The 71,796-nt window shown below is 50.2% G+C and overlaps 1 protein-coding gene and 1 non-coding gene across 2 annotated transcripts; both read left to right on the top strand.

Annotated features, from left to right (window-relative positions):
- The first annotated feature begins 17,964 nt into the window (after positions 1 to 17,964).
- On the top strand, positions 17,965 to 18,037 carry TRNAK-UUU (transfer RNA lysine (anticodon UUU)). Its single transcript has one exon. It is a non-coding gene; the product is annotated as a tRNA-Lys (tRNA).
- A 5,089-nt stretch (positions 18,038 to 23,126) lies between these two features.
- RNF121 (ring finger protein 121) lies at positions 23,127 to 59,908 on the top strand. Its single transcript, XM_032980937.2, has 9 exons — positions 23,127 to 23,201; positions 27,670 to 27,707; positions 32,438 to 32,579; positions 33,066 to 33,220; positions 35,103 to 35,210; positions 37,856 to 37,976; positions 52,745 to 52,878; positions 56,520 to 56,621; positions 59,749 to 59,908. Exons 1-9 carry the CDS (start codon positions 23,157 to 23,159, stop codon positions 59,867 to 59,869), a joined length of 966 nt encoding a protein of 321 aa, XP_032836828.1. The 5' UTR covers positions 23,127 to 23,156; the 3' UTR covers positions 59,870 to 59,908.
- Positions 59,909 to 71,796: the final 11,888 nt, after the last annotated feature.

Here is a 71,796-nt window from a genome sequence, read left to right as displayed (position 1 = left end):
GTGATGTTAGTAGTGATGTTAGTGGTGATGTTAGTAGTGATGTAGTGGTGATGTAGTGGTGATGTTAATAGTGATGTTAGTGATGATGTTAGTAGTGATGTGAGTAGTGATGTTAGTGATGATGGTGACGATGGGGGTGAGAGTGATGTTAGTGATGATGTTAGTGATGTTAGTAGTGATGTAGTGGTGATGATAGTGGTGATGTTAGTGATGTTAGTAGTGATGTTAGTGATGTTAGTGGTGATGGTGACGATGGCGGTGGTGAGAGTGATGTTAGTGATGAGTTAGTGATGTTAGTAGTGATGTTAGTGGTGATGTTAGTGGTGATGTTAGTGATGTTAGTAGTGATGTTAGTGATGTTAGTGGTGATGGTGACGATGGCGGTGGTGAGAGTGATGTTAGTGATGATGTTAGTAGTGATGTTAGTAGTGATGTTAGTGATGATGTTAGTAGTGATGATGTTAGTAGTGATGATGTAGTAGTGATGATGTTAGTGGTGATGGCGGTGGTGAGAGTGATGTTAGTAGTGGTGATGTTAGTAGTGATGATGTTAGTGGTGATGGCGGTGGTGAGAGTGATGTTAGTAGTGATGTTAGTGATGATGTTAGTAGTGATGATGTTAGTGGTGATGGCGGTGGTGAGAGTGATGTTAGTAGTGGTGATGGTGACGATGGCGGTGGTGAGAGTGATGTTAGTAGTGATGTAGTGATGATTTAGTTAGTGGTGATGTTAGTAGTGGTGATGGCGGTGGTGAGAGTGATGTTAGAGTGATGTTAGTAGTGATGATGATAGTGGTGATGGCGGTGGGAGAGTGATGTTAGTGATGTTAGTGATGATGTTAGTAGTGATGATGTTAGTGGTGATGGCGGTGGTGAGAGTGATGTTAGTAGTGGTGATGTTAGTAGTGATGATGTTAGTGATGTTAGAGTGATGTTAGTAGTGGTGATGTTAGTAGTGGTGATGGCGGTGGTGAGAGTGATGTTAGTAGTGGTGATGTTAGTAGTGGTGATGGCGGTGGTGAGAGTGATGTTAGTAGTGGTGATGTTAGTAGTGGTGATGGCGGTGGTGAGAGTGACGTTAGTAGTGATGTTAGTGTGATATTAGTAGTGGTGAGAGTGATGGTAGTGATGTTAGTAGTGGTGATGGCGGTGGTGAGAGTGATGTTAGTAGTGGTGATGTTAGTAGTGGTGATGGCGGTGGTGAGAGTGATGTTAGTAGTGGTGATGTTAGTAGTGGTGATGGCGGTGGTGAGAGTGACGTTAGTAGTGATGTTAGTGATGATATTAGTAGTGGTGAGAGTGATGTTAGTGATTATTAGTAAGTGGTGATGGCGGTGGTGAGAGTGATGTTAGTAGTGATGTTAGTGATGATGTTAGTAGTGATGTTAGTGATGTTAGAGTGATGTTAGTAGTGGTGATGTTAGTAGTGTGATGTTAGAGTGATGTTAGTAGTGGTGATGTTAGTAGTGGTGATGGCGGTGGTGAGAGTGATGTTAGTAGTGGTGATGTTAGTAGTGGTGATGGCGGTGGTGAGAGCGATGTAAGTAGTGGTGATGTTAGTAGTGGTGATGGCGGTGGTGAGAGTGGACGTTAGTAGTGATGTTAGTGATGATATTAGTAGTGGTGAGAGTGATGGTAGTGATGTTAGTAGTGGTGATGGCGGTGGTGAGAGTGATGTTAGTAGTGGTGATGTTAGTAGTGGTGATGGCGGTGGTGAGAGTGACGTTAGTAGTGATGTTAGTGATGATATTAGTAGTGGTGAGAGTGATGTTAGTGGATATTAGTAGTGGTGATGGCGGTGGTGAGAGTGATGTTAGTAGTGATGTTAGTGATGATGTTAGTAGTGATGTTAGTGATGTTAAGAGTGATGTTAGTAGTGGTGATGTTAGTAGTGATGATGTAAGAGTGATGTTAGTAGTGGTGATGTTAGTAGTGGTGATGGCCGGTGGTGAGAGTGACACCTTCCGCTTGCTCAGCACCGCAGCCTGTGTCTCTGGGCATCTCAGCCACTCGGCTCCTCCCTCCCTCACCCGCCTCCTCTCCTCCTCCTGAGGGGGGGGGGACACGGGGGGGGGGGCACGGGGGGGGGCACGGGGGAGGGGCACGGGGGGGGGCACGGGGGGGGGTAGGGGAGAAGTGGATCCCTAAGATTCCCGATCCCAGATCAACGATGGAACCCATAATAATCGGCAGAGGAGGTTGATGGTGGTGATGGTGGTGGTGATGCTGGTGGTGATGGTGGTGGTGATGGTGGTGGTGGTGATGTTCGTGGCGGTGATGGTGGTGGTGATGATGGTGATGGTGGTGATGTTAGTGGCGGTGATGGTGGTGATGGTGGTGGTGATGGTGGTGATGGTGGTGATGGTGGTGGTCATGTTAGTGATGGTGGTGGTGATGTTAGTGATGGTGGTGATGATGTTAATGATGGTGATGGTGGTGGTAATGGTGGTGATGGTGGTGGTGATGGTGGTGGTGATGGTGGTGGTGGTGATGGTCATGGTGGTGATGGTGGTGGTGATGTTAGTGATGGTGGTGGTGATGTTAGTGATGGTGGTGGTGGTGGTGATGTTAGTGATGGTGGTGGTGGATGTTAGTGATGGTGGTGATGTTAGTGTTGGTGGTGGTGATGTTAGTGTTGGTGGTGATGATGTTAGTGGTGGTGATGATATTAGTGATGATGTTAGCTATGATGATGATGTTAGCTATGATGATGTTAGCTATGATGATGTTAGCTATGATGATGTTAGCTATGATGATGTTAGCTATGATGATTTTCGATTTAAAGCTTTCGTGACTGCAAGGATTCATCTTCTTTGGTTATTTTTTATTGGTTCACTATATAGTAGTCATTATACATTGTATTGTATACCCATTTACTGTGAATAGCTCAGATGTGTAGACCTTGATTTCAACATAGCCATTTCTGTGACCAGTCACTAGCTAATCACTCAGTTATTTCAATGCTAAATTCGCCTAGTTATTCCAATGCTAAATTCTCCTGTTTTGATTTGTACTAGGTGCCTCGGTGAATGTGTATGCTCTGACTTTAAACATAGCTATTTCTGTGACCAGTTACAAGCTAATCACTCAGCTATTTCAATGCTAAATTCTATGCTAATTCCTTTGTCAAGGGGTGCCTCTGCGGATGTGTATGCTTTGACTTTAACATAGCCATTTCTGTGACCAGTCACAAGCTAATCACTCAGCCATTTCAATGCTAAATTCTATGCTAATTCCTTTGTCAAGGGATGCCTCTGCGGATGTGTATACTTTAACTCAGCTATTTCAATGAGCCATTTCAATGCTAAATTATATGCTAATTCCTTTGTCAAGGCGCTTTGTTTCTTCTCACACAGCTTAAAGGTCGTGATCTGAACGTGGCTCTTTCACTCCAGCGCTGTCCTACCAGACAGTCTCGTCCCTTCACCTGATGAAGGCCGCTTGTGTTGTGGCCGAAAGGTCGTGAGAATATTATTGTGTTATTTTATTTTATCAATTTATTATTTTATTATCATTCTACGTGGTGACTTTACCGAAAGAACCAAAGAAGATGAATCATTGCAGTCACGAAAGCTTTAAATCGAGATGTTAGCTATGATGATGATGATGTTAGCTATGATGATGATGATGATGTTAGCTATGATGATGATGATAGCTATGATGATGTTAGCTATGATGGTGATGTTAGCTATGATGATGGTGATGTTAGCTATGATGGTGATGTTAGCTATGATGATGTTAGCTATGATGATGATGTTAGCTATGATGATGATGTTAGCTATGATGGTGATGTTAGCTATGATGATGTTAGCTATGATGATGTTAGCTATGATGATGATGTTAGCTATGATGATGTTAGCTATGATGATGTTAGCTATGATGATGTTAGCTATGATGATGATAGCTATGATGATGTTGATGATAGCTATGATGATGATGATAGCTATGATGATGTTAGCTATGATGGTGATGTTAGCTATGATGATGATGATGTTAGCTATGATGGTGATGTTAGCTATGATGATGTTAGCTATGATGATGATGTTAGCTATGATGATGATGTTAGCTATGATGATGTTAGCTATGATGATGTTAGCTATGATGATGATAGCTATGATGATGATGATAGCTATGTTAGCTATGATGATGATGTTAGCTATGATGATGATATTAACAATGATGATGATGTTAGCTATGATGATGATGTAAGCTATGATGATGATGTTAGCTATGATGATGTTAGCTATGATGGTGATGTTAGCTATGATGATGATGATGATGTTAGCTATGATGATGTTAGCTATGATGATGTTAGCTATGATGATGTTAGCTATGATGATGATAGCTATGATGATGTTGATGATAGCTATGATGATGATAGCTATGATGATGTTAGCTATGATGGTGATGATAGCTATGATGATGTTAGCTATGATGGTGATGTTAGCTATGATGATGATGATGTTAGCTATGATGGTGATGTTAGCTATGATGATGTTAGCTATGATGGTGATGTTAGCTATGATGATGTTAGCTATGATGATGATGTTAGCTATGATGATGATGTTAGCTATGATGATGTTAGCTATGATGATGTTAGCTATGATGATGATAGCTATGATGTTGATGATAGCTATGATGATGATAGCTATGATGATGATGATAGCTATGTTAGCTATGATGATGATGTTAGCTATGATGATGATATTAACAATGATGATGATGTTAGCTATGATGATGATGTTAGCTATGATGATGATGTTAGCTATGATGATGTTAGCTATGATGATGATGTTAGCAATGATGATGTTAGCTATGATGATGATGATATTAGCAATGATGATGTTAGCTATCATGATGATGTTAGCTATGATGATGATGTTAGCAATGATGATGATGATGTTAGCAATGATGATGATGATAGCTATGATGATGTTAGCTATGATGATGTTAGCTATGATGATGATAGCTATGATGATGATGTTAGCTATGATGGTAGCTATGATGGTGATGTTAGCTATGATGATGATGTAGCTATGATGATGATGTTAGCTATGATGATTTTAGCTATGATGATGATGTTAGCAATGATGATGTTAGCTATGATGATGATGATGTTAGCAATGATGATGTTAGCTATCATGATGATGTTAGCTATGATGATGATGTTAGCAATGATGATGATGATGTTAGCTATGATGATGTTAGCTATGATGATGTTAGCTATGATGATGTTAGCTATGATGATGATGTTAGCTATGATGATGTTAGCTATGATGATGATAGCTATGATGATGATGTTAGCTATGATGGTAGCTATGATGGTGATGTTAGCTATGATGATGATGTAGCTATGATGATGATGATGTTAGCTATGATGATGATGATGTTAGCTATGATGATGATGTTAGCTATGATGATGTCAGCTATGATGATGTTAGCTATGATGATGTTAGCTATGATGATGTTAGCTATGATGATGTTAGCTATGATGATGATGTTAGCTATGATGATGTTAGCTATGATGATGATAGCTATGATGATGTTAGCTATGATGATGATGTTAGCTATGATGATGATGTTAGCTATGATGATGATGTTAGCTATGATGATGATGTTAGCTATGATGATGATGTTAGCTATGATGATGTTAGCTATGATGATGATGATGATGTTAGCTATGATGATGATGTTAGCTATGATGATGATAGCTATGATGATGTTAGCTATGATGATGATGTTAGCTATGATGATGATGTTAGCTATGATGATGATGTTAGCTATGATGATGATGTTAGCTATGATGATGATGTTAGCTATGATGATGATGTTAGCTATGATGATGTTAGCTATGATGATGATGTTAGCTATGATGATGTTAGCTATGATGATGTTAGCTATGATGATGTTAGCTATGATGATGATGTTAGCTATGATGATGATGTTAGCTATGATGATGATGTTAGCTATGATGATGTTAGCTATGATGATGATGTTAGCTATGATGATGATGTTAGCTATGATGATGATGTTAGCTATGATGATGATGTTAGCTATGATGATGTTAGCTATGATGATGTTAGCTATGATGATGATGATAGCTATGATGATGTTAGCTATGATGATGTTAGCTATGATGATGTTAGCTATGATGATGATGTTAGCTATGATGATGTTAGCTATGATGATGATGTTAGCTATGATGATGTTAGCTATGATGATGATGTTAGCTATGATGATGATAGCTATGATGATGATGTTAGCTATGATGATAGCTATGATGATGTTGATGATAGCTATGATGATGATAATAGCTATGATGTTAGCTATGATGATGATGATGTTAGCTATGATGATGATGACAATAGCTATGATGATGATGTTATCTATGATGATGATAGCTATGATGATGATGATGATATCTATGATGATAGCTATGATGATGATGATGTTATCTATGATGATGTTATCTATGATGATGATGATGATGTTATCTATGATGATGTTATCTATGATGATGTTATCTATGATATCTATGATGATGATGTTATCAATGATGATGATGTTATCTATGATGATGATGATAGCTATGATGATGTTATCTATGATGATGATGTTATCTATGATGATGATATCTATGATGATGATGATATCTATGATGATGATGTTATCTATGATGATGATGATATCTATGATGATGATGTTATCTATGATGATGATGTTATCTATGATGATGATGTTATCTATGATGATGTTATCTATGATGATGATGTTATCTATGATGATGATATCTATGATGATGATGTTATCTATGATGATGATGTTATCTATGATGATGGTATCTATGATGATGATATCTATGATGATGATGTTATCTATGATGATGATGATATCTATGATGATGATGATATCTATGATGATGATGTTATCTATGATGATGATGTTATCTATGATGATGTTATCTATGATGATGATGTTATCTATGATGATGATATCTATGATGATGATGTTATCTATGATGATGATATCTATGATGATGTTATCTATGATGATGATATCTATGATGATGATGTTATCTATGATGATGATGTTATCTATGATGATGATGTTATCTATGATGATGTTATCTATGATGATGATGTTATCTATGATGATGATGTTATCTATGATGATGATGTTATCTATGATGATGTTATCTATGATGATGATATCTATGATGATGATGTTATCTATGATGATGATGTTATCTATGATGATGATATCTATGATGATGATATCTATGATGATGATGTCATCTATGATGATGATGTTATCTATGATGATGTTATCTATGATGATGATGATATCTATGATGATGATGTTATCTATGATGATGATGTTATCTATGATGATGTTATCTATGATGATGATGTTATCTATGATGATGATATCTATGATGATGATGTTATCTATGATGATGATGTTATTATCTATGATGATGTTATCTATGATGATGATGTTATCTATGATGATGTTAGCTATCATGATGATGTTATCTATGATGATGATGTTATCTATGATGACGATGACGACGACGATGATGTTATCTATGATGATGATGTTATCTATGATGATGATATCTATGATGATGTTATCTATGATGATGATGTTATCTATGATGATGATATCTATGATGACGATATCTATGATGATGATGATATCTATGATGATGATATCTATGATGATGATGATATCTATGATGATGATATCTATGATGATGATGTCTATGATGATGATGTCTATGATGATGATATCTATGATGATGATGATGTTATCTATGATGATGATATCTATGATGATGATATCTATGATGATGATGATATCTATGATGATGATATCTATGATGATGATGTTATCTATGATGATGATGTTATCTATGATGATGATATCTATGATGATGTTATCTATGATGATGATGATATCTATGATGATGTTATCTATGATGATGATGATATCTATGATGATGATATCTATGATGATGATGATATCTATGATGATGATGTTAGCTATGATGATGATGTCTATGATGATGATGTTAGCTATGATGATGATGTTAGCTATGATGATGATATCTATGATGATGATGTTATCTATGATGATGATGTTAGCTATGATGATGATGTTAGCTATGATGATGATGTTATCTATGATGATGATGTTAGCTATGATGATGATGATATCTATGATGATGATGTCTATGATGATGATATCTATGATGATGATATCTATGATGATGATATCTATGATGATATCTATGATGATGATGTCATCTATGATGATGATATCTATGATGATGATGTTATCTATGATGATGATGTTATTATCTATGATGATGTTATCTATGATGATGATGTTATCTATGATGATGTTAGCTATCATGATGATGTTATCTATGATGATGATGTTATCTATGATGACGATGACGACGACGATGATGTTATCTATGATGATGATGTTATCTATGATGATGATATCTATGATGATGTTATCTATGATGATGATGTTATCTATGATGATGATATCTATGATGACGATATCTATGATGATGATGATATCTATGATGATGATATCTATGATGATGATGATATCTATGATGATGATATCTATGATGATGATGTCTATGATGATGATGTCTATGATGATGATATCTATGATGATGATGATGTTATCTATGATGATGATATCTATGATGATGATATCTATGATGATGATGATATCTATGATGATGATATCTATGATGATGATGTTATCTATGATGATGATATCTATGATGATGATATCTATGATGATGTTATCTATGATGATGATGATATCTATGATGATGTTATCTATGATGATGATGATATCTATGATGATGATATCTATGATGATGATGATATCTATGATGATGATGTTAGCTATGATGATGATGTCTATGATGATGATGTTAGCTATGATGATGATGTTAGCTATGATGATGATATCTATGATGATGATGTTATCTATGATGATGATGTTAGCTATGATGATGATGTTAGCTATGATGATGATGTTATCTATGATGATGATGTTAGCTATGATGATGATGATATCTATGATGATGATGTCTATGATGATGATATCTATGATGATGATATCTATGATGATGATATCTATGATGATGATATCTATGATGATGATGATATCTATGACGATGATGACGACGATGTCCACACCTTGAGTGTCTCCAGGCGTTCGCGCTCCGCTTTGCCCCGCACGAACGAAGCGACCCAATCATCAGGCGCCTGAGCCCTGGGGGGCGGGGCTAAGGTGGTGGTGGGCGGGGCCGAGGTGGTGGTGGTGGTGGTGGGCGGGGCCGAGGTGGTGGTGGTGGGCGGGGCCAGAGCCAGCTCCAGCTGGAGTCGCCTGCGCTCCTCCCAGTCGCTGAGCCACTTGAGAGAGCCACAGATCAGGCTCAGAGATTTACCCTGGTGGGGGGTGGGGGGTGTGGTGGGGGGTGGTGGGGGGTGGTGGGGGGAAGTGGGGGGAGGGGGAGGTGGGGGGAGGTGAGGGCAGGTGGGGGGAGGGGCGTTGTTGGGGTCAGTGATGAAGGTCAGCAGTAGTGGTTGGTGATCAGTGGTGAGTGAGTGTCTGTGTGTATCTGTGTGTGTATGTGTCTGTGCGAGTGTCTGTGTGTGTCTGTGTGTGTGTCTGTGTGTGTGTGTGTCTGTGCGAGTGTCTGTGTGTGTCTGTGTGTGTGTCTGTGTGTGTCTGTGTGTGTGTCTGTGTGAGTATCTGTGTGAGTGTCTGTGTGTGTCTGTGTGTGTGTCTGTGTGTGTCTGTGTGTGTGTCTGTGTGAGTATCTGTGTGAGTGTCTGTGTGTGTCTGTGCGAATGTCTGTGTGTGTCTGTGTGTGTGTCTGTGTGAGTATCTGTGTGAGTGTCTGTGTGTATCTGTGTGTGTGTCTGTGTGAGTGTCTGTGTGTGTGTCTGTGTAGTATCTGTGTGAGTGTCTGTGTGTATCTGTGTGTGTGTCTGTGTGTGTGTGTGTCTGTGTGAGTATCTGTGTGAGTGTCTGTGTGTATCTGTGTGTGTGTCTGTGTGAGTGTCTGTGTGTGTGTCTGTGCGAGTGTCTGTGTGTGTGTCTGTATCTGTGTGAGTATCTGTGTGAGTGTCTGTGTGTATCTGTGTGTGTGTCTGTGTGAGTGTCTGTGTGTGTGTCTGTGCGAGTGTCTGTGCGGGTGTCTGTGCGAGTGTCTGTGTGAGCATCTGTGTGTCTGTGTGAGTGTGTGTGTCTGTGCGAATGTCTGTGTGTGTGTCTGTGTGAGTATCTGTGTGAGTGTCTGTGTGTCTGTGCGAGTGTCTGTGCGAGTGTCTGTGTGAGCATCTGTGTGTCTGTGTGAGTGTCTGTGTGTGTGTCTGTGTGAGTATCTGTGTGAGTGTCTGTGTGAGTGTCTACGTGAGTGTCTGAGTGTCTGTGTGAGTATCTGTGTGAGTGTCTGTGTGTATCTGTGTGTGTCTGTGTGTGTGTCTGTGTGAGTGTCTGTGTGTGTGTCTGTGTGAGTATCTGTGTGAGTGTCTGTGTGTATCTGTGTGTGTGTCTGTGTGTGTCTGTGTGTGTCTGTGTGTGTGTCTGTGTGAGTATCTGTGTGAGTGTCTGTGTGTATCTGTGTGTGTGTCTGTGTGAGTGTCTGTGTGTGTGTCTGTGTGAGTATCTGTGTGTGTGTGTGTCTGTGCGAGTGTCTGTGTGTGTGTCTGTGTGAGTATCTGTGTGAGTGTCTGTGTGTATCTGTGTGTGTGTCTGTGTGAGTGTCTGTGTGTGTGTCTGTGTGTGTGTCTGTGCGAGTGTCTGTGTGAGCATCTGTGTGTCTGTGTGAGTGTGTGTGTGTCTGTGCGAGTGTCTGTGTGTGTGTCTGTGTGAGTATCTGTGTGAGTGTCTGTGTGTCTGTGCGAGTGTCTGTGTGTCTGTGTGAGTATCTGTGTGAGTGTCTGTGTGTCTGTGCGAGTGTCTGTGCAAGTGTCTGTGTGAGCATCTGTGTGTCTGTGTGAGTGTCTGTGTGTGTGTCTGTGTGAGTGTCTGTGTGAGTGTCTGTGTGAGTGTCTGTGTGAGTGTCTGTGTGAGTGTCTGTGTGAGTGTCTGAGTGTCTGTGTGAGTATCTGTGTGAGTGTCTGTGCGTCTGTGCGAGTGTCTGTGCGAGTGTCTGTGTGAGGATCTGTGTGTCTGTGTGAGTGTCTGTGTGTGTGTCTGTGTGAGTGTCTGTGTGAGTGTCTGTGTGTGTGTGAGTGTCTGTGCGAGTGTCTGTGTGAGCATCTGTGTGTCTGTGCGAGTGTCTGTGTGTGTGTCTGTGTGAGTGTCTGTGTGTGTGTCTGTGTGAGTATCTGTGTGAGTGTCTGTGTGATTGTCTGTGTGAGTGTCTGAGTGTCTGTGTGAGTATCTGTGTGAGTGTCTGTGTGTCTGTGCGAGTGTCTGTGCGAGTGTCTGTGTGAGCATCTGTGTGTCGGTGTGAGTGTCTGAGTGTCTGTGTGAGTGTCTGTCCGGCAAAACAACCCCCTACCTCCTCGCGGTGCCAGACGGGCAACTCTGTCGTGGACAGTGCTGTTGGGGGAGGGCCAATTCCGATTGGCTCCTCCCCTCATGGCATCTGTGTCCACCACAGTGGCTAAACGGGGGCTCTGGACGGGTGCGAGGGGCTGGTAACCCCTCCACCTTCAATTAATTACCACTAAACTATGACTGAAATATATAACTAATAAGCTTGTGCCGGAGGCCCCGGGGGGACAGGCGTCTATGACGTCTCCTGGCCAAACCCCAATTGGCGGAGCCAGGAGATTGAATCTCTACCCTCGGGGCTCCTCCAGAAACAACGAAAAGCCACTACGGATGGCCACGTGGAATGTTCGAACGCTCACTGCGGAGGAGAGGCTGCCACTCCTCTGTCGGGAGCTGGACCGGTACCACCTGGATCTCTGTGGCATTCAGGAGGTCCGGTGGACCGGTTCTGGCTCCTGCCACCATGAGGGGTGGACAGTCCTCTACTCGGGGCAGGAGACTGCCAAACAATAGGGTGTGGGTCTTCTTTTGAACAAAAGAATGAAGGGGGCGTGGGAGCGTGGCGGTGAGGTGTGGGAAGCTGTAAGCCCCAGGCTACTTTGAGCTCGCCTTCCCATCAACCGGAGGCGAGGAGTGGTGGTCGTGGTTACTTATGCCCCCACCTAAGACGAACATCCGTGGAGGGATGCAGGCAAAGCCGATGAGTCAGATGCCTTCTATGACCTCCTGTCACAGGTGCTGGCTAAAGTGGCCCCTCAGGATAGAGTCATCTTGTTGGGTGACTTCAATGCCCGAGTTGGTCATGATGCTGGTACCTGGTCTGGGGTGATTGGAGGGCATGGGCCAGATCAGCTCAATAACAACGGTAGGAGGCTGCTAGATTTTTGTGCTTGTAATTACCAACACGCTGTTCCGGCATCGGCGCATCCACACAACATCACGAATGCATGCCGGGTCCAAGCAAGAACATCTGCTGGACTACATAGTGACAGAATAGCGGATGTGGGCCCATGTCCTTGACACCAGGACCTACCGTGGAGCTGATCTGCCCTCTGACCATCGACTAGTCATCTGTAAGATGCGCCTGCCATTCTTCCACTCCGGTGGTGGGTGTGCACCCAGGACCCCATTCCAACCTAAAGTGGCCTGGTCTCAGTTATCTGATGAAAGTTGCAAGCGAGAATTTCATCATCGCTTGTGGCTGGGGTTGGCATCGTCCCCCACTCCTCCTGATGTCGAGGGTAAATGGGCGAGGTTTAGGACTGTGACTCATGCAGCTGCAATGGCTGCTTTGGGTACACGGTCCAGACCTCCCCAGAGACCCTGGCTGACAGAGGTGTTCAGGATGGTTGAGAAAAAGCGACAGGCCCACTGTCATCAGCTATAGAATCCCACATCAGAGAATGAGGAGGCTTACCGCAGCCTTCGCTCGGAGGTTCGGAGAGCCGTGAGGCGCTGCAAGGATGGGTGGTGGTCGCGGGTTGCTGAGGAGATGGAGTCTGCCTCAGTGGCCCGCGATCACAAAACTCTATTTAACTACATCAAAAAAGTAACCTGCAGCGCCTCACCTATTAACATCATTAGGGGAAAAAACGGTGATCCAATCTCCGACCCCCAGGAACAGGTTTGCAGATTTGCTGAACATTTCTGTGAGGTCCTGGGGGAGGGAAAATCCCTCAGCCAGGAAAACATCGTGGCACAAAGTCAGGATGACCCTGCTGAGGCTGCGGTACCTCAAATATTGGAAGAAGTCACCCCCTGTGAATGGCTGGCTGAAGTGCCATCTGTTGAGGAAGTACTGAGGGCGATCCGGAGTTTGAGACCAGGAAAGGCAGCGGGCAGAGATGATCTCCCAAGTGAAATGCTGAGGGAGGGTGACGTTTGTGCACAGACTGCCCTATATGACATCATAACAACAGTCTGGACCACTGGACGGGTTCCGCAGGATTGGAAGGATGCCCTGGTGGTCGCCCTCTTTAAGAAGGGGGACCGCACAGACTGGCAAGGATTATTCAACATCGCCTTGCCAGGCACACTGAGGAGAGGCTTGCAGAGCCCCAATGCGGTTTCAGGAAAGGGCGGTCCTGCACAGATGCCATATTTTCTGTCCATCTGCTACAGCAGAGGTGTAAGGAATTCCAACAAGACCTACATCTCTGCTTTATTGACCTGGTCAAGGCCTATGATACCATCAGTAGGCCTGGGCTCTGGGTTGTTCTTCGTGCTTTTGGTGTCCCTGACCCCCTGCTCACGATCATTAAGGACCTTCATGATGGTGAGCGGGCTCCGGTAAAACTACGTGGCCGGGAGTCAGAGCCATTCCCTGTACACCTTGGGGTGCGACAGGGATGTCCTCTGGCTCCCACATTATTTAACATCTATTTTGACCACGTAGTTCGTGAAGCCTTCAATAGCTGTACAGGGGGAATCTCCATTTGGTACAGATATAATGGGAGGCTGATCGATGCCCGGGTGCGGTCAAGGGATGGCTCCCTATTGCTCAACCACGTTATGTATGCCGATGATTTGGTAATAGCTTTTCATTCAGAGGACGAGTTGGAGACGCTGCTACTGAGACTGGAGCGTGCCACTAAGAGATGGGGCCTTACCATCAGCCCAACCAAAACTAAGCACCGGCCTGAGTATTTTGTACCATCGGACACTCCACCCCCACAACTTCCAATCGGTGACGGGGCAGTTGTGGAGAGAGTGGAGAGTTTCCTATACCTGGGCAGTGTGCTTATGACCGGCTCCAGTTTAACAGCAGAGGTCTCACTCCGAATCAGTCGAGCGCCAATATCTTTTCATCGGTTGCGTAACGCTGTGTGGAAGCTACCTGGTCTGTCGCTCCGCACTAAGCTTCAGGTCTTCTCGGCCACGGTCATTCCCTCCCTTCTCTACGCTTGCGAAACGTGGACCCCCCTAATGGAACATCTTCGCCGGTTAGAAACATTTAGGCTGGCCTGCCTACGATCCATCCTGGGTTTAACCAAGCTGGATTGTGTGAGGAGCTCACAAATCCTCGAAAGATCTGGGCAAGGTCCCATCGGTGAGCTCCTCCGGCAGGTAAGGCTGCGATGGCTGGGTCATGTAGCCCGCATGCCCAGCCACCACATGCCGAAACAGCTTTTGTTCGGCCGGATCGAGGGGGCTAAACGGGCGCGGCACGGGCTAGAGAAGAGATGGAGTGATGTGGTACAGGAGGACGTGGAGCTGAGTGGACTTGCCGATGACCGGTACCAGCGGTGTCAAGATCGGCCTCTGTGGAGGAGGCTCGTGAAGGACGCTACTGGGCAGTTGGAGGCAGTCGCCCTCCAACAACAACGGAGGGCGGAGGAGCGACGCTCACAACAATGAGCGGAGCGCCGGGTGGCTAAAGCACAGAAGGTTGGCACAGTAGGGGGCACAGGTGGTGCATCAGCCAGTCATCTCAGTCATCTCAGTCAGTCGACCCGTGGCACCTGGGTCTGCCCCGTGACCTCGTGCCAGCGGGCGTTCGACACTTCACGTGGCCTCAGGGTGCACGTGGCCTGGCTTAATCGTCTAGGTGATGTCACCGCCACTTAGTGGCGAATGGCGGTTGTTGTTGTTGTTGTTGTTGTTGTCTTTGCGAGTGTCTAAGTGAGTACTAAGTGAGTTAGTGAGTACTAAGCGAGTACTCACCGTCCCCGTTGGACTCTCGAACACTCCCACGCCACCAGACTCCAGCAGGTCGTACAGCGCCGACATGAACTGCCGCTGGATGTCGTACGGAGCGAAGGGGAACGGGAAGTCCACGGCAGGGGGGGGACCCCCCACGGCAGGGGGGGGACCCCCCACGGCAGGGGGGGGACCCCCCACGGCAGCAGGGGGGGGGACCCCCACGGTAGCAGGGGGGGGGACCCCCCCCAGCGTCGCCTCCTCCGCCACGAGGTCCCAGTCCACGTCCACCGCCCAGTCAGAGTCCCAGTCGGGGAGGTCTGACATCTCCATGGCCTGCGGTGAGGGGAGCGGTGAGGGGAGAGGTGAGGGGAGAGGTGAGGGGAGAGGTGAGGGGAGAGGTGAGGGGAGCGGTGAGGGGAGCGGTGAGGGGAGCGGTGAGGGGAGAGGTGAGGGGAGAGGTGAGGGGAGAGGTGAGGGGAGAGGTGAGGGGAGCGGTGAGGGGAGCGGTGAGGGGAGAGGTGAGAGGAGCGGTGAGTAGTGAGGGGAGCGGTGAGGGGAGCGGTGAGGGGAGAGGTGAGAGGAGCGGTAAGTAGTGAGGGGAGCGGTGAGGGGAGAGGTGAGGGGAGCGGTGAGGGGAGCGGTGAGGGGAGAGGTGAGGGGAGCAGTGAGGGGAGCGGTGAGGGGAGCGGTGAGGGGAGCGGTGAGAGGTGAGGGGAGCGGTGAGGGGAGAGGTGAGGGGAGCGGTGAGGGGAGCGGTCAGGGGAGAGGTGAGGGGAGAGGTGAGGGGAGAGGTGAGGGGAGCGGTGAGGGGAGCGGTGAGAGGTGAGGGGAGCGGTGAGGGGAGAGGTGAGGGGAGAAGTGAGGGGAGCGGTGAGGGGAGAGGTGAGGGGAGAGGTGAGGGGAGAAGTGAGGGGAGCGGTGAGGGAAGCGGTGAGGGGAGAGGTGAGGGGAGCGGTGAGGGGAGCGGTGAGGGGAGAGGTGAGGGGAGCGGTCAGGGGAGAGGTGAGGGGAGAGGTGAGGGGAGCGGTGAGGGGAGACGTGAGGGGAGAGGTGAGGGGAGCGGTGAGGGGAGAGGTGAGGGGAGAGGTGAGAGGAGAGGTGAGGGGAGCGGTCAGGGGAGAGGTGAGGGAGACGTGAGTAGTGAGTGGTGAGTAGTGAGTGAGTAGTGAGTGAGTAGTGAGGTGAGTAGTGAGTGGTGAGTAGTGAGTGAGAGGTGAGTAGTGAGTGGTGAGTAGTGAGTGAGAGGTGAGTAGTGAGGTGAGTAGTGAGTGAGAGGTGAGTAGCGAGTGAGTAGTGAGGTGAGTAGTGAGTGGTGAGTAGTGAGTGAGAGGTGAGTAGTGAGTGAGTTGTGAGTAGCGAGTGAGTGGTGAGTAAGTGGTGAGTAGTGAGTGAGAGGTGAGTAGTGAGAGGTGAGTAGCGAGTGGTGAGTATTGAGTGAGTGAGTAGTGAGTGAGTGGTGAGTAGTGAGTGAGTGGTGAGTAGTGAGTGGTGAGTAGTGAGAGGTGAGTAGTGAGTAAGTGGTGAGTAGTGAGTGAGTGGTGAGTAGTGAGAGCGTGGTGAGTAGTGAGGTGAGTAGTGAATGAGTGGTGAGTAGTGAGAGAGTGGTGAGTAGTGAGTGAGTGGTGAGTAGTGAGGTGAGTAGTGAGTGGTGAGTAGTGAGTGAGTAGTGAGTGGTGAGTAGTGAGTGGTGAGTAGTGAGTGAGTGGTGAGTGAGTAGTGAGTGAGTGGTGAGTAGTGAGTGAGAGGTGAGTAGTGAGTGGTGAGTAGTGAGTGAGTAGTGAGTGAGAGGTGAGTAGTGAGGTGAGTCAAGAGCATTCTGAATATTTCACAGTTTATTTTATAACATTGCACAACGGTGAAATGTAAACGCTGAGGTAAAACTTAACGAGAATTTTCACACATTCACTACCCCGTGTGCGCGGCGTCTTAATAAAACACGGGGGAAGCGGGGGCGGTCACGGAATATATAAAGTAAGCCGACGTTTCGGGCAATGGCCCTACCCGAGCGATCGTAGCACTCACCCAGAGAGAGTATTTTTTTATGGAATTCCCGCGCTTTTTTTTTCCACCACGCACGCAGCTGGTTCCGGTTCCTCTCGTCGATATCACTCGTCACTTCCGTTGTAAGCCCCTCCCCCTTGACCTCGTCTCCCCTACTTCCCCCCCACCCGTCACTCGCCACTTCTGTTTAAAGCCCCCCCGCCCCCAACTCGCCACGCGCCACTGCCATTATAAGCCCCTCCCCTTTTACCACACCCCACCCGCCATGCGCCACTTCCGTTGTAAGCCCCTCCCCCTCAGCTCGTCCCCCCCACTGCCCCCACCCGTCCCTCGCCACTTCCGTTTACGCTCCTCCCCCTTACCCCCCCCACCGTCACGCGCCCCTTCCGTTTTAAGCCCCCCCCTGTTCCCCGCCCACCACGCGCCACTTCCGTTATAAGCCACTCCCTTCCATCCCCAACTTTCTCACCTCTCCCCCCCCCCGCTTACGTCATTAGTGGGGGAGACAAAGGCGGTCGGGAGTGCCACAGTGCCGGTCCCCTTCATAGGCGCTGCTGCTGCTACTCAAAGCCACTTGCCCCTACAGAGCAGCCCTGTGTAGAGGCTGACACGGGGAGCGGGAGCTTCCTGTGTGTGTGTGCCTCTATGTGTCCACGTGCCTAGATGTTTCGGGCAACAGCCCTTCCCCAGGACACGTGAGCGTTCCGGGAAGACGTGTGGAATGTGTTGGCCGAATTAGACATAAGAGGCATAGGGACACCTCGGGCCGTCGTGGGCCCGGATAGCTCAGTCGGTAGAGCATCAGACTTTTAATCTGAGGGTCCAGGGTTCAAGTCCCTGTTCGGGCGTTCCCCATTATTTTTATTTAAATAGTATTTTTGTAAACATTTCAATGTCACTATTTTTTCTGTTCGAGCGTTTCCCATTATTTTTATTTAAATTGTATTTTTTGTAAACATTTTAACGTAACTATTTTTTCTGTTAGGGCGTTCCCCATTATTTTTATTTAAATAGTATTTTTGTAAACATTTTAACGTAAATATTTTTTTCTGTTCGGGCGTTCCCCATTATTTTTATTTAAATTGTATTTTTTGTAAACATTTTAACGCCACTATTTTTTCTGTTCGGGCGTTCCCCATTATTTTTATTTAAATTGTATTTTTTGTAAAACATTTTAACGTAACTATTTTTTTAAATAGTATTTTTGTAAACATTTCAATGTCACTATTTTTTCTGTTCGAGCGTTTCCCATTATTTTTATTTAAATTGTATTTTTTGTAAACATTTTAACGTAACTATTTTTTCTGTTAGGGCGTTCCCCATTATTTTTATTTAAATAGTATTTTGTAAACATTTTAACGTAAATATTTTTTTCTGTTCGGGCGTTCCCCATTATTTTTATTTAAATTGTATTTTTTGTAAACATTTTAACGCCACTATTTTTTCTGTTCGGGCGTTCCCCATTATTTTTATTTAAATTGTATTTTTTGTAAAACATTTTAACGTAACTATTTTTTTAAATAGTATTTTTGTAAACATTTCAATGTCACTATTTTTTCTGTTCGAGCGTTTCCCATTATTTTTATTTAAATTGTATTTTTTGTAAACATTTTAACGTAAATATTTTTTTCTGTTCGGGCGTTCCCCATTATTTTTATTTAAATTGTATTTTTTGTAAACATTTTAACGCCACTATTTTTTCTGTTCGGGCGTTTCCCATTATTTTTATTTAAATTGTATTTTTTGTAAACATTTTAACGTAACTATTTTATCTGTTAGGGCGTTTCCCATTATTTTTATTTAAATTGTATTTTTTGTAAACATTTTAACGTAACTATTTTATCTGTTAGAGCGTTTCCCATTATTTTTATTTAAATTGTATTTTTTGTAAACATTTTAACGTAACTATTTTATCTGTTAGGGCGTTTCCCATTATTTTTATTTAAATTGTATTTTTTGTAAACATTTTAACGTAACTATTTTTTTCTGTTAGGGCGTTTCCCATTATTTTTATTTAAATTGTATTTTTGTAAACATTTGTACGTCACTATTTTTTTCATAACAATTTTGTTAGATCTATTCCAATAATAGTCGTTGATACTGGAGTGTCTATATATAAAAAAAAACTTTTAAATAACGTTATTAACATTTGTTCTCTATTACAATGTTTTATTTTGATTTAAAGCTTTCGTGACTGCAGGGATTCATATTCTTGGTTCTTTCGGTAAAGTCACCACCGCATAGATAGGGAAACAATAAAATAATCAAAATATAAAACAATAAAATTATTGTAAAACAATAAAATTATTATTCTTGGTTCTTTTGGTAAAGTCGCCACCGCGTAGATAGGGAAACAATAAAATAATAAAAATATAAAACAATAAAATTATTGTAAAACAATAAAATTATTATTCTTGGTTCTTTCGGTAAAGTCGCCACCACGTAGACAGGGAAACAATAAAATAATAAAAATATAAAACAATAAAATTATTGTAAAACAATAAAATTATTATTCTTGGTTCTTTCGGTAAAGTCGCCACCGCGTAGAAGGGAAACAATAAAATAATAAAAATATAAAACAATAAAATTATTGTAAAACAATAAAATTATTATTCTTGGTTCTTTCGGTAAAGTCACCACCACGTACAAGGGGAACAATAAAATAATACAAAATATAAAACGATAAAATTATCACACGACGTTTCGACTGCAACACAAGCAATCATCATCAGGTGTGAAAACCACAGCAATCATTGTTTTTTTTATTGTTTCCATTCTACGTGACTTTACCGAAAGAACCAAGAATTACAATTTCGATTTAAAGCTTTCGTGACTGCAGTAATTCATATTCTTGGCTCTTTCGGTAAAGTCACGTTGAAGGGAAACAATAGATGGCTTACAATGAGAGATTCGTTCATGAGGCTATCCACAAGCACAGAGACAATTTCAACCGAGAAGATGGATTCTGGCTTAGCAATCATTGGAAGGATTTGATAAACCATTTCAGGTCTTAATTGATTGTTCACGCTTACGGTGGCTTTCAGACAGCATGCATTAATTTTTCGTTTCCCCCCTCCTCTTTTCAGAACATAGATGGACTCGTCCTTCTAAATAAACTTGCCAAGTCGCTGCGCGTGGCGCTGACGTTTCAAAAAATAAATAAATAAAAACGAACACCGTTTGAAAATAAATAAATTAATGCAAACCAACACACCTGAAGACGACCGTTTGTGTTATGGTCGAAACGTCGTGAGAATTTTTATTGTTTTATATATATTTTATTGTTTCCCTTCAACGTGACTTTACCGAAAGAGCTAAGAACCAAGAATTACAATGGTTTTTTTTTAGATACACTGCAATAAAACACGTTATTGATACTGGAGTATATTTCTACGTATATACATAAAACTTTAACATTTATGTTATCCATTTTTTTCTTCTAATACAATGTTTCGTTGAGATTCACAACAATCACGGTCATGATTGATACCGGAGGTATCTGACGATGCTATGATCGCTCTTTTAATCGATCTGATGATCCCCCTGTTTGGGACCATCTACAAATTAATATATTTTTTTATCTCACAATTTTTATTGCAATGTCAATAATTTTTTTTAACATCTTATATAAATTTTGATTTAAGGCTTTCGTGACTGCAGGGATTCATATTCTTGGTTCTTTCGGTAAAGTCACGTTGTGGTTTTCACACCTGATGATGATTGCTTGTGATGCAGTCGATACGTCGTGAGAATTTAATTGTTTTATATTTTTATTATTTTATTGTTTCCCTTCTACGTGGTGACTTTACCGAAAGTCTCTTATATATATTTTAAAAACTTTAAATGAACGTTGTAATTTATTTTATAATACAACGTTTCGTGATTGAGAGCGATTATAGCATCTGACGATGCTATAATCGCTCTTTTAATCGGAAGCATCTTCCGGAAAAGTCTTCCTGCATGGGAAGTTGAAAAAAAACATCACTTGAAACTCCTCTCTTCCTCTTCTGGAAGACCCTTCCGGAAGATTCTTCCTGCATGGGAAGATGAAAATAACATCACTTGAAACGCCTCTCTTCCTCTTCTGGAAGACTCTTCCGGAAGATTCTTCCTGCATGGGAAGATGAAAAAAACTTCACTTGAAACGCCTTCCGCTTCTGGAAGACCCTTCCGGAAGATTCTTCCTGCGTGGGAAGATGAAAAAAACTTCGCTTGAAACTCCTCTCTTCCTCTTCTGGAAGACCCTTCCGGAAGAATCTTCCTGCATAGGAAGATGAAAAAAAATCACTTGAAACTCCACTCTTCCGCTTCTGGAAGACTCTTCCGGAAGTTTCTTCCTGCGTGGGAAGATGAAAAAAAAACATCACTTGAAACTCCTCTCTTCCTCTTCTGGAAGACTCTTCCGGAAGATCCTTCCTGCGTGGGAAGATGAAAAAAACTTCACTTGAAACTCCTCACTTCCTCTTCTGGAAGACTCTTCCGGAAGATTCTTTCTGTATAAGAAGAGGAAAAAAACTTCACTTGAAACGCCTCTCTTCCTCTTCTGGAAGACTCTTCCGGAAGATTCTTCCTGCGTAGGAAGATGAAAAAAACTTCACTTGAAACGCCTCTCTTCCTCTTCTGGAAGACGCTTCCGGAAGATTCTTCCTGTATAGGAAGATGAAAAAAACTTCACTTGAAACTCCTCTCTTCCTCTTCTGGAAGATCCTTCCGGAAGATTCTTCCTGCATGGGAAGATGAAAAAAACTTCACTTGAAACTCCTATCTTTCGCTTCTGGAAGACTCTTCCGGAAGATTTTTCCTGCATGGGAAGATGAAAAAAACATCACTTGAAACTCCTCTCTTCCGCTTCTGGAAGAGCCTTCCGGAAGATCCTTCCTGCGTGGGAAGATGAAAAAAAACTTCACTTGAAACTCCTCTCTTCCTCTTCTGGAAGACCCTTCCGGAAGATTCTTCCTGCATAGGAAGAAGAAAAAAACTTCACTTGAAACTCCTCTCTTCCGCTTCTGGAAGAAATCTTCCGGAAAGAATCTACCGTCTATCATCTACTGCCAAAAAAACCCACGCCCTGCAGTGAGGTGGCAGTCGCCGCGTGACGTCACCAAGACAGGCCCAGAACGGCGGCCATCTTGGGTAGGGAGGAGGTGTTGAGATAGGAAAGTGGAGGGGTGAGGGGAGGGGTTAGAGAGGGGTGAGGGGAGGGATTTGAGGGGGAAAGGGGCGGGGTTATGGGGTGAGGGGCGGGGTTAGAGGGGGGTGAGGGGAGGGGTTAGAGGGGGGTGAGGAGGGGGTGAGGGGTTAGAGTGGGGTGAGGGGAGGGATTTGAGGGGGAAGGGGGCGGGGTTATGGGGTGAGGGGCGGAGTTAGAGGAGCTGAGGGGAGGGGTTAGAGGGGGGTGAGGGGAGGGATTTGAGGGGGAAGGGGGCGGGGTTATGGGGTGAGGGGCGGGGTTAGAGGGGGGTGAGGGGTTCGAGAGGGGTGAGGGGAGGGGGTAGAGGGGGGGATGAGGAGAGGAGTTAGAGGGGTGAGGGGCGTGGTTAGAGGGGGTGAGGGGCGGGGTTATGGTGTGAGGGGCGGGGTTACAGGGAGTGAGGGGCGGGGTTACAGGGAGTGAGGGGCGGGGATAGAGGGGCTGAGGGGAGGGGGTTTGACGTGGTGAGGGGCGGGGTTAGAGGGGGTGAGGGGTTAGAGAGGGGTGAGGGGAGGGGGTAGAGGGGCGTGGGGGGAGGAGTTAGAGGGGATGAGGGGAGGAGTTAGAAGGGATGAGGGGAGGAGTTAGAGGGGGAGAGGGGCGGGGTTATGGGGTGAGGGGAGGAGTTAGAGGGAGTGAAGGGAGGAGTTAGAGGGGATGAGGGGAGGAGTTAAAGGGGGCGAGGGGCGGGGTTATCGGGTGAGGGGCGGGGTTAGAGGGGGTGAGGGGCGGGGTTATCGGGTGAGGGGCGGGGTTAGAGGGGGAGAGCGGCTGTCATGGCGGTGCTGGAGGCGCGCATCGGAGGGGACGTGGGAGAGCTGGCAAGACACTCACACAGTGACACACACACACAGTAACACAGAGTGACACACACAGTGACACTCTCACACAGTGACACACTCAGTGTGACACACTCACACACACAGTGACAGACACACACACAGTGACACACTCATACAGTGACACTCTCACAGAGACACACTCAGTGACACTCTCACACAGTGATACACACACACAGTGACACACACACACACAGTGACACACACACAGTGATACACACACAGTGACACACACACAGTGACACACACACAGTGATACACACACAGTGACACACACACAGTGACACACACACAGTGATACACACACAGTGACACACACACAGTGATACACACACACAGTGACACACACACACACAGTGACACACTCACACAGTGACACACACACAGTGACACACTCACACACACAGTGACACACACACAGTGACACACTCACACACAGTGACACACACACAGTGACACACTCACACACTCACACAGTGACACTCTCACAGAGACACACTCACACACAGTGACACAGTGTGACAGTGTGACACACTCACACAGTGACACACACACACACAGTGACACACACACACAGTGACACACTCAGTGACACACAGTGACACACACACACAGTGACACACACAGTGACACACTCACTCACAGTGACACTCTCACAGAGACACACTCACACACAGTGACACAGTGTGACAGTGTGACACACTCACACAGTGACACACACACACACACAGTGACACACACACACAGTGACACACTCAGTGACACACAGTGACACACACTCAGTGACACACACAGTGACACACTCACACAGTGACACACACAGTGTCACACACACAGTGACACACACACAGTGACACAGTGTCACACACACACAGTGACACAGTGTCACACACACACAGTGACACACTCACAGTGACACACTCACACAGTGACACACACAGTGACACACACACACAGTGACACAGTGTCACACACACAGTGACACAGTGTCACACACACACAGTGACACACTCACAGTGACACACTCACACACACAGAGACACACTCAGTGACACTCTCACACAGTGACACACACACACAGTGACACACACACACAGTGACACACACACAGTGACACACACACACAGTGACACACTCAGTGACACACACACAGTGACACACACACAGTGACACAGTGTCACACACACAGTGACACACACACAGTGACACACTCAGTGACACACACACACAGTGTCACACACACACACAGTGACACAGTGTCACACACACACAGTGACACACACACAGTGACACACACACAGTGACACACTCAGTGACACACAGTGACACACACACACAGTGACACAGTGTCACACACACAGTGACACACACACACAGTGACACACAGTGACACACTCAGTGACACACAGTCACACACACAGTGTCACACACACAGTAACACACAGTGACACACACAGTGACACACACACAGACACACACAGTGACACACACACACAGTGACACACAGTGACACACTCACACAGTGACACACACACAGTGACACACAGTGACACACTCAGTGACACACAGTCACACACACAGTGTCACACACACAGTGACACACAGTGACACACTCAGTGACACACAGTCACACACACACAGTGTCACACACACAGTGACACACAGTGACACACTCAGTGACACAGTGACACACACAGTGACACACACACAGACACACACAGTGACACACACACACAGTGACACACTCAGTGACACACACACAGTGACACACACACAGTGACACAGTGTCACACACACAGTGACACACACACAGTGACACACTCAGTGACACACACACACAGTGACACACAGTGACACAGTGACACACTCACACAGTGACACACACACAGTGACACACAGACAGGCATACACACAGACACACACACACAGTGAGACACACACAGACATACACACACAGACATACACACAAACAGACACACACAGACACACACACACAGACATACACACAAACAGACACATACACAGACATACACACAAACAGTGACACACACACAGATACATACACATAGACACACAATGACACACAGACACACACACACAAACAGACACACACAGACACACACACAGAGACACACACACAGAGACACACACAAACAGACACACACAGACACATATACACAGACATACAGACATACACACACAGACATACACACACAGACACATACACAGACATACACACACACAGACACACACAGACACACACACACAAATAGACAAAGATCCCCCATATAGCCTTAACAGACTGTAGGGGCAAGTGCTGTTAGCGAGCACCTATGAAGGCCACACACACAAACAGACACACAGACATACACACAGACACACAGACACATACACAGACATGCAGACACACACAGACATACACACAGACACACACACAGACACACACAGACACACACACACAAACAGACACACAGACATACACACAGACACACAGACACAGACATGCAGACACACACAGACATACACACAGACACACACACAGACATACACACAGACACGCACACAGACTCTTAAAATGAACACTGCACTGTATGTACAGTACATCTGTATATGAAACGGAAGACGTTCCGAGCAATGTCCCTTCCTCATGGCGGGGTCAGGGTTAGGTGGATAGGGCTGTGGTTGTGTCTGTGTGTGTGTCTGTGTGTGTGTGTGTCTGTGTGTCTGTGTGTGTGTCTGTGTGTGTGTATGTGTGTGAGTGTCTGTGTGTGTCTGTGTGTGCGTCTGTGTGTGTGTGTATGTGTGTGTCTGTGTGTGTGTGTCTGTATGTGTGTGTCTGTGTGTGTGTCTGTGTGTGTCTGTATGTGTGTGTCTGTGTGTGTGTGTCTGTGTGTGTCTCTGTGTGTGTCTGTATGTGTGTGTGTGTCTGTGTGTGTGTGTCTGTGTGTGTGTGTGTGTGTCTGTGTGTGTATGTCTGTGTGTGTGTCTGCGTGTGTGTCTGTGTGTCTGTGTGTGTGTCTGTGTGTGTGTGTGTCTGTGTGTCATTGTGTGTGTCTATGTGTATGTGTGTGTCTGTGTGTGTCTCTGTGTGTGTCTGTATGTGTGTGTGTGTGTCTGTGTGTCTGTGTGTGTGTGTCTGTGTGTGTGTGTCTGTGTGTGTGTGTCTGTATGTGTGTGTCTGTGTGTGTGTGTCTATGTGTGTGTGTATCTGTGTGTGTGTGTCTGTGTGTGTCTGTGTGTGTGTCTGTGTGTGTATCTGTGTGTGTGTCTGTGTGTGTCTGTGTGTGTGGTGTGTGTGTCTGTGTGTGTCTGTATGTGTGTGTGTCTGTGTGTCACTGTGTGTGTCTATGTGTATGTATCTGTGTGTGTCTGTGTGTGTCTGTGTGTGTGCCTGTGTGTGTGTCTGTGTGTGTGTCTGTGTGTGTGTCTGTGTATCTGTGTGTGTATCTGTGTGTGTATCTGTGTTTGTATCTGTGTGCGTGTCTGTGTGTGTGTCTGTGTGTGTGCCTGTGTGTGTGTCTGTGTGTGTGTGTGCCTGTGTGTGTGTCACTGTGTGTCACTGTGTGTCTGCGTGTGCCTGTGTGTCTGCGTGTGTGTGTGTAGTAGGTCGTCTCAGCCTTAAATCGGCACAGTACCTGGTGCGGTGTTGTAGTGAACATCGCCAGCACTGGGGGAGAGACAAAGGCGGCCGGGCGTGGTGGTGGTGCAGGCCACACCACCACCACCCACCCTGTGTGTGTAGCCAGTGCCTGGTAGCCCTCATAGGTAGCGCTGCTGCTGCTAGTGACAGCACTTGCCCCTACAGCCTGTTACAGGCTATACAGGGGGGTACCTTTATCTGTGTGTGTCTGTCTCTGTGTGTGTCTGTGTGTGTGTCTGTCTCTGTGTATGTCTGTGTGTGTGTGTGTCTGTGTGTGTCTGTCTCTGTGTGTGTCTGTGTGTGTCTGTCTCTGTGTGTGTCTCTGTGTGTGTCTGTGTGTCTCTGTCTCTGTGTGTGTCAGTGTTTGTCTCTGTGTGTGTGTCTGTGTGTGTGTGTCTATCTCTGTGTGTGTCTGTGTCTCTGTGTGTGTGTCTGTGTGTGTGTGTGTCTCTGTGTGTCTCTGTCTCTGTGTGTGTCTGTGTGTCTCTGTGTGTGTCTCTGTGTGTGTTTGTGTGTCTCTGCCTCTGTGTGTGTCTCTGTGTGTGTCTCTGACTGTGTCTCTGTGTGTGTCGGTGTGTGTCTATCTCTGTGTGTCTCTGTATGTGTCTGTGTGTGTCTCTGTGTGTGTCTGTGTGTCTCTGTGTGTGTCTGTGTGTGTGTCTCTGTGTGTGTGTCTGTGTGTGTCTATCTCTGTGTGTCTGTGTGTGTCTATCTCTGTGTCTCTGTATGTGTCTCTATGTGTCTCTGTGTGTGTCTGTGTGTCTCTGTGTGTGTCTGTGTGTGTGTCTCCGATTGTGTCTGTGTGTGTAGGAAGATCTATCGAAGTTACCCGCCGAGGAGAGATGGAGGTAAGACGTGGATCACGCGAGAGAGATCAGTGTAGGATCACGTGGGAGATGTGTGTACCGTGTGTGTATGTGTCACTGTGTGTGTGTGTCACTGTGTGTGTGTCACTGTGTGTGTGTGTCACTGTGTGTGTGTCACTATGTGTGTACTATGTGTGTGTCACTGTGTGTGTGTATGTCACTGTGTGTGTGTCACTGTGTGTGTGTGTGTGTGTACTGTGTGTCACTGTGTGTGTCACTGTGTGTCTCACTGTGTGTGTGTGTCACTGTGTGTGTGTCACTGTGTATGTGTGTACCGTGTGTGTGTCTGTGTGTGTCACTGTGTGTGTGTCTGTGTGTGTGTACCGTGTGTGTGTGTGTCACTGTGTGTGTGTGTACCGTGTGTGTGTGTCACTGTGTGTGTCACTGTGTGTGTGTACCGTGTGTGTGTGTCACTGTGTGTGTCACTGTGTGTGTGTGTACCGTGTGTGTGTCACTGTGTGTGTGTGTGTACCGTGTGTTTGTGTGTACCGTGTGTGTGTCACTGTGTGTGTCACTGTGTGTGTCACTGTGTGTGTGTCACTGTGTGTGTGTGTACCGTGTGTTTGTGTGTACCGTGTGTGTGTCACTGTGTGTGTCACTGTGTGTGTGTGTGTCACTGTGTGTGTGTCACTGTGTGTCTCACTGTGTGTGTGTCACTGTGTGTGTGTGTGTGTCACTGTGTGTCTCACTGTGTGTGTGTCACTGTGTGTGTGTCACTGTGTGTCACACTGTGTGTGTGTCTCACTGTGTGTCTCACTGTGTGTCTCACTGTGTGTGTGTGTGTCACTGTGTGTGTGTGTATACTGTGTGTCACACTGTGTGTACTGTGTGTGTGTCACTGTGTGTGTGTGTGTCACTGTGTGTCTCACTGTGTGTGTGTCACTGTGTGTGTGTATACTGTGTCACACTGTGTGTGTGTGTGTCACACTGTGTGTGTGTCACACTGTGTGTGTATACTGTGTGTCACACTGTGTGTCTCACTGTGTGTGTGTCTCTCACTGTGTGTGTGTACTGTGTGTGTATCACTGTGTGTGTGTCTGTGTCACTGTGTGTGTGTCTCTCACTGTGTGTGTGTCACACTGTGTGTGTGTGTGTCTCACTGTGTGTGTGTTTGTCACTGTGTGTGTATACTGTGTGTCACACTGTGTGTACTGTGTGTGTGTCTCACTGTGTGTGTGTATACTGTGTGTCACACTGTGTGTACTGTGTGTGTGTCTCACTGTGTGTGTGTATACTGTGTGTCACACTGTGTGTACTGTGTGTGTGTGTCTCACTGTGTGTGTGTGTGTCTCACTGTGTGTGTCTCACTGTGTGTGTATATTGTGTGTCACACTGTGTGTACTGTGTGTGTGTGTCTCACTGTGTGTGTGTGTGTCACACTGTGTGTGTGTGTCTCACTGTGTGTGTCACTGTGTGTCTCACTGTGTGTGTCTCACACTGTGTGTGTGTCACTGTGTGTGTGTCACTGTGTGTCTCACTGTGTGTGTGTGTGTCTCACACTGTGTGTGTGTGTCACTGTGTGTGTGTCACTGTGTGTCTCACTGTGTGTGTGTCACTGTATGTGTGTGTCACACTGTGTGTGTGTGTCACACTGTGTGTGGACCCCCCTAATGGAACATCTTCGCCGGTTAGAAACATTTAGGCTGGCCTGCCTACGATCCATCCTGGGTTTAACCAGACTGGATTGTGTGAGGAGCTCACAAATCCTTGAAAGATCTGGGCAGGGTCCCATCGGTGAGCTCCTCCGGCAGGCAAGGCTGCGATGGCTGGGTCATGTAGCCCGCATGCCCAGCCACCGCATGCCGAAACAGCTTTTGTTTGGCCGGATTGAGGGGGCTAAGCGGGCGCGGCACGGGCTAGAGAAGAGATGGAGTGATGTGGTACAGGAGGACGTGGAGCTGAGTGGACTTGCCGATGACTGGTACCAGCGGTGTCAAGATCGGCCTCTGTGGAGGAGGCTCGTGAAGGATGCTACTGGGCAGTTGGAGGCAGTAGCCCTCCAACAACAACGGAGGGCGGAGGAGCGACGCTCACAACAGCGAGCGGAGCGCCGGGTGGCTAAAGCACAGCAGGTTGGCACAGTAGGGGGCACAGGTGGTGCATCAGCCAGTCATCTCAGTCATCTCAGTCAGTCGACCCGTGGCACCTGGGTCTGCCCCGTGACCTCCTGCCAGCGGGCGTTCGACACTTCACGTGGCCTCAGGGTGCACATAGCCTGGCACAAGCGTCGTGGTGACGTCACCGCCACTTAGTGGCGAATGGCGGTTGTTGTTGTTGTTGTGTGTGTGTGTATACTGTGTGTCACACTGTGTGTCTCACTGTGTGTGTCTCACACTGTGTGTGTGTCACTGTGTGTGTGTCACTGTGTGTCTCACTGTGTGTGTGTGTGTGTGTCACTGTGTGTGTGTCACACTGTGTGTGTGTGTGTATATACTGTGTGTCACACTGTGTGTCTCACTGTGTGTGTGTGTCTCACTGTGTGTGTGTCACACTGTGTGTGTGTACTGTGTGTGTATACTGTGTGTGTGTGTCTCACTGTGTGTGTGTGTGTGTATATACTGTGTGTGTGTGTCTCACTGTGTGTGTGTCTCACTGTGTGTGTATACTGTGTGTGTGTGTGTGTCACACTCTGTGTGTGTGTATACTGTGTGTGTGTCACACTGTGTGTGTGTATACTGTGTGTCACACTGTGTGTCACACTGTGTATGTGTGTGTGTCACACTGTGTGTGTGTGTCACTGTGTGTGTGTGTCTGTGTGTGTGTCACATTGTGTGTGTGTGTCACACTGTGTGTGTGTGTGTGTCACTGTGTGTGTGTACTGTGTGTGTGTCACATTGTGTGTGTGCGTATACTGTGTGTCACACTGTGTATGTGTGTGTGTGTCACTGTGTGTGTGTCTGTGTGTGTCACTGTGTGTGTGTGTCTGTGTGTGTGTCACTGTGTGTGTGTCTGTGTGTGTGTCACTGTGTGTGTGTGTGTCTGTGCTCGCTAACAGCACTTGCCCCTACATTCTGTTAAGGCTATACGGGGGATCTTTGTCTTTGTGTCACACTGTGTGTACTGTGTGTGTGTGTCTCACTGTGTGTGTGTATACTGTGTGTGTGTCTCACTGTGTGTGTGTGTATACTGTGTGTGTGTGTCTCACTGTGTGTGTGTGTGTCACACTGTGTGTGTGTGTTTGTCACTGTGTGTCACACTGTGTGTTACACTGTGTATGTGTGTGTGTCTCACTGTGTGTGTGTGTGTCACTGTGTGTGTGTCGCACTGTGTGTGTGTCACACTGTGTGTGTGTATCACACTGTGTGTGTGTGTATACTGTGTGTCACACTGTGTGTGTCACACTGTGTATGTGTGTGTGTCTCACTGTGTGTCACTGTGTGTGTGTGTGTGTCGCACTGTGTGTGTGTCACACTGTGTGTGTGTGTCACACTGTGTGTGTATACTGTGTGTCACACTGTGTGTCACACTGTGTATGTGTGTGTGTCTCACTGTGTGTGTGTATATACTGTGTGTCACACTGTGTGTCACACTGTGTGTGTGTGTCTCACTGTATGTGTGTGTCACACTGTGTGTGTGTACTGTGTGTGTATACTGTGTGTGTGTGTGTCTCACTGTGTGTGTGTGTGTGTATATACTGTGTGTGTGTGTCTCACTGTGTGTGTGTCTCATTGTGTGTGGGGAGCGATAGTGTAGCGGTTAGCGCGCTGCGCTATGAACCCGGCGACACGAGTTCGATTCCCGCTCACGGCCAACACCAGTGACGATTATCTGAACCGGTCCCGGGCCTCCCCTAAGTCGACTCAGCCTCAAATGAGTACCTGGTGCGGTGTGTAAACATTGCCACTAGGGAGACAAAGGCGGTCGGGCGTGGTGCTGGCCACCCACCCCCTCGTGTACCGTTCCGGCCTTCATAGGTGCTCGCTAACAGCACTTGCCCCTACAGTCTGTTAAGGCTATATGGGGGATCTTTGTCTTTGTTTTTTTGTGTGTATACTGTGTGTGTGTGTCACACTGTGTGTGTGTGTATACTGTGTGTGTGTCACACTGTGTGTGTGTATACTGTGTGTCACACTGTGTGTCACACTGTGTATGTGTGTGTGTCACACTGTGTGTGTGTGTCTGTGTGTGTGTCACATTGTGTGTGTGTGTATACTGTGTGTCACACTGTGTATGTGTGTGTGTCACACTGTGTGTGTGTGTCTCACTGTGTGTGTGTGTCTCACTGTGTGTGTGTGTCACACTGTGTGTGTGTGTCACACTGTGTGTGTGTGTCACTGTGTGTGTGTGTCACTGTGTGTGTGTACTGTGTGTGTCTCACTGTGTGTGTGTGTGTGTCACACCGTATGTGTGTGTGTCACTGTGTGTGTGTCACACTGTGTATGTGTGTGTGTCTCACTGTGTGTGTGTGTCTCACTGTGTGTGTGTCACTGTGTGTGTGTGTGTATACTGTGTCTCACTGTGTGTGTGTCACACTGTGTGTGTGTCTCACTGTGTGTGTGTCACTGTGTGTGTGTCACACTGTGTATGTGTGTGTGTCTCACTGTGTGTGTGTACTGTGTGTGTGTCTCACTGTGTGTACTGTGTGTGTGTCACACTGTGTGTGTGTGTGTCACTGTGTGTGTGTCACTGTGTGTGTGTCACACTGTATGTGTGTGTGTCTCACTGTGTGTGTGTACTGTGTGTGTGTCTCACTGTGTGTGTGTGTACCGCAGGGTGGAGCATGCCCGCATGCACGCGAAGCACCGTGGGCACGAGGCCATGCACGCTGAGATGGTGCTCATCCTGCTGGCCACGCTAGCCGTGGCACAGGTGTTGCTGGTGCAGTGGAAACAGAGGCACACCCGCTCCTACAACGTGAGGCCTGCTGCTGCTGCTGGTGGTGACGGCGGTGGTGGCGGTGATGTGGTGGTGATGTGGTGGTGGTGTGGTGGTGACGGTGGTGATGGTGGTGGTGATGATGGTGGCGGTGATGGTGGTGGTGGCGGTGGTGGTGGTGGTGGTGGTGGTGATGGTGGTGGTGGCGGTCATGTGGTGGTGATGTGGTGGTGGTGGCGGTGGTGGCGGTGGTGGTGGCGGTGGTGGTGGTGTTGTTGGTGGTGGTGATGGTGGTGGTGGTGATGGTGGTGGCGGTGCCAGTGGTGGTGACGGTGTTGGTGGTGGCAATGGTGATGGTGGTGATGGTGGTGGTGGTGATGGCGGTGACGGTGATGGTGCCGATGGCGGTGACGGTAGTAGTGGTGGTGGCGGCGGCGGTGGTGACAGTGGTGACGCTGGCTCCGATGGTGATGGTGGTGATGGTGGTGGTGACGCCGGTGCCGTGCCGGTGCCGTGCCGGTGCAGGTGATGACGCTCTTCCAGATGTGGGTGGTGCCGCTTTACTTCACGGTGAAGCTCTTCTGGTGGAGGTTTCTGTCCATGTGGGGAATCTTCTCAGCCGTCACGGCCTTGGTGGTGTTCCGTGCCACGCGAAGACCACTCACCGGATCTACACCACGGTGACACGCTCACCACGCTCACTCACCACGCTCACCACTCACCACGCTCACCACGCTCACCACGCTCACCACGCTCACCACTCACCACGCTCACCACGCTCACCACTCACACTCACCACGCTCACCACTCACCACGCTCACCACGCTCCCCACGCTCACCACGCTCACCACTCACCACGCTCACCACTCACGCTCACCACGCTCACCACGCTCCCCACGCTCACCACGCTCACCACTCACCACGCTCACCACTCACACTCACCACGCTCACCACGCTCACCACTCACACTCACCACGCTCACCACTCACCACGCTCACCACTCACCACGCTCACCACGCTCACCACGCTCACCACGCTCACCACTCACCACGCTCACCACGCTCACCACTCACACTCACCACGCTCACCACTCACCACGCTCACCACGCTCCCCACGTTCACCACTCACGCTCACCACGCTCACCACTCACGCTCACCGGATCTACACCACGGTGACACGCTCACCACGCTCACCACGCTCACTCACCACGCTCACCACTCACCACGCTCACCACTCACGCTCACCGGCTCTACACCACGGTGACACGCTCACCACGCTCACTCACCACGCTCACCACTCACGCTCACCGGATCTACACCACGGTGACACGCTCACCACGCTCGCTCACCACGCTCACCACGCTCACCACTCACGCTCACCGGCTCTACACCACTCACACCACGCTCACCACTCACGCTCACGCTCACCAAGCTCACCACTCACGCTCACCGCTCACGCTCACCACTCACGCTCGCCACGCTCACCACTCACGCTCACCACTCACGCTCACTACTCACGCTCACCACTCACGCTCACCACACTCACCACGCTCACCACTCACACTCACCACGCTCACCAAGCTCACCACTCACGCTCACCACTCACGCTCACCACTCACGCTCACCACTCACACTCACCGCTCACACTCACCGCTCACGTTCACCACGCTCACCACTCACGCTCACCACTCACGCTCACCACTCACACTCACCACGCTCACCACTCACGCTCACCACTCACGCTCACCACGCTCACCACTCACGCTCACCACTCACGCTCACCATGCTCACCACTCACGCTCACCACGCTCACCACTCATGCTCACTACACTCACCACTCACACTCACCACTCACGCTCACCACGCTCACCACTCACGCTCACCACTCACGCTCACTACACTCACCACTCACGCTCACCACACTCTGTGTCTGTGTGTGTGTGTGTCTGTGTCTGTGTGTGTGTGTGTCTGTGTGTGTGTGTCTGTGTGTGTCTATGTGTGTGTGTGTGTCTGTGTGTGTCTCTGTGTGTGTCTATTTGTGTGTGTCTGTGTGTGTGTGTGTCTGTGTGTGTGTGTGTCTGTGTGTGTGTCTGTGTGTGTATCTGTGTGTGTGTATGTGCGTGTGTCTATGTGTGTGTCTGTGTGTGTGTCTATGTGTGTGTGTGTCTGTGTGTGTGTCTATGTGTGTGTGTGTCTATGTGTGTGTGTGTCTGTGTGTGTCTGTGTGTGTGCGTGTCTATGTGTGTGTGTGTGTGTGCGTGTGTCTGTGTGTGTGTGTATGTGTGTGTGTGTCTATGTGTGTGTATGTGTGTGTGTCTATGTGTGTGTATGTGTGTGTCTATGTGTGTGTATGTGTGTGTCTATGTGTGTGTATGTGTGTGTGTATGTGTGTGTGTCTATGTGTGTGTGTGTGTGTCTATGTGTGTGTGTGTGTGTGTCTGTGTGTGTGTGTCTGTGTGTGTGTCTGTGTGTGTGTGTGTCTGTGTGTGTGTTTGTGTGTATATATATGTGTGTGTGTGTCTGTGTGTGTGTGTCTATGTGTGTGTGTGTCTGTGTGTGTAGGCTGGTGTACAAGTGGTTCCTGCTCATCTACAAGCTGAGCTACGCCGTGGGGATCGTGGGTTACATCGCCGTCATGTTCACCATGTTCGGGTTCAACCTGCTGTTCAGGTGGGGAGCCAGCAACAATCAGCACCCACTGGGTGGTGTGCTTGCAGTGGCGTGGGTGGGTGGGTGAGTGAGTGGGTGGGTGGGTGAGTGGATGGTTGAGTGTGTGGGTGGTTGAGTGGGTGGGTGAGTGAGTGGGTGGGTGGGTGGTTGAGTGAGTAAGTGGGTGGTTGAGTGAGTGGGTCGTTGAGTGATTGAGTGGTTGAGGGAGCGGGTGAGTGGTTAAGTGGGTGGGTGGTTGAGTGGGTGGGTGGTTGAGTGGGTGGGTGAGTGAGTGTGTGGGTGGTTGAGTGGGTGGGTGAGTGGGTGGCTGGGTGGGTGGGTGAGTGGGTGGGTGGTTGAGTGGGTGGGTGAGTGAGTGGTTGGTGGTTGAGTGAGTGGGTGGGTGGTTGAGTGAGTGAGTGAGTGGGTGGGTGGGTGAGTGAGTAACTGGGTGGGTGGGTGAGTGGGTGCGTGAGTGAGTGAGTGGGTGAGTGGTTGGGTGGGTGGTTGAGTGGGTGGGTGGTTGAGTGGGTGGGTGGTTGATTGAGTGGGTGGGTGGTTGATTGAGTGGGTGGGTGGTTGATTGAGTGGGTGGGTGGTTGAGTGGGTGGGTGGTTGAGTGGGTGGGTGGTGGGTGGGTGGGTGGCAGAGTGAGTAGGTGGGTGGGTGAATGGGTGGGTGGGTGAATGGGTGGGTGGGTGAATGGGTGGTTGAGTGAGTGAGTGGGTGGTTGAGTGGGTGGGTGGTTGAGTGGGTGGGTGAGTGAGTGAGTGGGTGGGTGGGTGAGTGAGTGAGTGAGTGGGTGGGTGGGTGAGTGGGTGGGTGGGTGGGTGGTGGGTGGGTGGGTGGGTGAGTGGGTGGGTGGGTGAGTGGGTGAATGGATGGGTGGGTGGGTGGGTGAGTGAGTGGGTGAGTGAGTGAGTAGGTGGGTGAGTGGGTGGGTGGTTGAGTGGGTGGGTGGTTGAGTGGGTGGGTGGGTGAGTGAGTGGGTGGGTGGGTGGGTGAGTGAGTAAGTGGGTGGGTGGTTGAGTGAGTGGGTGGGTGGGTGGGTGAGTGAGTATGGGTGGGTGGTTGAGTGAGTGGGTGGGTGGTTGAGTGAGTGGGTGGGTGGGTGAGTGAGTAACTGGGTGGGTGGGTGGTGGGTGGGTGAGTGAGTGAGTGGGTGGGTGGGTGAGTGAGTGGGTGGGTGGGTGGTTGAGTGGTGGGTGGGGAGTGAGTGAGTGGGTGGGTGGTTGATTGAGTGGGTGGGTGGTGAGGTGGGTGGGTGGTGGCAGAGTGAGTAGGTGAGGGGTGGGTGATGGGTGGGTGAATGGGTGGGTAGGTGGGTGGGTGGGTGAATGGGTGGGTGGGTGGGTGAATGGGTGGGTGGCTGGGTGGGTGAATGGGTGGGTGGGTGGGTGAATGGGTGGGTGGGCAAATGGGTGGGTGGGTGAATGGGTGGGTGGGTGAATGGGTGGGTGGGTGGGTGAGTGGGTGGGTGGTTGAGTGGGTGTGTGGGTGGGTGGGTGTGTGGGTGGGTGAGTGGGTGAGTGAGTGGGTGGGGGTTGAGTGAGTGAGTGGGTGGTTGAGTGAGTGAGTGGGTCGTTGAGTGATTGAGTGGTTGAGTGAGTGGGTGAGTGAGTGAGTGAGTGGGTGGGTGAGTGAGTAGGTGAGTGGTTGAGTGAGTGAGTGAGTGGTTGAGTGAGTGAGTGGGTCGTTGAGTGAGTGAGTGGTTGAGTAAGTGAGTGAGTGAGTGGGTGAGTGGGTGAGTGAGTGAATGAGTGGGTGAGTGAGTGAGTGGGTGAGTGAGTGAGTGGGTGAGTGAGTGGGTGAGTGAGTGGGTGGGTGGTTGAGTGAGTGAGTGGGTGGTTGAGTGAGTGAGTGGGTCGTTGAGTGATTGAGTGGTTGAGTGAGTGGGTGAGTGAGTGAGTGAGTGGGTGGGTGAGTGAGTAGGTGAGTGGTTGAGTGAGTGAGTGAGTGGTTGAGTGAGTGAGTGGGTCGTTGAGTGAGTGAGTGGTTGAGTAAGTGAGTGAGTGAGTGAGTGGGTGAGTGGGTGAGTGAGTGAATGAGTGGGTGAGTGAGTGAGTGGGTGAGTGAGTGAGTGGGTGAGTGAGTGGGTGAGTGAGTGAGTGGGTGAGTGAGTTAGTGAGTGGGTGAGTGGGTGAGTGAGTGAGTTGGTGAGTGAGTGAGTTGGTGAGTGATGTCACCACTAAGTTCCCGCTCACGGCCAACACCGCCGATGACGATTATCTGAACCGGTCCTGGGCCTCCCCTAGGTCGACTCAGCCTCAAATGAGTACCTGGTGCGGTGTGTAAACATCACCACTAGGGAGACAAAGGCGGTCAGGCGTGGTGCTGGCCACCCACCCCCTCGTGTGCCGTTCCGGCCTTCATAGGTGCTCGCTAACAGCACTTGCCCCTACAGTCTGTTAAGGCTATATGGGGGATCTTTGTTCTTACCTCTGTGTGTGTGTGTCTGTGTGTCTGTGTGTGTCTGTGTGTGTGTGTGCGTCTGTGTGTGTGTGTCTGTGTGTGTGTGTATGTGTGTGTGTGTCTGTGTGTGTGTCTGTGTGTGTGTCTGTGTGTGTGTATCTGTGTGTGTGTCTGTGTGTGTGTCTGTGTGTCTGTGTGTGGGTGTGTATGTCTGTGTGTGTGTGTGTGTCTGTGTGTGTGTGTGTCTGTGGCAGGTTACGCACGGAGGACTCTATGGACTTTGGCGTTGTTCTGCTCTTCTACGGCCTCTACTACGGAGTCCTGGGAAGAGACTTTGCGGAGATCTGCAGCGATTCTATGGCCTCTACCATTGGGGTGAGTGGTGGGGAGTGAGTGAGTGGGTGGGTGAATGGTGGGGGAGTGGTGGGGGAGTGAGTGGGTGGGTGGGTGAGTGGGTGGGTGAGTGAGTGGGTGAGTGGTGGGGGAGTGAGTGGGTGGGGGAGTGAGTGGGTGGGTGGGTGAGTGGGTGGGTGAGTGAGTGGGTGAGTGGTGGGGGAGTGAGTGAGTGGGTGGGTGAGTGGGTGGGTGAGTGGTGGGGGAGTGAATGGTTGGGTGAGTGGGTTGGTGGGTGGGTGAGTGGCTGGGTCAGTGGGTGGGTGGGTGAGTGGGTGGGTGAGTGAGTGGGTGGGTGGGTGAGTGGTTGGGTCAGTGGGTGGGTGGGTGAGTGGGTGGGTGAGTGGGTGGGTGGGTGAGTGGGTGGGTGGGTGAGTGGCCAAATGGGGGCTCTGGACGGGTGCAAGGGGCTGGTAACCCCTCCACCTTCAATTATCTACCACAAAACCACGACTGAAAAATGTAACTAATAAGCTTGTGCCGGAGACCCCGGGGGGGACAGGCGTCTATGACGTCTCCTGGCCAAACCCCAATTGGCAGAGCCAGGAGACTGAATCCCTACCCTCGGGGCTCCTCCAGAAACAACGAAAAGCCACTTCGTGTGGCCACGTGGAATGTTCGAACGCTCACTGCGGAGGAGAGGCTGCCACTCCTCTGTCGGGAGCTGGACCGGTACCGCCTGGATCTCGTTGGCATTCAGGAGGTCCGGTGGACTGGCTCTGGCTCATGCCACCATGAGGGGTGGACAGTCCTCTACTCGGGGCAGGAGACTGCCAAACAACAGGGTGTGGCTCTTCCTTTGAATAAAAGAATGAAGGGGGCGTGGGAGCGTGGCGGTGAGGTGTGGGAAGCTGTAAGCCCCAGGCTACTTTGAGCTCGCCTTCCCATCAACCGGAGGCGAGGAGTGGTGGTCGTGGATACTTACGCCCCCACCGAAGACGAACATCCGTGGAGGGATGCAGGCAAAGCCGATGAGTCAGATGCCTTCTATGACCTCCTGTCACAGGTGCTGGCTAAAGTGACCCCTCAGGATAGAGTCATCATGTTGGGTGACTTCAATGACCGAGTTGGTCATGATGCTGGCACCTGGTCTGCAGTGAATGGAAGGCATGGGCCAGATCAGCTCAATAACAACGGTAGGAGGCTGCTACATTTTTGTGCAGCCCATGGGCTTGTAATTACCAACACGCTGTTCCGGCATCGGCGCATTCACACCACATCATGGATGCATGCCGGGTCCAAGCAAGAACATCTGCTGGACTACATAGTGACGGAACAGCGGATGCGAGCCCATGTCCTTGACACCAGGACCTACCGTGGAGCTGATCTGCCCTCTGACCATCGACTTGTTGTCTGTAAGATGTGCCTGCCATTCTTCCGCTCCGGTGGTGGGTGTACACCCAGGACCCCATTGCAACCTCAGGTGGCCTGGTCTCAGCTAGCTGATGAAGTTGCAAGCGAGAATTTCATCATCGCTTGTGACTGGGGTTGGCATCGTCCCCCACTCCTCCAGATGTCGAGGGTAAATGGGTGAGATTTAGGACTGTGACTCAGGCAGCTGCAATGGCTGCTTTGGGTACACGGTCCAGACCTCCTCAGAGACCCTGGCTGACAGAGGAGTTGTTCAGGCTGGCTGAGTAAAAGCGACAGGCCCACTCTCATCGTCTACAGCATCCCACGTCAGAGAATGAGGAGGCTTTCCGCAGCCTTCGCTCGGAGGTTCGGAGAGCCGTGATGCGCTGCAAGGATGGGTGGTGGTCGCGGGTTGCTGAGGAGATGGAGTTTGCCTCAATGGCCTGCGATCACAAATCTCTATTTAACTCCATCAAAAAAGTAACCTGCAGCACCACACCTATTACCATCATTAGGGGAAAAAATTGTGATCCAATCTCCGACCCCCAGGAACAGGTTTGCAGATTTGCTGAGCATTTCTGTGAGGTCCTGGAGGAGGGAAAATCCCTCAGCCAGGAAAACATCGTGGCATAAAGTGCTGATGACCCTGCTGAGGCTGCGGTGCCTCAAATATTGGAAGAAGTCACCCCCTGTGAGTGGCTGGCTGAAGTGCCATCTGTTGAGTAAGTACTGAGGGCGATCCGGAGTCTGAGACCAGGAAAGGCACCAGGCAGAGATGATCTCCCAAGCGAAATGCTGAGGGAGGGTGGAGTTTGTGCACAGACTGCCCTATATGACATCATAAAAACAGTCTGGACCACTGGACGGGTTCCGCAGGATTGGAAGGATGCCCTGGTGGTCCCCCTCTTTAAGAAGGGGGACCGCACAGACTGTAACAACTACAGGGGAATCTCACTCCTCAGTGTGCCGGGAAAGGTCCTGGCAAGGATTATTCAACATCGCCTTGCCAGGCACGCTGAGGAGAGGCTTGCGGAGCCCCAATGCGGTTTCAGGAAAGGGCGGTCCTGCACAGATGCCATGTTTTCTGTCCGTCTGCTACAGCAGAGGTGTAGGGAATTCCAGCAAGAGCTACATCTCTGCTTTATGATACCATCAATAGGCCTGGGCTCTGGGTTGTTCTTCATGCTTTTGGAGTACCTGACCCTCTGCTCACGATCATTAATGACCTTCATGATGGTGAGCGGGCCCGGGTAAAACTACGTGGCCGGGAGTCCGAGCCTTTCCCTGTACACCTTGGGGTGCGACAGGGATGTCCTCTGGCTCCCACATTATTTAACATCTATTTCGACCACGTAGTTTGTGAAGCCTTCAATAGCTGTACCGGGGGAATCTCCATATGGTACAGATATAATGGGAGGCTGATCGATGCCCGGGTGCGGTCAAGGGATGGCTCCCTATTGCTCAAGCACGTTATGTATGCTGATGATTTAGTAATAGCTGCTCATTCAGAGGAGGAGTTGGAGATGCTGCTGCTGAGACTGGAGCGTGCCACTAAGAGATGGGGCCTTACCATCAGCCCCACCAAAACTAAGCACCTGCCTGGGTATTTTGTACCATCGGACACTCCACCCCCACAACTCCCAATCGGTGATGGGGCACTTGTGGAGAGAGTGGAGAGTTTCCCATACCTGGGAAGTGTGCTTATGACCGGCTCCAGTTTAACAGCAGAGGTCTCACTCCGAATCAGTCGAGCGGCAATATCTTTTCGTCCGTTGCGTAATGCTGTGTGGAAGCTACCTGGTCTGTCGCTCCGCACTAAGCTTCAGGTCTTCTCAGCCACGGTCATTCCCTCCCTGTGATGGTGATGGTGGTTGTGGTGGTGGTGATGGTGGTTGTGGTGGTGGTTGTGGTGATGGTGGTTGTGGTGGTGGTGATGGTGATGGTGGTTGTGGTGGTGGTGGTGATGGTGGTTGTGGTGGTGGTTGTGGTGATGGTGGTTGTGGTGGTGGTGATGGTGGTTGTGGTGGTGGTTGTGATGGTGGTGGTGGTTGTGGTGGTTGTGGTGGTGGTTGTGGTGGTGGTTGTGGTGGTGGTTGTGGTGGTTGTGGTGATGGTGGTGATGGTGGTTGTGGTGGTGATGGTGGTTGTGGTGGTGGTTGTGATGGTGGTGGTTGTGGTGGTGGTGGTGGTTGTGGTGGTGGTTGTGGTGGTTGTGGTGGTGGTTGTGGTGATGGTGGTGATGGTGGTTGTGGTGATGGTGGTTGTGGTGGTGGTTGTGATGGTGGTGGTTGTGGTGGTGGTGGTTGTGGTGGTGGTTGTGGTGGTGGTGATGATGGTGGTTGTGGTGATGGTGGTTGTGGTGATGGTGGTGATGGTGTTTGTGGTGGTTGTGGTGATGGTGGTGGTGATGGTCTTTGTGGATGTGGTGGTGGTGGTTGTGGTGGTGGTGGTTGTGGTGGTGGTTGTGGTGGTGATGGTGGTTGTGGTGGTGGTTGTGGTGGTGGTGGTGGTGGTGATGGTGGTTGTGGTGGTGGTGGTGATGGTGGTTGTGATGGTGGTTGTGGTGGTGGTGGTTGTGGTGGTGGTGGTTGTGGTGGTGGTGATGGTGGTTGTGGTGGTGGTTGTGGTGGTGGTGGTTGTGGTGGTTGTGGTGGTGATGGTGGTTGTGGTGATGGTGGTTGTGGTGATGGTGGTGATGGTGTTTGTGGTGGTTGTGGTGGTTTTGGTGGTGGTAGTTGTGGTTGTGATGATGTTTGTGGTGGTTGTGGTGATGGTGGTGGTGGTGATGGTGTTTGTGGTGGTGGTGATGGTGGTGGTGATGGTGTTTGTGGTTGTAGTGGTGGTGGTGGTTGTGTTTGTGGTGGTGGTTGTGGTGGTGGTGATGGTGTTTGTGGTGGTGGTGGTGTTGGTGGTGGTGGTTGTGGTGGTGATGGTGTTTGTGGTGGTGGTGATGGTGTTTGTGGTGGTTGTGGTGATGGTGGTTGTGGTGATGGTGGTGATGGTGTTTGTGGTGGTTTGGTGGTGGTAGTTGTGGTTGTGGTGGTGGTTGTGGTGGTGGTGATGGTGTTTGTGGTGATGGTGTTTGTGGTGGTTGTGGTTGTGATGGTGTTTGTGGTAGTGGTTGTGGTGGTTGTGGTGATGGTGGTTGTGGTGGGTGGTGTGGTGGTTGTGGTTGTGGTAGTGTTTGTGGTGGTGTTTGTGGTGGTGGTTGTGGTGGTGGTGGTTGTGATGGTGTTTGTAGTGGTTGTGGTGGTGGTTGTGGTGGTGATGGTGTTTGTGGTGGTTGTGGTGGTGGTTGTGGTGGTGGCGATGGTGGTGGTGGTGGTTGTGATGGTGTTTGTGGTGGTGTTTGTGGTGGTTGTGATGGTGGTGGTGGTTGTGATGGTGTTGGTGGTGGTGTTTTTGGTGGTTGTGATGGTGGTGATGGTGTTTTTGGTGGTTGTGATGGTGGTTATGGTGGTTGTGATGGTGGTGGTGGTGATGGTGGTGGTGATGGTGCTTGTGATGGTGTTTGTGGTGGTGATCGTGGTGGTGGTGTTTGTGGTGGTTGTGATGGTGTTTGTGGTGGTTGTGATGGTGGTTGTGGTTGTTATGGTGTTTGTGGTGGTTGTGGTTGCGATGGTGTTTGTGGTGGTGGTTGTGGTTGTGGTGGTGATGGTGTTTGTGGTGGTTGTGATGGTGTTTGTGGTCGTTGTGGTGGTTGTGATGGTGTTTGTGGTGTTTGTGGTGGTGATGGTGGTTGTGGTGGTTGTGGTGGTAGTGGTGTTTGTGGTTGTGATGGTGGTTGTGATGGTGGTTGTGATGGTGGTGGTGATGGTTGTGGTGGTGTTGTTGGTTGTGGTCGTGATGGTGGTTGTGGTGGTGGTTGTGGTGGTGGTTGTGATGGTGTTTGTGATGGTGGTTGTGGTGGTTGTGGTGGTGGTGGTTGTGGTGGTGATGGTGGTTGTGGTGGTGGTCTGTGTTGGTGGTGGTGATGGTGTTTGTAATGGTGTTTGTGGTTGTGGTGGTTGGTTGTGATGGTGTTTGTGGTGGTGGTTGTGATGGTGTTTGTGGTGTTGTGGTGGTGGTTGTGGTGGTGGCCGATGGTGGTGGTGGTGGTTGTGATGGTGTTTGTGGTGGTGTTTGTGGTGGTTGTGTTGGTGGTGGTGGTGTGTGGTGTTTGGTGGTTGTGGTGGTTGTGATGGTGGTGGTTGTGATGGTGTTTGTGGTGGTGTTTTTGGTGGTTGTGATGGTGGTGATGGTGTTTTTGGTGGTTGTGATGGTGGTTATGGTGGTTGTGATGGTGGTGGTGATGGTGGTGGTGATGGTGCTTGTGATGGTGTTTGTGGTGGTGAGCGTGGTGGTGGTGTTTGTGGTGGTTGTGATGGTGTTTGTGGTGGTTGTGATGGTGGTTGTGGTTGTTATGGTGTTTGTGGTGGTTGTGGTTGCGATGGTGTTTGTGGTGGTGGTTGTGGTTGTGGTGGTGATGGTGTTGTGGTGGTTGTGATGGTGTTTGTGGTCGTTGTGGTGGTTGTGATGGTGTTTGTGGTGTTTGTGGTGGTGATGGTGGTTGTGGTGGTTGTGGTGGTAGTGGTGTTTGTGGTTGTGATGGTGGTTGTGATGGTGGTTGTGATGGTGGTGGTGATGGTTGTGGTGGTGTTGTTGGTTGTGGTCGTGATGGTGGTTGTGGTGGTGGTTGTGGTGGTGGTTGTGATGGTGTTTGTGATGGTGGTTGTGGTGGTTGTGGTGGTGGTGGTTGTGGTGGTGATGGTGGTTGTGGTGGTGGTTGTGTTGGTGGTGGTGATGGTGTTTGTAATGGTGTTTGTGGTTGTGGTGGTGGTTGTGATGGTGTTTGTGGTGGTTGTGGTTGTGATGGTGTTTGTGGTGGTTGTGGTTGTGATGGTGGTTGTGGTCGTGATGGTGTTTGTGATGGTGGTTGTGGTGGTGTTTGTGGTGTTTGTGGTGGTTGTGGTTGTGATGGTGTTTGTGGTTATGGTGGTTGTTGTGATGGTGGTGATGGTGGATGTGGTGATGGTGGTGGTGATGGTTGTTGTGATGGTGGTTGTGGTGGTTGTGATGGTGGTGGTGATGGCTGTGGTTGTGGTTGTGGTGGTTGTTGTGATGGTGGTTGTTGTGATGGTGATGGTGTTTGTAGTGGTTGTGGTAGTGGTTTTGGTGGTGTTTGTGATGGTTATGGTTGTGATGGTGGTTTTGGTTGTGGTGGTGATGGTGTTTGTAGTGGTTGTGGTAGTGGTTGTGGTGGTGTTTGTGGTGGTTGTGGTTGTGATGGTGGTTGTGGTGGTGATGGTGGTGGTGATGGTTGTTGTGATGGTGGTGGTGGTTGTGGTGGTGATGGTGATGGTGGTGGTGATGGTGTTTGTAGTGGTTGTGGTAGTGGTTGTGGTGGTGTTTGTGGTGGTTGTGATGGTGGTTGTGGTGGTGATGGTGGTGGTGATGGTTGTTGTGGTGGTGGTGGTGATGGTGGTTGTGGTTGTGGTGGTGATGGTGGTGGTGATGGTGTTTGCAGTGGTTGTGGTGGTGGTAGTGGTTGTGGTTGTGATGGTGGTTGTGGTGGTGATGGTGGTCGTGATGGTGATGGTGGTGGTGATGGTGGTTGTGGTGGTGATGGTGGTGATGGTTGTGGTGGTTGTGTTTGTGGTGGTGATGGTGGTTGTGATGATAGTTGTGGTTGTGGTGATGGTGGTTGTGATGGTGGTTGTGGTTGTGATGGTGGTTGTGGTGGTGGTAGTGATGGTGGTTGTTGTGGTGGTGGTGGTGATGGTTGTTGTGGTGGTGGTTGTTGTGGTGGTGGTTGTGGTGGTGATGGTTGTTGTTGTGGTGGTGATGGTTGTTGTTGTGGTGGTTGTTGTGGTGGTTGTGATGGTGGTGATGGTGTTTTTGGTGGTTGTGATGGTGGTTATGGTGGTTGTGGTGGTGGTTGTGGTGATGGTGGTTGTGGTGGTGGTGATGGTGATGGTGGTTGTGGTGGTGGTGATGGTGATGGTGGTTGTGGTGGTGGTTGTGGTGATGGTGGTTGTGGTAGTGGTGATGGTGGTTGTGGTGGTGGTTGTGATGGTGGTGGTGGTTGTGGTGGTTGTGGTGGTGGTTGTGGTGGTTGTGGTGATGGTGGTGGTGATGGTGGTTGTGGTGGTGATGGTGGTTGTGGTGGTGGTTGTGATGGTGGTGGTTGTGGTGGTGGTGGTGGTTGTGGTGGTGGTTGTGGTGGTTGTGGTGGTGGTTGTGGTGATGGTGGTGATGGTGGTTGTGGTGATGGTGATGGTGGTTGTGGTGGTGGTTGTGATGGTGGTGGTTGTGGTGGTGGTGGTGGTTGTGGTGGTGGTTGTGGTGGTGGTGATGATGGTGGTTGTAGTGATGGTGGTTGTGGTGATGGTGGTGATGGTGTTTGTGGTGGTTGTGGTGGTTTTGGTGGTGGTAGTTGTGGTTGTGATGGTAGTTGTGGTGGTTGTGGTGGTGATGGTGGTGATGATGTTTGTGGTGGTTGTGGTGATGGTGGTGGTGATGGTCTTTGTGGATGTGGTGGTGGTGGTTGTGGTGGTGGTGGTGGTTGTGGTGGTGGTTGTGGTGGTGATGGTGGTTGTGGTGGTGGTGATGGTGGTTGTGGTGGTGGTGGTGGTGATGGTGGTTGTGGTGATGGTGGTTGTGATGGTGGTTGTGGTGGTGGTGGTTGTGGTGGTGGTGGTTGTGGTGGTGGTGGTGGTGGTGGTTGTGGTGGTGGTGGTTGTGGTGGTGATGGTGGTTGTGGTGATGGTGGTTGTGGTGATGGTGGTTGTGGTGATGGTGGTGATGGTGTTTGTGGTGGTTGTGGTGGTTTTGGTGGTGGTAGTTGTGGTTGTGATGATGTTTGTGGTGGTTGTGGTGATGGTGGTGCTGGTGATGGTGTTTGTGGTGGTGGTGATGGTGTTTGTGGTTGTAGTGGTGGTGGTGGTTGTGTTTGTGGTGGTGGTTGTGGTGGTGGTGGTGATGGTGTTTGTGGTGGTGGTGGTGATGGTGGTGGTGGTTGTGGTGGTGATGGTGTTTGTGGTCGTGGTGATGGTGTTTGTGGTGGTGGTGGTGATGGTGTTTGTGGTGGTTGTGGTGATGGTGGTTGTGGTGATGGTGGTGATGGTGTTTGTGGTGGTTTTGGTGGTGGTAGTTGTGGTTGTGGTGGTTCTGGTGGTGGTTGTGGTGGTGGTGGTGATGGTGTTTGTGGTGATGGTGGTGGTGGTGGTGATGGTGGTGATGGTGTTTGTGGTGGTGGTGATGGTGGTGGTTGTGGTGATAGTGGTTGTGGTGGTTTTGGTTGTGATGGTGTTGGTGGTGGTTGTGGTGATGGTGGTGGTGGTTGTGGTGGTGATGGTGTTTGTGGTGGTTGTGGTTGTGATGGTGTTTGTGGTAGTGGTTGTGGTGGTTGTGGTGATGGTGATGGTGGTTGTGGTGGTGGTTGTGGTGGTTGTGGTTGTGATGGTGTTTGTGGTGGTGGTTGTGGTGGTTGTGGTGGTGGTTGTGGTGGTGGTGGTTGTGATGGTGTTTGTAGTGGTTGTGGTGGTGGTTGTGGTGGTGATGGTGTTTGTGGTTGTGGTGGTGGTGGTTGTGGTGGTGATGGTGTTTGTGGTGGTGGTTATGATGGTGTTTGTGTTGGTTGTGGTGGTGGTTGTGGTGGTGGCGATGGTGGTGGTGGTGGTTGTGATGGTGTTTGTGGTGGTGTTTGTGGTGGTTGTGATGGTGGTGATGGTGTTTTGGTGGTTGTGATGGTGGTTATGGTGGTTGTGATGGTGGTGGTGGTGATGGTGATGGTGGTTGTGATGGTGTTTGTGGTGGTTGTGGTGTTGATGGTGGTGGTGGTGTTTGTGGTGGTTGTGATGGTGTTTGTGGTGGTTGTGATGGTGGTTGTGGTTGTTATGGTGTTTGTGGTGGTTGCGATGGTGTTGTGGTGGTGGTTGTGGTTGTGGTGGTGATGGTGTTTGGTGGTGTTGTGATGGTGTTTGTGGTCGTTGTGGTGGTTGTGATGGTGTTTGTGGTGTTTGTGGTGGTGATGGTGGTTGTGGTGGTTGTGGTGGTAGTGGTGTTTGTGGTTGTGATGGTGGTTGTGGTGGTTGTGATGGTGGTGGTGATGGTTGTGGTGGTGTTGTTGGTTGTGGTCGTGATGGTGGTTGTGGTGGTGGTTGTGGTGGTGGTTGTGATGGTGTTTGTGATGGTGGTTGTGGTGGTTGTGGTGATGGTGGTGGTGATGGTCTTTGTGGATGTCGTGGTGGTGGTTGTGGTGGTGATGGTGGTTGTGGTGGTGGTTGTGTTGGTGGTGGTTATGGTGTTTGTAATGGTGTGTTTGTGGTTGTGGTGGTGGTTGTGATGGTGTTTGTGGTGGTTGTGGTTGTGATGGTGTTTGTGGTGGTTGTGGTTGTGATGGTGGTTGTGGTCGTGATGGTGTTTGTGATGGTGGTTGTGGTGGTGTTTGTGGTGTTTGTGGTGGTTGTGGTTGTGATGGTGTTTGTGGTTGTGGTTATGGTGGTGGTGGTTGTTGTGATGGTGTTTGTGATGGTGGTGGTGATGGTGGTTGTGGTGATGGTGGTGGTGATGGTTGTTGTGATGGTGGTTGTGGTGGTTGTGATGGTGGTGGTGATGGCTGTGGTTGTGGTTGTGGTGGTTGTTGTGATGGTGGTTGTTGTGATGGTGGTGGTGATGGTGTTTGTAGTGGTTGTGGTGGTGGTTTTGGTGGTATTTGTGATGGTTATGGTTGTGATGGTGGTTGTGGTTGTGGTGGTGATGGTGTTTGTAGTGGTTGTGGTAGTGGTTGTGGTGGTGTTTGTAGTGGTTGTGATGGTGGTTGTGGTTGTGGTGGTGATGGTGGTGGTGATGGTTGTTGTGATGGTGGTGGTGGTTGTGGTGGTGATGGTGGTGGTGATGGTGTTTGTAGTGGTTGTGGTAGTGGTTGTGGTGGTGTTTGTGGTGGTTGTGATGGTGGTTGTGGTGGTGATGGTGATGGTGGTGTTGATGGTTGTTGTGGTGGTGGTGGTGATGGTGGTTGTGGTTGTGGTGGTGATGGTGGTGGTGATGGTGTTTGCAGTGGTTGTGGTGGTGGTAGTGGTTGTGGTTGTGATGGTGGTTGTGGTGGTGATGGTGGTGGTGATGGTGATGGTGGTGGTGATGGTGGTTGTGGTGGTGATGGTGGTGATGGTTGTTGTGGTTGTGTTTGTGGTGGTGATGGTAGTTGTGGTTGTGGTGATGGTGGTTGTGATGGTGGTTGTGGTTGTGGTTGTGATGGTGGTTGTGGTGGTGGTAGTGATGGTGGTGGTTGTTGTGGTGGTGGTGATGGTTGTTGTGGTGGTTGTTGTGGTGGTGGTTGTGGTGGTGATGGTTGTTGTTGTGGTGGTGGTGATGGTTGTTGTGGTGGTGGTTGTTGTGGTGGTGGTTGTGGTGGTGATGGTTGTTGTGGTGGTGATGGTGGTGATGGTTGTTGTGGTGGTGATGGTTGTTGTGGTGGTGGTGATGGTTGTTGTGGTGGTGGTGGTGATGGTTGTTGTGGTGGTGGTGATGGTTGTTGTGGTTGTGATGGTGGTTGTGGTGGTGGTGGTGGTGGTGGTTGTGGTGGTGGTTGTGGTGGTTGTGGTGGTGGTTGTGGTGATGGTGGTGATGGTGGTTGTGGTGATGGTGATGGTGGTTGTGGTGGTGGTTGTGATGGTGGTGGTTGTGGTGGTGGTTGTGGTGGTGGTTGTGGTGGTGGTGGTGATGGTGGTTGTAGTGATGGTGGTTGTGGTGATGGTGGTGATGGTGGTTGTGGTGGTTTTGGTGGTGGTAGTTGTGGTTGTGATGGTAGTTGTGGTGGTTGTGGTGGTGATGGTGGTGATGATGTTTGTGGTGGTTGTGGTGATGGTGGTGATGGTCTTTGTGGATGTGGTGGTGGTGGTTGTGGTGGTGGTGGTGGTTGTGGTGGTGGTTGTGGTGGTGATGGTGGTTGTGGTGGTGGTGATGGTGGTTGTGGTGGTGGTGGTGATGGTGGTTGTGGTGGTGGTGGTGATGGTGGTTGTGATGGTGGTTGTGGTGGTGGTGGTTGTGGTGGTGGTGGTTGTGGTGGTGGTGGTGGTGGTGGTTGTGGTGGTGGTGGTTGTGGTGGTGATGGTGGTTGTGGTGATGGTGGTTGTGATGATGGTGGTTGTGGTGATGGTGGTGATGGTGTTTGTGGTGGTTGTGGTGGTTTTGGTGGTGGTAGTTGTGGTTGTGATGATGTTTGTGGTGGTTGTGGTGATGGTGGTGGTGATGGTGGTGGTGATGGTGTTTGTGGTGGTGGTGATGGTGTTTGTGGTTGTAGTGGTGATGGTGGTTGTGTTTGTGGTGGTGGTTGTGGTGGTGGTGATGGTGTTTGTGGTGGTGGTGGTGATGGTGGTGGTGGTTGTGGTGGTGATGGTGTTTGTGGTGGTGGTGATGGTGTTTGTGGTGGTGATGGTGTTTGTGGTGGTTGTGGTGATGGTGGTTGTGGTGATGGTGGTGATGGTGTTTGTGGTGGTTTTGGTGGTGGTAGTTGTGGTGGTTGTGGTGGTGGTGGTGGTGGTGGTGATGGTGTTTGTGGTGATGGTGGTGGTGGTGATGGTGGTGATGGTGTTTGTGGTGGTGGTGATGGTGGTGGTTGTGGTGATAGTGGTTGTGGTGGTTTTGGTTGTGATGGTGTTGGTGGTGGTTGTGGTGATGGTGGTGGTGGTTGTGGTGGTGATGGTGTTTGTGGTGGTTGTGATGGTGTTTGTGGTAGTGGTTGTGGTGGTTGTGGTGATGGTGATGGTGGTTGTGGTGGTGGTTGTGGTGGTTGTGATGGTGTTTGTGGTGGTGGTTGTGGTGGTTGTGGTGGTGGTTGTAGTGGTGGTGGTTGTGATGGTGTTTGTAGTGGTTGTGGTGGTGGTTGTGGTGGTGATGGTGATGGTGTTTGTGGTTGTGGTGGTGGTGGTTGTGGTGGTGATGGTGTTTGTGGTGGTGGTTGTGATGGTGTTTGTGTTGGTTGTGGTGGTGGTTGTGGTGGTGGCGATGGTGGTGGTGGTGGTTGTGATGGTGTTTGTGGTGGTGTTTGTGGTGGTTGTGATGGTGGTGATGGTGTTTTTGGTGGTTGTGATGGTGGTTATGGTGGTTGTGATGGTGGTGGTGGTGATGGTGATGGTGGTTGTGATGGTGTTTGTGGTGGTTGTGGTGTTGATGGTGGTGGTGGTGTTTGTGGTGGTTGTGATGGTGTTTTTGGTGGTTGTGATGGTGGTTGTGGTTGTTATGGTGTTTGTGGTGGTTGTGGTTGCGATGGTGTTTGTGGTGGTGGTTGTGGTTGTGGTGGTGATGGTGTTTGTGGTGGTTGTGATGGTGTTTGTGGTCGTTGTGGTGGTTGTGATGGTGTTTGTGGTGTTTGTGGTGGTGATGGTGGTTGTGGTGGTTGTGGTGGTAGTGGTGTTTGTGGTTGTGATGGTGGTTGTGGTGGTTGTGATGGTGGTGGTGATGGTTGTGGTGGTGTTGTTGGTTGTGGTCGTGATGGTGGTTGTGGTGGTGGTTGTGGTGGTGGTTGTGATGGTGTTTGTGATGGTGGTTGTGGTGTTTGTGGTTGTGGTGGTGGTGGTTGTGGTGGTGATGGTGTTTGTGGTGGTGGTTGTGTTGGTGGTGGTGATGGTGTTTGTAATGGTGTTTGTGGTTGTGGTGGTGGTTGTGATGGTGTTTGTGGTGGTTGTGGTTGTGATGGTGGTTGTGGTCGTGATGGTGTTTGTGATGGTGGTTGTGGTGGTGTTTGTGGTGTTTGTGGTGGTTGTGATGGTTGTGATGGTGTTTGTGGTTGTGGTTATGGTGGTGGTGGTTGTTGTGATGGTGTTTGTGATGGTGGTGGTGATGGTGGTTGTGGTGATGGTGGTGGTGATGGTTGTTGTGATGGTGGTTGTGTTGGTTGTGATGGTGGTGGTGATGGCTGTGGTTGTGGTTGTGGTGGTTGTTGTGATGGTGGTTGTTGTGATGGTGGTGGTGATGGTGTTTGTAGTGGTTGTGGTGGTGGTTTTGGTGGTGTTTGTGATGGTTATGGTTGTGATGGTGGTTGTGGTTGTGGTGGTGATGGTGTTTGTAGTGGTTGTGGCAGTGGTTGTGGTGGTGTTTGTGGTGGTTGTGGTTGTGATGGTGGTTGTGGTTGTGGTGGTGATGGTGGTGGTGATGGTTGTTGTGATGGTGGTGGTGGTTGTGGTGGTGATGGTGGTGGTGATGGTGTTTGTAGTGGTTGTGGTAGTGGTTGTGGTGGTGTTTGTGGTGGTTGTGATGGTGGTTGTGGTGGTGATGGTGGTGGTGATGGTTGTTGTGGTGGTGGTGGTGATGGTGGTTGTGGTTGTGGTGGTGATGGTGGTGGTGATGGTGTTTGCAGTGGTTGTGGTGGTGGTAGTGGTTGTGGTTGTGATGGTGGTTGTGGTGGTGATGGTGGTGGTGATGGTGATGGTGGTGGTGATGGTGGTTGTGGTGGTGATGGTGGTGATGGTTGTTGTGGTTGTGTTTGTGGTGGTGATGGTAGTTGTGGTTGTGGTGATGGTGGTTGTGATGGTGGTTGTGGTTGTGATGGTGGTTGTGGTGGTGGTGGTAGTGATGGTGGTGGTGGTTGTTGTGGTGGTGGTGATGGTTGTTGTGGTGGTTGTTGTGGTGGTGGTTGTGGTGGTGATGGTTGTTGTTGTGGTGGTGATGGTTGTTGTGGTGTTGGTTGTTGTGGTGGTGGTTGTGGTGGTGATGGTTTTGTGGTGGTGATGGTGGTGATGGTTGTTGTGGTGGTGGTGATGGTTGTTGTGGTGGTGGTGATGGTTGTTGTGGTGGTGGTGGTGATGGTTGTTGTGGTGGTGGTGATGGTTGTTGTGGTTGTGATGGTGGTTGTGGTGGTGGTGGTTGTTGTGGTGATGGTGGTTGTGGTGATGGTTGTTGTTGTGGTGGTGATGGTTGTTGTGGTGGTTGTGGTGATGGTTGTTGTGGTGGTGGTTGTGGTGGTGGTGATGGTTGTTGTGGTGGTGGTGGTTGTGGTGATGGTTGTTGTTGTGGTGGTGGTGATGGTTGTTGTGGTGGTTGTGGTGATGGTTGTTGTGGTGGTGGTTGTGGTGGTGGTGATGGTTGTTGTGGTGGTGGTGGTGATGGTTGTTGTGGTGGTGGTGATGGTTGTTGTGGTTGTGATGGTGGTTGTGGTGGTGGTGGTGGTGGTGGTTGTGGTGGTGGTTGTGGTGGTTGTGGTGATGATGGTGGTGATGATGGTGGTGATGATGGTGGTGATGGTGGTGGTGGTGGTGATGGTTGTTGTGGTGGTGATGGTGGTGGTGATGATGGTGGTGATGATGGTGGTGATGATGGTGGTGATGGTGGTGGTGGTGGTTGTGATGGTGGTTGTGGTGGTGGTTCTGGTGGTGATGGTGGTGGTGATGGTTGTTGTTGTTGTGGTGGTGCTGGTGCAGTATTACAGCGCAAGCGGCATGCCGTCTAAGCAGCTGGCCCAGGACACGTGTGCCGTGTGCGGGCAACGCATCCTGGTGGACGTGGAGGTGGAGGGGGTCATCGAGAACACGTACCGCCTCTCCTGCAGCCACGTGTATCCTACTTGTCTCTCTGTGTTGTCTCTCTGTCTTGTCTCTCTGTCTTGTCTCTCTGTCTTGTCTCTCTGTCTTGTCTCTGTGTCTCTCTGTATTGTCTCTCTGTGTCTCTGTCTTGTCTCTCTGTCTCTGTGTCTCTGTGTCTCTGTCTGAGAACACGTACCGCCTCTCCTGCAGCCACGTGTATCCTACTTGTCTCTCTGTCTTGTCTCTCTGTCTTGTCTCTCTGTCTTGTCTCTCTGTCTTGTCTCTCTGTCTTGTCTCTGTGTCTCTCTGTCTTGTCTCTCTGTGTCTCTCTGTGTCTCTGTCTGAGAACACGTACCGCCTCTCCTGCAGCCACGTGTATCCTACTTGTCTCTCTGTCTTGTCTCTGTGTCTCTCTGTCTTGTCTCTCTGTGTCTCTCTGTCTTGTCTATCTGTGTCTCTGTCTGAGAACACGTACCGCCTCTCCTGCAACCACGTGTATCCTACTTGTCTCTCTGTCTTGTCTCTGTGTCTCTGTCTTGTCTCTCTGTGTCTCTCTGTCTTGTCTATCTGTGTCTCTGTCTTGTCTCTCTGTCTTGTCTCTCTCTGTCTCTCTGTGTCTCTGTCTGAGAACACGTACCGCCTCTCCTGCAGCCACGTGTATCCTACTTGTCTCTCTGTCTTGTCTCTCTGTCTTGTCTCTCTGTCTTGTCTCTGTGTCTCTCTGTATTGTCTCTCTGTGTCTCTGTCTTGTCTCTCTGTCTCTGTGTCTCTGTCTCTCTGTGTCTCTGTCTGAGAACACGTACCGTCTCTCCTGTAGCCACGTGTATCCTACTTGTCTCTCTGTCTTGTCTCTCTGTCTTGTCTCTCTGTCTTGTCTCTCTCTCTGTGTCTCTGTCTGAGAACACGTACCGCCTCTCCTGCAGCCACGTGTATCCTACTTGTCTCTCTCTGTCTTGTCTCTCTGTCTTGTCTCTCTGTCTTGTCTCTCTGTCTTGTCTCTTTGTCTTGTCTCTCTCTCTGTGTCTCTGTCTTGTCTATCTGTGTCTCTGTCTCTGTGTCTCTCTGTGTCTCTGTGTCTCTGTGTCTCTGTCTGAGAACACGTACCGCCTCTCCTGCAGCCACGTGTATCCTACTTGTCTCTCTGTCTTGTCTCTCTGTCTTGTCTCTCTGTCTTGTCTCTCTGTCTTGTCTCTTTGTCTTGTCTCTGTCTCTCTGTGTCTCTCTGTGTCTCTGTCTTGTCTCTCTGTGTCTCTGTCTTGTCTCTGTCTCTCTGTGTCTCTGTGTCTCTCTGTGTCTCTCTGTCTCTGTGTCTCTGTGTCTCTGTCTGAGAACACGTACCGTCTCTCCTGCAGCCACGTGTGTCCTCCTTGTGTCTCTGTGTCTCTCTGTCTTGTCTCTGTCTCTCTGTGTCTCTGTCTCTGTGTCTCTCTGTGTCTCTGTGTCTCTGTCTGAGAACACGTACTGTCTCTCCTGCAGCCACGTGTATCCTACTTGTCTCTGTGTGTCTGTGTCTCTGTGTCTCTGTGTCTCTCTGTGTCTCTGTCTCTCTGTGTCTCTGTCTTGTCTCTGTCTCTGTGTCTCTCTGTGTCTCTGTCTTGTCTCTCTGTCTCTGTGTCTCTGTGTCTCTGCCTCTGTCTGTGTCTCTGTCTTGTCTCTCTGTGTCTCTGTGTCTCTGTCTGTGTCTCTGTCTTGTCTCTCTGTGTCTCTGTGTCTCTCTCTTGTCTCTGTGTCTCTGTGTCTCTGTCTGTGTCTCTGTCTGTGTGTCTGTGTGTCTCTGTGTCTCTGTCTGAGAACACGTACCGTCTCTCCTGCAGCCACGTGTATCCTACTTGTGTCTCTCTGTCTTGTCTCTGTCTCTCTGTGTCTCTCTGTCTTGTCTCTGTCTCTGTCTTGTCTCTGTCTGTGTCTCTGTCTCTGTGTGTCTCTCTGTCTTGTCTCTGTCTCTCTGTGTCTCTGTCTGTGTCTCTGTCTGTGTCTCTGTGTCTCTGTCTGAGAACACATACCGTCTCTCCTGCAGCCACGTGTCTACTACTTGTGTCTCTGTGTCTGTCTTGTCTCTCTGTGTCTCTGTGTCTCTCTGTCTTGTCTCTCTCTCTGTCTCTTTCTGTCTCTTTCTTGTCTCTGTCTCTGTGTCTCTGTCTCTGTGTCTCTGTCTGAGAACACGTACCGTCTCTCCTGTCTCTCTGTCTCTGTGTCTCTGTGTCTCTGTCTTGTCTCTGTGTCTCTGTGTCTCTCTCTGAGAACACGTACCATCTCTCCTGCAGCCACGTGTATCCTACTTGTCTCTGTGTGTCTCTGTCTCTCTCTTGTCTGTCTCTCTGTCTCTCTCTGTCTCTCCCTGTGTCTCTCTCTGTCTCTCTCTCTGTGTCTCTCTGTGTCTCTCTGTCTCTTTGTGTCTCAGTCTCTCTCTGTCTCTCTCTGTGTCTCTCTCTGTCTCTCTCTATCTGTGATGTTAACGTGATACATTAGCGTGGTGTTAATGTGAGAATCTAGCATGATGTTAACGTGAGAAATTAGCGTGATGTTAACATGAAAAATTAGTGTGATGTTAACGTGAGAAATTAGCGTGATGCTAATGTGAGACATTAGCGTGATGTTAACGTCGGACATTAGCGTGATGTTAATGTGAGACATTAGCGTGACGTTAACGTGGGACATTAGCGTGATGTTCACGTGAGACATTAGCGTGATGTTAATGTGAGACATTAGCGTGATGTTAATGTGAGACATTAGCGTGATGTTAACGTGAGACATTAGCGTGATGTTAATGTGAGACATTAGCGTGATGTTAATGTGAGACATTAGCGTGATGTTAATGTGAGACATTAGCGTGACGTTAATGTGAGACATTAGCGTGACGTTAATGTGACACATTAGCGTGATGTTAATGTGAGACATTAGCGTGATGTTAATGTGACACATTAGCGTGATGTTAATGTGAGACATTAGCGTGATGTTAACGTGAGACATTAGCGTGATGTTAACGTGAGACATTAGCGTGACGTTAATGTGACACATTAGCGTGATGTAAATGTGAGACATTAGCGTGATGTTAATGTGACACATTAGCGTGATGTTAATGTGAGACATTAGCGTGACGTTAACGTGAGACATTAGCGTGATGTTAATGTGAGACATTAGCGTGATGTTAACGTGAGACATTAGCGTGACGTTAACGTGAGACATTAGCGTGATGTTAATGTGAGACATTATCGTGATGTTAATGTGAGACATTAGCGTGACGTTAATGTGAGACATTAGCGTGATGTTAACGTGATACATTAGCGTGATGTTAATGTGAGACATTAGCGTGATGTTAATGTGAGACATTAGCGTGATGTTAATGTGAGACATTAGCGTGATGTTAATGTGAGACATTAGCGTGATGTTAATGTGAGACATTAGCGTGATGTTAATGTGAGACATTAGCGTGATGTTAACGTGAGACATTAGTGTGATGTTAATGTGAGACATTAGCGTGATGTTAATGTGAGGCATTAGCGTGATGTTCATGTGAGACATTAGCGTGACGTTAATGTGAGGTGCTGGTGAGTGGTCAGGGTGGTGGTGGTGAGCACGTGGTGAGCACGTGGTGAGCACGTGGTGAGCATTCGGTGAGCGCCGCTCACTCCTCGGTGGTCGTGGCATCCTTAGCCCAGGGCTGCCCTCTCAGATTCCATGAATTCTGCATCCGAGGCTGGTGCATTGTGGGTAAGAAGCAGACGTGTCCATACTGCAAGGAGAAGGTGGACCTCAAGAGGATGTTCAGCAACCCGTATCCTCACCAGCGCTCACCACACACACAGACCCATAGACTCACCACACAGAGACCCACAGACTCACCACACAGAGACCCACAGACTCACCACACAGACCCATAGACTCACCACACAGAGATCCACAGACTCACCACACAGAGACCCACAGACTAACCACACAGAGACCCACAGACTCACCACACAGAGACCCACAGACTTACCACACAGAGACCCACAGACTCACCACACAGAGACCCATAGACTCACCAGACAGAGACCCACAGACTCACCACACAGAGACCCATAGACTCACCACGCAGAGACCCATAGACTCACCACACAGAGACCCACAGACTCACCACACAGAGACCCATAGACTCACCACACAGAGACCCATAGACTCACCACACAGAGACCCATAGACTCACCCACACAGAGACCCATAGACTCACCACACAGAGACGCATAGACTCACCACAGAGACCCATAGACTCACCACACAGAGACACATAGACTCACCACACAGAGACCCATAGACTCACCCACACACAGAGACCCATAGACTCACCACACAGAGACCCATAGACTCACCACACAGAGACACATAGACTCACCACACACAGACTCACCACACAGAGACCCATAGACTCACCCACACACAGAGACCCATAGACTCACCCACACAAAGACCCATAGACTCACCACACAGAGACCCATAGACTCACCATAGAGACCCATAGACTCACCACACAGAGACCCATAGACTCACCACACAGAGACCCATAGACTCACCACACAGAGACACATAGACTCACCACACACAGACTCACCACACAGAGGCCCATAGACTCACCCACACACAGAGACCCATAGACTCACCCACACAAAGACCCATAGACTCACCACACAGAGACCCATAGACTCACCATAGAGACCCATAGACTCACCACACAGAGACCCACAGACTCACCACACAGAGACCCACAGACTCACCACACAGAGACCCACAGACTCACCACACAGAGACCCACAGACTCACCACACAGAGACCCATAGACTCACCACACAGAGACCCATAGACTCACCCACACAGAGACCCATAGACTCACCACACAGAGACGCATAGACTCACCACACAGAGACCCATAGACTCACCCACACACAGAGACCCATAGACTCATCACACAGAGACCCATAGACTCACCACACAGAGACCCATAGACTCACCACACAGAGACCCATAGACTCACCACACAGAGACCCATAGACTCACCACACACAGACTCACCACACAGAGACCCATAGACTCACCCACACACAGAGACCCATAGACTCATCACACAGAGACCCATAGACTCACCACACAGAGACCCATAGACTCACCACACAGAGACCCATAGACTCACCACACAGAGACACATAGACTCACCACACACAGACTCACCACACAGATACCCATAGACTCACCCACACACAGAGACCCATAGACTCATCACACAGAGACCCATAGACTCGCCACACAGAGACCCATAGACTCACCACACAGAGACCCATAGACTCACCACACAGAGACCCATAGACTCACCACACACCCATAGACTCACCACACAGAGACCCACAGACTCACCACACAGAGAGACCCACAGACTCACCACAAAGAGACCCACAGACTCACCACAAAGAGACCCACAGACTCACCACACAGAGACCCACAGACTCACCACACAGAGACCCATAGACTCATCACACAGAGACCCACAGACTCACCACACAGAGACCCATAGACTCACCACACAGAGACCCATAGACTCACCACACAGAGACCCATAGACTCACCACACAGACCCATAGACTCACCACACGGAGACCCACAGACTCACCACACAGAGAGACACACAGACTCACCACAAAGAGACCCACAGACTCACCACACAGAGACCCACAGACTCACCACACAGAGACCCACAGACTCACCACACAGAGACCCACAGACTCACCACACAGAGACCCACAGACTCACCACACAGAGACCCATAGACTCACCACACAGAGACCCATAGACTCACCCACACAGAGACCCATAGACTCACCACACAGAGACGCATAGACTCACCACAGAGACCCATAGACTCACCACACAGAGACACATAGACTCACCACACAGAGACCCATAGACTCACCCACACACAGAGACCCATAGACTCATCACACAGAGACCCATAGACTCACCACACAGAGACCCATAGACTCACCACACAGAGACCCATAGACTCACCACACAGAGACACATAGACTCACCACACACAGACTCACCACACAGAGACCCATAGACTCACCCACACACAGAGACCCATAGACTCACCCACACAAAGATCCATAGACTCACCACACAGAGACCCATAGACTCACCATAGAGACCCATAGACTCACCACACAGAGACACATAGACTCACCACACAGATACCCATAGACTCACCCACACACAGAGACCCATAGACTCATCACACAGAGACCCATAGACTCGCCACACAGAGACCCATAGACTCACCACACAGAGACCCATAGACTCACCACACAGAGACCCATAGACTCACCACACAGAGACCCATAGACTCACCACACAGAGACCCACAGACTCACCACACAGAGAGACCCACAGACTCACCACAAAGAGACCCACAGACTCACCACAAAGAGACCCACAGACTCACCACACAGAGACCCACAGACTCACCACACAGAGACCCATAGACTCATCACACAGAGACCCACAGACTCACCACACAGAGACCCATAGACTCACCACACAGAGACCCATAGACTCACCACACAGAGACCCATAGACTCACCACACAGACCCATAGACTCACCACACGGAGACCCACAGACTCACCACACAGAGAGACACACAGACTCACCACAAAGAGACCCACAGACTCACCACACAGAGACCCACAGACTCACCACACACAGAGACCCATAGACTCACCACACAGAGACCCATAGACTCATCACACAGAGACCCATATACTCACCACACACAGAGACTCACACAGCAGCCCCCTGTATCTGTAAGCCCCTCCCCCCGCCCCTCCCCTTCCCCAGGCTCCTCCCCCTCTTCTCCTTGACCCCGCCCCGCGCCAGCTGGGAACGCCCCCACGTGCTCTACGGGCAGCTCCTGGATTGGCTGCGCTACCTCGTGGCCTGGCAGCCACTCATCATCGCCCTAGTGCAGGGCATCAACTACACGCTGGGGCTAGAGTAGTTGGTGAGGGTGGTGGTGAGGGTGGTGGTGGTGAGGGTCGTGGTGAGGGTGGTGAGGGTGGTGAGGGTGGTGGTGGTGGTGCTGACGGTGGTGGTGAGGGTGGTGCTGAGGGTGGTGGTGAGGGTGGTGGTGGTGGTGGTGATGGTGGTGGTGGTGAGGGTGGTGGTGAGGATGGTGGTGAGGGTGGTGGTGAGGGTGGTGGTGAGGGTCGTGGTGAGGGTGGTGGTGGTCCTGAGGGTGGTGGTGGTGAGGGTGGTGGTGGTGGTGGTGAGGGTGGTGGTGGTGCTGAGGGTGGTGGTGGTGGTGGTGGTGATGGTGGTGGTGGTGGTGGTGAGGGTGGTGGTGGTGAGGGTGGTGGTGAGGGTGGTGCTGAGGGTGGTGGTGGTGAGGGTGGTGGTGGTGGTGGTGAGAGTGGTGGTGAGGGTGGTGGTGGTGAGAGTGGTGGTGAGGGTGGTGGTGGTGAGGGTGGTGGCAGTAAGGGTGGTGGTGGCACGGCGGTCACCACCGTCCTGGGACTCCCCTAGGTCGACTCGGCAGTAACACAGAACACAGCCAGCAACACAACCACCACCACCACAATCACACCACCACCGACACCACCACACCAACACCAACACCACCACACCAACACAACCACCAACATCACCACCAACACCACCACCACACCACCAACACCACAATCACACCAACACCACCACCAACACCACCACTAACACCAACACCACCAACAACACCACACCACCACCACAACCACCAACACACCAACAAAACCACCAAAACCACCACCAACACCACCATCACCACCACCACCGGTGACGATTATCCGAACCGGTCCTGGGCCTCCCCTAGGTCGACTCAGCCTCAAATGAGTGTACCTGGTGTAGTGAACATCGCCACTGGGGGAGAGACAAAGGCGGCCGGGCGTGGTGGTGGTGCTGTCCACACCACCACCTACTTCTGTGTGTGTAGCCACAGTGCCGGTAGCCTTCATAGGTAGTGCTGCTTCTACTCGCTAACAGCACTTGCCCCTACAGCCTGTTACAGGCTACACGGAGGACCTTTGTATTTGTACGTGTGTTTGTATATATGTGTGTGTGTACATACTCTGGTTGTGTGTCTGTGTGTGTGTCTGTGTGTGTACATGCACTGTGTGTGTGTGTACATAATACTGTGTCTGTGTGTGTACATGCATTGTCTTTGTGTGTGTGTACATACACCCTGTGTGTCTCTGTGTGTGTGTATGTGTACATACACTGTGTGTCTCTGTGTCTGTGTGTACATACACTGTGTGTCTCTGTGTGTCTCTGTGAGTGTCTGTGTGTGTCTCTGTGTGTGTGTACATACACTGTGTCTGTGTGTGTGTCTCTGTGTGTGTGTACATACACTGTGTGTGTGTCTGTGTGTACATACACTGTGTCTCTGTGTGTGTCTACATACACTGTGTGTGTCTACATACACTGTGTGTCTCTGTGTGTGTGTACATACATACACTGTGCGTCTCTGTGTGTGTGTACATACAATGTGTGTCTCTGTGTGTGTCTACATACACTGTGTGTGTGTCTCTGTGTGTGTGTGTGTACATACACTGTGTGTGTCTGTGTCTACATACACTGTGTCTCTGTGTGTCTCTGTGTGTGTCTACATACACTGTGTGTCTCTGTGTGTACATACAATGTGTGTCTCTGTGTGTCTACATACATTGTGTGTCTGTGTGTGTCTACATACACTGTGTGTCTCTGTGTGTCTACATACACTGTGTGTCTGTGTGTTTGTACATACACTGTGTGCGTGTGTCTGTGTGTCTGGTTATCTCTTTGTCAGTGTGTGCGTGAGATGGTTAGTGAGCTTGGGAGACGAGTGAGCAAGCTAGTTAGTGAGCTAGTGAGCAAGCCAGTTACTGAGCAAGCTAGTTAGTGAGCTAGTTAGCAAGCTAGTGAGCAAACTAGCTCGTGAGCAAGCTAGTTAGTGAGCTAGTTAGCAAGCTAGTTAGTGAGCAAGCTAGTTAGTGAGCAAGTCGGTGAGCTGGTCGGTCGACTACCTCACTGACTCACTGACTATCTCACTGACTAGTCCACTATGTCACTGACTAGCCCATTGACTAGCTCACTGACTAGCCCACTGACTATCTCACTGACTAGCCCACTGACTATCTCATTGACTATCTCACTGACTAGTCCACTATGTCACTGACTAGCTCACTGACTAGCTCACTGACTAGCTCACTGACCAGCCCACTGACTAGCCCACTGACTATCTCATTGACTATCTCACCGACTAGTCCACTATGTCACTGACTAGCTCACTGACTAGCTCACTGACTAGCCCACTGACTAGCTCACTGACTAGCCCACTGACTATCTCACTGACTATCTCACTGACTAGTCCACTATGTCACTGACTAGCTCACTGACTAGCTCACTGACTAGCCCACTGACTAGCTCACTGACTAGCCCACTGACTAGCCCACTGACTAGCCCACTGACTAGCCCACTGCCTATCTCACTGACTAGCTCACTGACTAGTTCATTGACTAGCTCACTGACTAGCCCACTGACTAGCTCACTGACTAGCCCACTGCCTATCTCACTGACTAGCCCACTGACTATCCCACTGACTAGCCCACTGAATAGCTCACTGACTATCTCACTGACTAGCCCACTGACTAGCTCACTGACTAGCCCACTGACTAGCTCACTGACTATCTCACTGACTAGCCCACTGACTAGCTCACTGACTAGCCCACTGACTAGCTCACCGACTATGCCACTGACTAGCTCACTGACTAGCCCACTGACTATCTTACTGACTATCTCACTGACTAGCCCACTGACTAGCCCACTGACTAGCCCACTGATTAGCCCACTGACTAGCTCACTGACTATCTCACTGAGTAGCCCACTGACTAGCTCACTGACTAGCCCACTGACTAGCTCACTGACTAGCCCACTGACTATCTCACTGACTAGCCCAATGACTAGCCCAATGACTACCTCACTGACTAGCCCACTGACTAGCCCAATGACTACCTCACTGACTAGCCCACTGACTAGCCCACTGAATATCTCACTGACTATCTCACTGACTAGCTCACTGACTAGCTCAATAACTAGCCCACTGACTAGCTCACTGACTAGCCCACTGACTAGCCCACTGACTAGCCCACTGACTAGCTCACTGAATAGCTCACTGACTAGCCCACTGAATAGCTCACTGACTAGCCCACTGACTAGCCCACTGACTATCTCACTGACTAGCCCACTGACTAGCCCACTGATTATCTCACTGACTAGCCCACTGACTATCTCACTGACTAGCCCACTGACTATCTCACTGACTAGCCCACTGAATAGCCCACTGACTAGCCCACTGACTATCTCACTGACTATCTCACTGACTATCTCACTGACTAGCCCACTGACTAGCCCACTGATGAGCCCACTGACTAGCCCACTGACTATCTCACTGACTAGCCCACCGACTAACTCACTGACTAGCTCACTGACTATCTTACTGACTAGCCCACTGACTAGCTCACTGACTAGCCCACTGACTAGCTCACTGACTAGCTCACTGACTAGCTCACTGACTTCTCACTGACTACCTCACTGACTAGCCCACTGACTAGCTCACCGACTAGCTCACCGACTATCTCACTGACTAGCCCACTGACTAGCTCACTGACTAGACCACTGACTAGCTCACTGACTATGCCACTGACTAGCTCACTGACTATCTTACTGACTATCTCACTGACTAGCTCGCTGACTATCTCACTGACTAGCCCACTGACTAGCCCACTGACTAGCTCACTGACTAGCCCACTGACTATCTCACTGACTAGCTCACTGACTAGCCCACTGACTAGCCCACTGACTAGCTCACTGACTAGCCCACTGACTAGCTCACTGACTAGCTCACTGACTATCTCACTGACTAGCCCACTGACTAGCCCTCTGACTATCTGACTGACTAGCTCACTGACTAGCTCAATGACTAGCTCACTGACTAGCCCACTAGCTCACTGACTAGCCCACTGACTAGCCCACTGACTAGCTCACTGACTAGCTCACTGACTATCTCACTGACTAGCTCACTGACTAGCCCACTGACTAGCCCACTGACTAGCTCACTGACAAGCTCACTGACTAGCCCACTGACTAGCTCACTGACTAGCTCACTGACTATCTCACTGACTAGCTCACTGACTAGCCCACTGACTGTCTCACTGACTAGCTCACTGACTAGCCCACTGACTAGCTCACTGACTAGCCCACTGACTAGCCCACTAACTAGCTCACTGACTATCTCACTGACTACCTCACTGACTAGCCCACTGACTACCTCACTGACTATCTCACTGACTACCCCACTGACTAGCCCACTGACTAGCTCACTGACTACCTCACTGACTAGTCCACTGACTAGCTCACTGACTAGCTCACCGACTAGCTCACTGACTAGCCCACTAGCTCACTGACTAACCCACTAACTAGCTCACTGACTAGCCCACTGACTAGCCCACTATCTCACTGACTAGCCCACTGACTAGCTCACTGACTAGCCCACTATCTCACTGACTAGCCCACTGACTATCTCACTGACTAGCTCACTGACTAGCCCACTAGCTCACTGACTAGCTCACTGACTAGCCCACTGACTAGCCCACTGACTAGCTCACTGACTAGCTCACTGACTAGCTGAGGAACGAATCCACTTTCAGATGTCTTACAGCTGCTGCCTCCCACCTTGACCACCGCCCCCCACCTTGACCCCTCCAATTTACCCTCCCCCCCCACCTTGACCCCCCCCCCCCACTTTACCCCCCACCTTGACCCCCACCCACCGTAGCTGCTGTCCCAATGGTTCCCTGTGTCGTTGTAAATGTTATCGTTCATGATGCGGTTAATAAACAGAGAGGTTTGACAGTGGCTATCCGTGTCTCTGTGTGGGTGGTGAGTGGGTGAGTGGGTGGGTGAGTGGGTGAGTGGGTGGGTGAGTGGGTATCTAGGCTGGCTATCTGGCTGGTATCTAGGCTGGCTATCTGGCTGGTATCTAGGCTGGCTATCTGGCTGGTATCTAGGCTGGCTATCTGACTGGTAACTAGGCTGGCTGTCTTGCTGGTATCTAGGCTGGCTATCTGGCTGGTATCTAGGCTGGCTGTCTGGATGGTATCTAGGCTGGCTATCTGGCTGGTATCTAGGCTGGCTATCTGGCTGGTATCTAGGCTGGCTATCTGGCTGGTATCTAGGTTGGCTATCCAGCTGGTTTCTAGGCTGGCTATCTGGCGGGTATCTAGGCTGGCTGTCCGGCTCGTATCTAGGCTGGCTATCTGCCTGGTATCTAGGATGGCTATCTGGCTGGTATCTAGGATGGCTATCTGACTGGTATCTAGGCTGGCTATCTGGCTGGTATCTAGGCTGGCTATCTGGCTGGGATCTAAGCTAGCTGTTCCGGCTGGTATATAGGTTAGCTATCTGGCTGGTATCAAGGCTGGCCATCTGGCTGGAAACTAGGCTAGCTATCTGGCTGGTATCTAGGTTGGCTATCTGGCTGGTATCTAGGCTGGCTGTCCAGCTGGTATCTAGGCTGGCTATCTGGGTGGTTATTAGGCTGGCTGTCCGGCTGGTATCTAGGCTGGCTATCTGGCTGGTTACTAGGCTGGCTATCATGCTGGTATCTAGGCTAGCTATCTGGCTGGTATCTAGGCTGGCTATCTGCCTGGTATCTAGGCTGGCTATCTGACCGGTAACTAGGCTGGCTATCTGGCTGGTATCTAGGCTAGCTGTCCGGCTGGTATGTAGGCTCGCTATCTGGCTGGTATCTAGGCTGGCTATCTGGCTGGTAACTAGGCTTGCTATTTGGCTGGTATCTAGGCTGGCTGTCCGGCTGGTATCTAGGCTGGCTATCCGGCTGGCTGTCTGCCTGGTATCTAGGCTGGTATCTTGGCTGGCTATCTCGGGCTGGCTAGACGACAGAAGAGTCACTCGCTGGGGCCGGGTGGCCATGACAGGACACAGGAAGTGTTTTTATTTACAAAGCGGATAAAACAATTCTCTCACAGTGACTAAAACCCAGACAAGCTCCACGCCCACACGCTCACCCTCACCCACTCACCCACTCACACGCTCACCCACTCACACGCTCACCCAGTCACGCGCTTGCCCACTCGTTCACCCATTCGCCCACCAGCTACCAGCCGGCACCCCTGGCTGGCTGATATCTAGGCTAGCTGTCCGGCTGGTATCTAGGCTGGCTATCTGGCTGGAATCTAGGCTAGCTGTCCGGCTGGTATCTAGGCTGGCTATCCGGCTGGTATCTAGGCTGGCTATCCGGCAGGTATCTAGGCTAGCTGTCCATCTGGAATCTAGGCTGGCTATCTGGCTGGTATCTAGGCTGGCTATCTGGCTGGAAACTAGGCTGGCTATCTGGCTGGTATCTAGGTTGGCTATCTGGCTGGTATCTAGGCTGGCTGTCCAGCTGGTATCTAGGCTGGCTATCTGGGTGGTTATTAGGCTGGCTGTCCGGCTGGTATCTAGGCTGGCTATCTGGCTGGTTACTAGGCTGGCTATCATGCAGGTATCTAGGCTAGCTATCTGGCTGGTATCTAGGCTGGCTATCAGGCTGGTATCTAGGCTTGCTGTCCGGCTGGTATCTAGGCTGGCTATCTGGGTGGTTATTAGGCTGGCTGTCCGGCTGGTATCTAGGCTGGCTATCTGGCTGGTTACTAGGCTGGCTATCATGCTGGTATCTAGGCAAGCTATCTGGCTGGTATCTAGGCTGGCTATCAGGCTGGTATCTAGGATTGCTGTCCGGCTGGTATCTAGGCTGGCTATCTGCCTGGTATCTAGGCTGGCTATCTGACCGGTAACTAGGCTGGCTATCTGGCTGGTATCTAGGCTAGCTGTCCGGCTGGTATGTAGGCTCGCTATCTGGCTGGTATCTAGGCTGGCTATCTGGCTGGTAACTAGGCTGGCTATTTGGCTGGTATCTAGGCTGGCTGTCCGGCTGGTATCTAGGCTGGCTATCCGGCTGGCTGTCTGCCTGGTATCTAGGCTGGTATCTAGGCTGGCTATCCGGCTGGCTGTCTGCCTGGTATCTAGGCTGGTATCTTGGCTGGCTATCTCGGGCTGGCTAGACGACAGAAGAGTCACTCGCTGGGGCCGGGTGGCCATGACAGGACACAGGAAGTGTTTTTATTTACAAAGCGGATAAAACAATTATCTCACAGTGACTAAAACCCAGACAAGCTCCACGCCCACACGCTCACCCTCACCCACTCACCCACTCACACGCTCACCCACTCACACGCTCACCCAGTCACGCGCTTGCCCACTCGTTCACCCATTCGCCCACCAGCTACCAGCCGGCACCCCTGGCTGGCTGATATCTAGGCTAGCTGTCCGGCTGGTATCTAGGCTGGCTATCCAGCTGGTATCTAGGCTGGCTATCTGGGTGGTATCTAGGCTAGCTGTCCGCCTGGTATCTAGGCTGGCTATCCGGCTGGTATCTAGGCTGGCTATCCGGCTGGTATCTAGGCTAGCTGTCCATCTGGAATCTAGGCTGGCTATCTGGCTGGTATCAAGGCTGGCTATCCGGCTGGTATCTAGGTTGGCTGTCCGGCTGGTATCTAGGCTGGCTATCCGCCTGGTATCTAGGCTGGCTATCCGCCTGGTATCTAGGCTGGCTATCCGGCTGGTATCTAGGCTGGCTATCCGGCTGGTATCTAGGCTGGCTGTCCGCCTGGTATCTAGGCTGGCAATCCGGCTGGTATCTAGGCTGGCTATCTGGCTGTTATCTAGGCTGGTTGTCTGGCTGTTATCTAGGCTTGCTATCTGCCTGGTATCTAGGCTGGTATCTAGGCTGGCTATCTGACTGGTATCCAGGCTGGCTATCTGGCTGGTATCCAGGCTGGCTATCTGGCTGTTATCTAGGCTGGCTGTCTGGCTGTTATCTAGGCTTGCTATCTGCCTGGTATCTAGGCTGGTATCTAGGCTGGCTATCCGGCTGGTATCCAGGCTGGCTATCTGGCTGGTATCCAGGCTAGCTATCTGGCTGGTATCTAGGCTGGCTATCTGGCTGGTATCTAGGCTGGCTGTCCAGCTGGTATCTAGGTTAGCTATCCAGCTGGTTTCTAGGCTGGCTATCTGGCGGGTATCTAGGCTGGCTGTCCGGCTCGAATCTAGGCTGGCTATCTTCCTGGTATCTAGGCTGCCTATCTGGCTGGTATCTAGGCTGGCTATCTGGCTGGTATCTAGGATGGCTATCTGACTGGTATCTAGGCTGGCTGTCCGGCTGGTATCTAGGCTGGCTATCCGGTTGGTATCTAGGCTGGCTATCTGGCTGGTATCTAGGCTGGCTATCTGGCTGGTATCTAGGATGGCTATCTGACTGGTATCTAGGCTGGCTGTCCGACTGGTATCTAGGCTGGCTATCTGGCTGGTATCTAGGCTAGCTATCTGGCCGGTATCTAGGTTGGCTATCTGGCTGGTATCTAGGCTGGCTGTCCAGCTGGTATCTAGGCTGGCTATCTGGCTGGTTACTAGGCTGGCTATCATGCTGGTATCTAGGCTAGCTATCTGGCTGGTATCTAGGCTGGCTATCAGGCTGGTATCTAGGCTAGCTGTCCGGCTGTTATCTAGGCTGCCTATCTACCTGGTATCTAGGCTGGCTATCTGACCGGTAACTAGGCTGGCTATCTGGCTGGTATCTAGGCTAGTTGTCCGGCTGGTATGTAGGCTCGCTATCTGGCTGGTATCTAGGCTGGCTATCTGGCTGGTAACTCGGCTGGCTATCTGGCTGGTATCTAGGCTGGCTGTCCGGCTGGTATCTAGGCTGGCTATCCGGCTGGCTGTCTGCCTGGTATCTAGGCTGGTATCTTGGCTGGCTATCTCGGGCTGGCTAGACGACAGAAGAGTCACTCGCTGGGGCCGGGTGGCCATGACAGGACACAGGAAGTGTTTTTATTTACAAAGCGGATAAAACAATTCTCTCACAGTGACTAAAACCCAGACAAGCTCCACGCCCACACGCTCACCCTCACCCACTCACCCACTCACACGCTCACCCACTCACACGCTCACCCAGTCACGCACTTGCCCACTCGTTCACCCATTCCCCCACCAGCTACCAGCCGGCACCCCTGGCTGGCTGATATCTAGGCTAGCTGTCCGGCTGGTATCTAGGCTGGCTATCTGGCTGGTATCTAGGCTAGCTGTCCGGCTGGTATCTAGGCTGGCTATCCAGCTGGTATCTAGGCTGGCTATCTGGGTGGTATCTAGGCTAGCTGTCCGCCTGGTATCTAGGCTGGCTATCCGGCTGGTATCTAGGCTGGCTATCCGGCTGGTATCTAGGCTATCTGTCCATCTGGAATCTAGGCTGGCTATCCGGCTGGTATCTAGGTTGGCTGTCCGGCTGGTATCTAGGCTGGCTATCCGCCCGGTATCTAGGCTGGCTATCCGCCTGGTATCTAGGCTGGCTATCCGGCTGGTATCTAGGCTGGCTATCCGGCTGGTATCTAGGCTGGCTGTCTGCCTGGTATCTAGGCTGGCAATCCGGCTGGTATCTAGGCTGGCTATCTGGCTGTTATCTAGGCTGGCTGTCTGGCTGTTATCTAGGCTTGCTATCTGCCTGGTATCTAGGCTGGTATCTAGGCTGGCTATCTGACTGGTATCCAGGCTGGCTATCTGGCTGGTATCCAGGCTGGCTATCTGGCTGTTATCTAGGCTGGCTGTCTGGCTGTTATCTAGGCTTGCTATCTGCCTGGTATCTAGGCTGGTATCTAGGCTGGCTATCCGGCTGGTATCCAGGCTGGCTATCTGGCTGGTATCCAGGCTGGGAATCTGGCTGGTATCTAGGCTGGCTATCTGGCTGGTATCTAGGCTGGCTGTCCAGCTGGTATCTAGGTTAGCTATCCAGCTGGATTCTAGGTTGGCTATCTGGCTGGTATCTAGGCTGGCTGTCCAGCTGGTATCTAGGCTGGCTATCTGGCTGGTTACTAGGCTGGCTATCATGCTGGTATCTAGGCTAGCTATCTGGCTGGTATCTAGGCTGGCTATCAGGCTGGTATCTAGGCTAGCTGTCCGGCTGTTATCTAGGCTGCCTATCTGCCTGGTATCTAGGCTGGCTATCTGACCGGTAACTAGGCTGGCTATCTGGCTGGTATCTAGGCTAGTTGTCCGGCTGGTATGTAGGCTCGCTATCTGGCTGGTATCTAGGCTGGCTATCTGGCTGGTAACTCGGCTGGCTATCTGGCTGGTATCTAGGCTGGCTGTCCGGCTGGTATCTAGGCTGGCTATCCGGCTGGCTGTCTGCCTGGTATCTAGGCTGGTATCTTGGCTGGCTATCTCGGGCTGGCTAGACGACAGAAGAGTCACTCGCTGGGGCCGGGTGGCCATGACAGGACACAGGAAGTGTTTTTATTTACAAAGCGGATAAAACAATTCTCTCACAGTGACTAAAACCCAGACAAGCTCCACGCCCACACGCTCACCCTCACCCACTCACCCACTCACACGCTCACCCACTCACACGCTCACCCAGTCACGCGCTTGCCCACTCGTTCACCCATTCCCCCACCAGCTACCAGCCGGCACCCCTGGCTGGCTGATATCTAGGCTAGCTGTCCGGCTGGTATCTAGGCTGGCTATCTGGCTGGTATCTAGGCTAGCTGTCCGGCTGGTATCTAGGCTGGCTATCCAGCTGGTATCTAGGCTGGCTATCTGGGTGGTATCTAGGCTAGCTGTCCGCCTGGTATCTAGGCTGGCTATCCGGCTGGTATCTAGGCTGGCTATCCGGCTGGTATCTAGGCTATCTGTCCATCTGGAATCTAGGCTGGCTATCCGGCTGGTATCTAGGTTGGCTGTCCGGCTGGTATCTAGGCTGGCTATCCGCCTGGTATCTAGGCTGGCTATCCGCCTGGTATCTAGGCTGGCTATCCGGCTGGTATCTAGGCTGGCTATCCGGCTGGTATCTAGGCTGGCTGTCTGCCTGGTATCTAGGCTGGCAATCCGGCTGGTATCTAGGCTGGCTATCTGGCTGTTATCTAGGCTGGCTGTCTGGCTGTTATCTAGGCTTGCTATCTGCCTGGTATCTAGGCTGGTATCTAGGCTGGCTATCTGACTGGTATCCAGGCTGGCTATCTGGCTGGTATCCAGGCTGGCTATCTGGCTGTTATCTAGGCTGGCTGTCTGGCTGTTATCTAGGCTTGCTATCTGCCTGGTATCTAGGCTGGTATCTAGGCTGGCTATCCGGCTGGTATCCAGGCTGGCTATCTGGCTGGTATCCAGGCTGGGTATCTGGCTGGTATCTAGGCTGGCTATCTGGCTGGTATCTAGGCTGGCTGTCCAGCTGGTATCTAGGTTAGCTATCCAGCTGGATTCTAGGCTGGCTATCTGGCGGGTATCTAGGCTGGCTGTCCGGCTCGAATCTAGGCTGGCTATCTGCCTGGTATCTAGGCTGCCTATCTGGCTGGTATCTAGGCTGGCTATCTGGCTGGTATCTGGGATGGCTATCTGACTGGTATCTAGGCTGGCTGTCCGGCTGGTATCTAGGCTGGCTATCCGGCTGGTATCTAGGCTGGCTATCTGGCTGGTATCTAGGCTGGCTATCTGGCTGGTATCTAGGATGGCTATCTGACTGGTATCTAGGCTGGCTGTCCGGCTGGTATCTAGGCTGGCTATCTGGCTGGTATCTAGGCTAGCTATCTGGCCGGTATCTAGGTTGGCTATCTGGCTGGTATCTAGGCTGGCTGTCCAGCTGGTATCTAGGCTGGCTATCTGGCTGGTTCCTAGGCTGGCTATCATGCTGGTATCTAGGCTAGCTATCTGGCTGGTATCTAGGCTGGCTATCAGGCTGGTATCTAGGCTAGCTGTCCGGCTGTTATCTAGGCTGCCTATCTGCCTGGTATCTAGGCTGGCTATCTGACCGGT

The sequence above is a fragment of the Petromyzon marinus genome, chromosome 76 (assembly GCF_048934315.1).
Source record: "Petromyzon marinus isolate PM22_M1 ecotype Great Lakes invasive population chromosome 76, UKy_Petmar_22M1.pri1.0, whole genome shotgun sequence".
Lineage (NCBI taxonomy): Eukaryota > Metazoa > Chordata > Hyperoartia > Petromyzontiformes > Petromyzontidae > Petromyzon > Petromyzon marinus.
Note: the sequence above shows the minus strand (reverse complement) of the source record. Positions and strands in the feature narration are given on the sequence as shown.

Bases quoted from the DNA above. Each gene is read 5' to 3' on its own strand.
- RNF121 (XM_032980937.2), top strand. From the start codon at position 23,157: ATGGCGGTGCTGGAGGCGCGCATCGGAGGGGACGTGGGAGAGCTG. The intron at 32,580-33,065 runs GTGAGGCCTGCT...GTGCCGGTGCAG, and splicing joins GGCACACCCGCTCCTACAAC to GTGATGACGCTCTTCCAGAT. The intron at 37,977-52,744 runs GTGAGTGGTGGG...GTGCTGGTGCAG, and splicing joins CTATGGCCTCTACCATTGGG to TATTACAGCGCAAGCGGCAT.